The 72,089-nt window shown below is 43.1% G+C and overlaps 1 protein-coding gene across 1 annotated transcript; it reads right to left on the bottom strand.

The window, feature by feature from the left end:
- Positions 1-16,522: 16,522 nt before the first annotated feature.
- On the bottom strand, positions 16,523-43,438 carry LOC118557941. Its single transcript, XM_036128453.1, has 9 exons — positions 43,405-43,438; positions 20,218-20,481; positions 19,276-19,530; positions 18,956-19,201; positions 18,595-18,852; positions 18,213-18,512; positions 17,867-18,136; positions 17,615-17,698; positions 16,523-16,889 (listed from the first exon to the last, which is right to left on the bottom strand). Exons 2-9 carry the CDS (start codon positions 20,274-20,276, stop codon positions 16,823-16,825), a joined length of 1,539 nt encoding a protein of 512 aa, XP_035984346.1. The 5' UTR covers positions 20,277-20,481; positions 43,405-43,438; the 3' UTR covers positions 16,523-16,822.
- Positions 43,439-72,089: the final 28,651 nt, after the last annotated feature.

The following is a 72,089-nucleotide window of genomic DNA, read 5'->3' on the forward strand; positions in this document are numbered from 1 at the left end:
CTTGCTTCTGTTTCTCCCTGATGTCAGCGTCTTGCTCGCTTCAGTCAGATGCAGCAACGTCTCCTTTTTGCTTCAGTTTGGCTGTTACACTGCTTTCGGTAGGAAACACCTTACTTAAACTTAGCAGTTTCTGCTCTAATTAGCTTACACAACAGTCCAACCAGTATTTACCCAAAAAGTCTTAACCTTTTCTAAGTGAAGTCCCTTTTTCGTTCCAGTATTTTCTCTTGATTCTCTCCTTCTCCTCCTCTGCCGTGTTTTTTTCTTAGACCCTCCTCCCGGGTAATCAGAATCCAAAATTGATCGGTCATTCATTTACATCTCCAATCTCTGAGAAATAATAAACCAATCATGGTTGCTATTCCTATGGTGCACATGTCTTCCACCAGTATTTCAAACAACGTCTAAAACTCTGCAGTACCCCCTGCTGGCATGTTCACTCACTGCGTAAAGAGACAGTGCTGTTCAACACAACTATGTCCTGTTCAATACCTTGCCTGCTGACAAAGGTCTATAAAGTTTTTGTTTTTTTATGATCCTAATAAATCTAAATAGGGCTACATGTATTTTCAACAAAGTTTACATATAAATACCTTGCAGGTAATTTGCATCCATTTCTACATCTTCTGTGAAAGAAAAGCAGCTGATCCAGTGGTTCAGGTCAAACTTTTCAGTCTCAGCTGAAGCTTCATGACTGTTCTTGAAGACAGGATCGGGCCTCTCCAAGGTTCTTTTCCTCGTTTGGTAAATAATCTTCAGTAACTGATAGCAGGCTGCTTCACCTTTTTTAGTGACTGAACACAGTATTGCTCTGGTTCTATCATAGTCATCTTTCTCTGCCTTTATTTTGCTGACCTCTTCATCATGGAGGACTCCTTGCTTATACAAGTTCTCAAGAATTATGGAGAGATTCCTTAATCCTCCAACAAGCTGAACTCTGGCATTCTTCAGATACTCCAAGGAAGACTGTGATGTACAAGCCATGACTCCAGATGTCTGTTTTCAGACAAACCCGATTCCCTGATCTGAAAGACAAAACAACAGTTTAAAGAGTAGTTTTGGAAGACAACACGCATGAACACAGGACAATATATTGAAGACTGAATGTCGTTATAGACTTCTGCACCTTTGAATGCTACAAGAACAACTAAGTGAACACTTCTTAAAGTACATCCCACCAGGTAAAAGCAACATTTCTTATCTTCTGAGGTCATGGGTAACTTCAGTCACAGCAAGTCGTTAAAAACGTGAAGAGCCAAACAGAACAGCAGTGTCATAAAAGTTTTAGATATTATTTTGAAAAAATGTGCCCTTTGATGGACTGGGACCTGTCTACGGTGTATTCTGCATCCCAACTAATGATGGTTGGAGATAGGCACCAACTGCTCTAAAACTGTGGAAGAACCACAGTTTTGTTAATATTGGACCACAGTGCAGCATTTGATACTTGATAACTGTATTCTACTGGAGCGCCTGGAAAACTGGGTTGACCTTTCTGGTACAGCATGTGACTGGTTTAAATCCTATTTGAAGGACAGCGACTCTTTGGTGTCATTAGGTAACTGTACATCAGAGACCACAGAGGTCACTGCGGGCTTCCACAAGCTTCCCTCTTGAGGCCCCTCCTATTTCATAGCTAGCAGTTCCCAGTAGCTCAAACTATAGCGAACAATACGATGCTACTATAACTATATAGACAACCCACAGTTCTTTATCACATTGCCATCAGGAGACTATGAACACATTCAAGCACTAGGTAAATGCATAGAAGAAATTAATGCATGGATCACTTATGTCAGTTACCTAAAGCCGGGCATACACTGTACGATATATTCAGTCGTGGTACTCATGCACAACTCAAACTGTACGACCAAACTGCAGGGTTTAAAAGTTCACTGCTCATGATATCTGTTCTTACACTGTACGGCCTGACACTCTGATGCGACCTGACTGCTCACACAGTGCGTTCAAAAACTCGGACTTGTCTACCCGGAAGCCAAACGTCAACAGTAGAAGAAGAAAAAAGCGGAAGTGTCAATTCTCACTGTTAAATATGAGGCTCACTAGAACAAAACGCGCTGTTTTGGTAATTCTACAAGTTGCTCCTCCATAGTTTCACTCCATGTCACGCGTACCGCCGCCATGCTTCTCTCCGTTCCTATGTTTTCGTTTGAGAATACGAAGAAGAATTTCCTTGTTTGCACATGGGAAGTGCACGAGGTTGGGAGAAATCAGCTCGTAGACGTTTGTAGCTCTGCTTTAACAGCAGGATACACTCACGATCACTCACGAGGGCCGACTGAATTTCAGACATGTTTGATTTTCATCCAACCGTCTGATTCCTGATAGGGAGGTGGCCGTGAGATGCGAATTGCCCCTCGTTACCTCCTTAATCCCACCAACACGTCTTCCAAGGATTGTGACCATATAAAGGGAGTTTACTTCATTAATTTTTATTAAACCCTGAAAAAATTTTGAGAAATATCAATGTTGGATAGAAGAGAGGAGAGAGGACTTTACTGTGGAAAATCTGACCAGAGACACCTCTAAATTTCATTGGTGGTAGGAAGCCAACAATTGAATTTCCAACAATTGCAGCCTCTGTTCAGGTACATTTATTTGCCATTTTCTTAGCAGAATGAAAATTTCCTCAAAAGCCTGGGGCTTTGCAAATCACAGGTAGCGTATCCATACCCATCGCCCCAACTAATTTCTCGTTCCCGGGGCTTTGGTGCCCCAACCGACCCAGTACTCGTCTGCTTTCTTGGAGCTTGTTGAGGGGACAGGTTTGTGTGCAGTAAGAAAAACTGTCCACCACAAGGGTGGAGTAAGGAGCAGTAATGAGATGGGGAGTTTACAAACCTATCAATTTTATTACCTTAGTTTATCACAAAAGTTGTTTTAAGATGATTTTAAGTGAGAAATTTCACCTCAAAACGTCTTCTGTTCAGTTTATCAGGATTATGAGCCTCTTTTAATTCTACTTGGACTTGTCGAGACAGAACACCTTTCAAAATGGTTTACGGTTTGACAGCTTCTGTTATATTTCTTAATGTTTATCTCGGGTAACTCCTAAAAAAAACACCTGAGCTATTAATTAAAAGTTAGTTCCTGAAGTTGACACTCGAGGATCTGTTTTGCTTGTGGGAGATGGGCGCCTGAAGACTGTGTGTAGGAATTTCACCCCTACCTGAACACTCTGGGAGTGGCCGCTCAGTCACTTATCTTAAAATTAGGCTCCTGGACTGTATCGAGCAGACAGATGCTTACAATGGCCATGGAGGGGGACTTTGGTCATTTACTACATGAAGCTTTATGGTAAAGTTGTAAGTGTTTTTCTCCCTTTGGAATTACAATTGTAATAAATATATGCATGTAAGTATTTTGTCTCTGATAATTGTTTTCTTCCTTTGCTGCCAAATCTCCGAACCAGGGGAGGCGGGCCGGACTTCACCCCTCCCTGGAATATCCTGGAGGGGTCTATTAAAATTAGGCTTCAGAATTTTTGTTGGTTTACCTTTCTTCTAATTGTTATTTCAGTGCAAAGACACCTGGTCAATATAATTGAAATGTGCTAACAGAGAGATTTGTCTTTTTTGGGGCATTCTCAGGTGCTGAATGGAGTCCCAAACTGTGCAGCAATGACATGAGGGGCTGATCCTGGGGACAAAGAGGAAAGGTCATTGACTTCTGCCTAATCCAGTCTGATTAAAAATTTGGACAAATATCACAATGTTTGCAAAGGCTGCAAATAGTTTTAACGTGGACATGTGATGCTACAAGGTTTTAAAAGAAAACCTCGTTGTTTTTTTAATTGTAATTATATAAAGACGACAAATTCAGTTTTCTTTTTTAAGTATTAAAGGGATTCACACCTGGGGTAATGGTGGAAGACCTTTTTCTGACTATTAGAGGGAAAACTGTGATTAAAATTTTTGTTTGTAACTGTTTTACAGCATTTTTTTTTCAAAATGTATGGACACTACACTACGGATAAAGAAGATGGTCAATGTTTGTTTTAGATTATGGGATTTTGAAAGAACTTCCTTTTGCAAACATGCCAGCAGAGTGCATTCTGCTTTCAGAGACGAAGGCTGGAGATGGGGGTTCATGGATTCTAACTCTTCCTGTAAGGTTGATGTCCAGCTGACAAGAATTCAGACACAGGGGCCAGGAAAAGAACACTAAAATTGATAACAAATCAAGAAAGCTCCACAAAGTCAGACTGTCCACAGTGGAGCCTCAGTCCCTGCAGCAGTGGACAGCCTCAAAGAGTACCAGCTAAATAACTCTGCAGACTTAGGTAGCTCAGATTGGAGGGATGAGCAGCCATCACACCTGACTTATACCAACACCTGTCCTGACTCTGTGCCGCCCCCTAAGGGCCACGAGAGTTGCTCAGGTCTCCCACACCAACCTGATCCACCACCAAATGTCAGAGTTCCCACCTTGGAATACTCTCCCTTAGATCAGGATCATTCTTCCTTGCATCATCAAAGGTTGGTTCAAATGCCTCCATAAGTTCATGAACCAGCTTGATTCCCCAGGTGGTCCAGGTCCACCTCATATGTATGGTAGCCGTATTTAGCAACTGGGGTCCCTCACTCGGGACGTAGAACATTTTGACTCAGATAATCATGATTCAAGCATTCATGATTATCTGCAGCCAGGAAGTAGAACGCTTTCTTATTGACTTGCCCTTTCTCTCGTCTTGTGAGAAACAAAAGCTTATTTGGAAAACAACAGCTAAAGAGTTTAAGAAAGGCATATGGGTGAAAAAAAAACGCCACCGTGTTTGACCCATATATAAAAATAGCTGAAAATATGCACCTGTCTGCTTGACCCAAACTCAGGCTGATTGGGTAAATCAAGTTAAACACTGTTTTATTAATTAAGCAAACCAGCATGATGATAGTTATGCAATACTGCCAGTAGATGCCGGCATGTCTGGTTACATCTGGTCATTGCCATGACACTCAGGTTATGTTAATCCACAAAAGGACCATCAAAACATTATCAGGATGGAGGCTTGGTGTATATGACTTTATTTTATCATGAAAAACGTTTTGTGGTCTCTTTTATAAGCATATAACGTGGCTATATAACTTTAAAATGTGTTGTCACATGACTGATTTCTTCTGCGGTTATCTAGAACAGGAAGTAGCACGACTTCCCCACTGACATAAATTAACACTGGCTATAATCTTGCATATTTACATTGTGTTCATTACTTTGCATGTCATTTTATAAATAAATACAATTAAAAAAATCACTGCACCCACCCTCCCCTAATGTTGTACCGTTTATGTACACTTAGACAAGCTACATCATATAGACAAACAAATTCTAGCCACTAACAGAACCCCATAATCGTTTGATTTGTCTAATTCAAAGTCCGTTACTTTGTGTTTCCATCTCCATCCAAAGCGTCCCATCTGTCTCCTTTCTTTTCTCTTTAAGGTTCAATGTTTCTCCTGTTGCAAGATCTCTAAATCATGAAAACCAACAAGGTTTTTTTTTTGTTTTTTGTTTTTTTACAACAACCATGTCTTCCTGATTTCTGGGAGCGTTTCTCCTTTTTCAACCGGGATTTCAACCCTTGTTCTCGGTAGTTTACTTTAAAGTCTGCCTGCGTCTTTGTGATTGGTAGAAACCAAAGAACAAGTCAATTGAGTTTCTTCTTCAGAGGAGACAGAAACATTTTTCCCGAACATAATCATTAAAATCTTCTTAAATCCTACCTGTATGATCTCGTGTCTCACAGCTTTATCGTTCGGTCCGACATTTCCTCATCAAAATGCGGAAACTCTACCTGGACATGTATTCTTTGTTTTCTTTTTTCCCTGCAGCATCCACTAGATGGCGGTATTCCACAATAAATCCCACAGACTGACCCAATCGTATGATTGATTGACTGACGCAGGAAAAACTCACCTGTTAACGAGCTGAATACCTGCAATTAAATCATATGAACGGTTAGGCTACTCCTTTATAAACAGACCACAGCAAAATGGTTCCTGTTAATTCCGTTCTGTTTTGATACATTTTAATCAATGTTCAATGGGGTGTATTTATTACATTTATTTAGTTATTTATTTTTGAATATGTAAAAAACTTATAATTATTGTTGTTATATTAACAGTCACACAAGTGAAAAATTTAAAAATGACGTATAATCTATTTCTCATGTCCCAAAACCTGATTTTTAGCAGGCTTTGTTTTGTTTTTGTTTTTTAACCTTTTATATCCACTTTATAATCCTAAATGAAGAATCTACATGTGACGCAGATATCGATCTACATGCAGTTTAAACTACGCAACATTATTTCACATGTAATATTAATGTCAAGGTTCTCCAGATCAGAGAGGAACACTTTGATACTTTTCCTTTATTTATTTATGGCCAAGATCAGAAATCAAAAAATATAAAAAGGTATCAAAAGATTTCAGCATTTTATTCTTGCATTTTCCGTCCAGGCAGTGAGACTTTTATAGTTTCCAGAAAAATATCTTTCCTGAATGATGTGAATCTCATTATGATGTCTACAGCTTCATTAATGCGATGATCCACCAGCAGGATCTGATTGCATCATAAAGTCGCTGTTTAAAGTTGTGCAACACATTGTGGTGAAAAGGTTTCATTCATCTGTACAGAACCTGCATTGTGTGGCGCAGCCAGGGTTGCGGCCTGCAGGGGGCGCCACATAAAGCTCCATCTGTATTAAAGCGCTGCACCATCAGCCGGTAACTCAGTCCTCCAGACACAGTCGCTCCTGCCGGCCTGCGCTATGGGCTGCCGGGCAGCTGCAGCCTGGCCTCTCCGCCTCCCTGCGCTCTCCACCCGGACACTGGCAGCGCTCCGGCCCGGAGCCTCCGCTGCGCTCTGGACCAGGAGGAACCTGAAGGTGCAGGCGGCCGGTGAGCAGGCGGGGAAGCTGAAGAGCGTCGCTGATCTGCCGGGGCCCAGCTGGTCCACCACTCTGTACTGGCTCTTTGTCAAAGGCTACGCTGACAGGGGCCACTTGCTGCAGGTAGGCCTGGCCCTGGCTCTCTGCGCGCTCTGATCCATCCAGTCCCAGAGTTTGGCAGGAAAGCGTCAACAGGAGTGACGTCATCAGCCTGCACAAAAAGTCTGATTGTTGGACCCAGCAGGTGGAAAGTTTGGCATCTAAACTGATCTGAGAGCAGCTTTCTGTATTTTGTTCCTGTCCTGATGTTATAGCAGGATAACATATTTTCTACTCTTTGTTTTTCTGATCACTGTTAAATATTAGTAATAAATATTATATATATTAAAATAAATATTTTAGAACAAATAGAGCAACAGATTAATGTTAGTTTCTTTACCCAGAAGTTATCAAAACGGTGAAGATGGGGTACATGTTGAACCGAAAGATTTTTATTAGATTCTCCCAAATTATCACCAGAATATCAGATAATCAGAACATTGTTAAAATGATCCAAACTTCTCTGATTTTTATGACTAGTTAATTTTAAAGATGCAGGATTTAGGCTGCAAACAGAGTAATTACATGTTAACGTTCACTGAAAGCACAGAACTGTCACCAGAACCAAGCGATGATGCTAGCTGGCCTCATGAAGCCGATGAGAGAACATGAAGCCGGACTGATGAGCAGTGAGTGTAGACGGCCTCCAGGAAGAAGAGCTGGTGGAGACGCTCCTGCTGGGAACTATTGGACCACGTTGAATGAGTGAAGTGTGAGAAAACAGGTTTAATTCTCTGTAAAATAACTCTCATATCACTTATGCATTGACTTTTTCAGTTATTCTCTGCCGCCAACTCGCTTTTTTCTTCAGCAACAGCATCATTTCTTATGGTTAAATATTCTCCATATGCCTTCATTAAAGATTTTTATTTTCACTAGCGGGAAAAGCCACTTCCAGGCTTCTTATTTCATTTGAATAAATTGAATAAAATTGAAAATAAGGCACATTTTCACAGAAAATGGTTTGAATAGGGAATATATCTAATCAGTTGTTAAATCCAAACGGTCATTTCTTATCAAACACTTTTGTCACTTTTTCAGTTTCCTGGTCCAACCAAATAATACGCTGTTGGTTTATGATGCAATTCTCTGTGGTGCTTTGAAACTTCTGTCATTTCTACCTCAAAGTCAGGACCCTCTGCTCCATGCTTTGATCAAACTACCATTTATATTAATCACAACTCTATATTTATAAAGTTATACCTACTGATACAAAAAATTCCCTGTCCTTTAAGTAGGATTTAAACCAGTGGAGAGCTGTACCAGAGAGGCCGACCCAGTTCTCCAGGCGTTCTAACAGGATGGAGTGATCGACAGTATCAAATGCTGCACTGAGGTCCAATAGAACCGGCACGGTGGTTCTTCCACAGTCAGTATTTATATGGATGTCATTAAACACCTTGATAAGGGCGGTCTCTGTACTGTGGTGAGCACGGAAGCCAGACTGGAAAACGTCAAAGCGGCTGGTCGTTGTTAAGAAGGTGTTTAATTGTTGAAACACAGCTTTTTCAATAATCTTACTGATGAAGGGGAGGTTTGAGATGGGCCTGTAGTTCTGGAGTAGAAGTTTGTCTAAATTGTTCTTTTTCAGCAGTGGTTTGATAATTGCTGTTTTTAGGGACTGAGGGAAAACACCTGACAGAAGGGACGTGTTTATTATCTGAGTCAAATCAGACGCTATGACAGGTAAAACTTTTTTAAAGAAAGCTGTGGGGAGAACATCAAGGCAGCATGAAGAGGAACTTAGCTGCTGAATGATCTGCTCTAAGCTTTTGTGGTTTATTTGGCTGAATTGGGACATTTTGTCAAGATAAGTTCCAGTTGAATACGGCTTTGGTTCTGGTGTTGGTATGGATGTACAAACTGATCCTTTAATTTTTAGGATTTTCTCAGTAAAGAAGTTAGCAAATTCATTGCAGGCCCTGGTGGAGTGGAGTCAGGAGGATTTGTTAACCTGTCAACTGTGACAAATAACGCACAAGCATTATTAATGTTTTTCTTGATGATCTCAGAGAAGAGAGATTCTCTTGCATTTTTCAGTTGAAAGTTATATCTGTAAAGTCTCTCTTTATAGATGTCATAGTGAACCTGCAGTCTGTTCTTTCTCCACCTGCGTTCAGCTTTTCGACTCTCCCTTCTTTCACCTCTAACTGCTGGAGCATTTCTCCAAGGAGATTTTTTCTTCCCAGGAAATAACTTTATCTTTAACTGGAGCAATGCACTTAATGATGTCTGACACTTTAGAATGGAAGTTGGAGTCGTCGGATGATTTATTTCAATATTCTGAGCTCTCACATCACTTTTGTAACATGAAAGAACGCTCTCAGTTCAGAACAATTTCTCTCTGCTGCTCTACATTTTTATGCAGTCAACTATTTTTTTAGAAGGATGGGTGAACAATGCTGGCAAAAAAGATGAACATATCAGTTATTTCAATAACTCACACCATACCATCATTAATGACACATGTTGAATAAAACCAATTAGATCCATCAGATAATGACATCAAGGAGTTTCTGGATAAAATAACACTTCCTAAATGATCAGATAGTCAAACAATGACCCTGCATTCAAGGCTGACAACCGCTTAAATTCAGGATGCTCTAAAGAGCATGCCCAATAAAAAGGCTCCAGGTCCAGATGGATTCCCTGCTCAGCTTTATAAAGAGTTCTGGAATATTCTGGCACCAACGTTCCACAGAATGTTCCAGGAAACTCAGGAGAATGGCAAATTTCCATCTAATACGAATTCTGCTACCGAATTCTGGTAAAAGTCTGTCAGGTTGCTGCGGCGGCTCTCTCCCTCTCACAGGCGGCTGACGACTGGGCGGTGCTGAGCGCAGGTGTTCAACATCAGCGCGACTGCGGAGACGGCTTTAAAAGGAAGCGGCTGACTGCACCTCTTCGCCAGAGGATTAGCCATTTGTGGTAGGAACTCACGGCCAGCGTTTTTCTAACGTCAAGTCTCTCGACTAAAGCGTCTGTTTTGTGTCTCAGGTGGACAGCTCCGAATCACGTTTCGCGGGGAACTGTCCAGTCCTGAAATCGAGCCGACATCCCCTCGTCCAGATCCGCTCTCCTGCCGAAAGGTAAACCAAAGATCTCGCCGCCGCCTGCATCTAACCGGCGCGGTGTCCAGCAGCCAGCCGTCAGCACCGATCCGCAGTCCGATCACCGGAACCCCGCCAGCCCTCCACCTGTCAGCAGTCTCAGGAGCAACAGCCGCCTGCCCCGCTGCTCTCACCAGCAGCCTCCGGCCCCAGAGCCCCGCAGTGTCCGCTCACTCTTCCCGGCGGTTCGTCTTCCACAATTAATTCTTTCTCCCTCTGTTCCAGAACCTCAGTGTGTCCCTGCCTGTTCGCCGGGTCCAAAGGATCTCCCGCGATCGTTTTCTGTTTAATAAACTTTATATACCGTCCTTCTGCCTGCTGTGTATTCTGCATGTGGGTCAAAAGACTAGGAACCATGACAAAGTCTTTCACCTTTTCTTTCCTTTCTTTCTCTCTTCTACTTTCTTATTGTAGTGTCCATATAACATGAAATACTCCCTGCATAGATTAGAATAAAGCTATTTACATGTATAAATAAAGCGGAGCAATATGGCGAAAGCGGTACGGCTCTACTTGTGAAAGCAAAATCTGTTGTGCTGTTTTTGGCATTAAGACAATTGTTAATGGCAGACAGGACACTATAAAACGCTGCACTAGTGACGGCGAGGACAGGCGTTCCTGTAGACTACGAATGTATGACTCAGTGAGCCGCCCCTGTCTAATTGTGATTGGCTGGCATATTGCCTTCAGTTGTTGATGTGATTGGTTTAATTGTATGATGGAAAATCAAAGATATGAATAATAAAAAGTTGTTATGTTTAACCTTAACCAACTAAAGCATTGTTGGATATAATCAACATTTGGATTTAATGATGGGATGGTGTGAGTGATTGGCTTCACCCATCCTAAAAAATTACCTGACACTGATTTTCTTGTAGGGGTAAAATTTGTGCCAACCTCACTTTATTTTAACTATATCATATATGTAGGCTAAATTTATATTTTAAGTTAAAGTAAAGTGTCTTCATTTAAATAAAGAGGGCGAGGCCCTGACAGTGTTGGGGTAAATCCTCAAAAACATGCAAAGGAAGGAATGTGAGTGCCATGCAGCAAATTAAACCTAAAGTATATGAAAAGAACATTAGAGCTGGAAGACTCGAACTTTGATAAAGAATAAATTATTGCATTGGTAGTTATTTTATTAATCTTGTGGGTCTCTTACTACGGAGCAGTGCAACACTAACATTTCTGACAACGAGACATACAGCGGCTTTGAAAGATTTTCTGCTTCCATTTGCATAAAAACGAAGAGCAGTACAACAAAAGTGTTCAGAACTCAGTGTCCCCTCGCTGTGTTATAAAAGCGATGTGCAGGCTGAATATATCAAGATAAATGACAGTGGTGAAAGATGATGCTTGAAAATATATGAATCCAGAAAGGATAAGACAATTAATCGTGGTCTGATCAGCCTCTCCTGACAGAGATGTTATAGAGTATTTGGGCTCCAGCTTCTACAGGCTCCTCCAGAACAGGACAGGCCTTTTCAAACACTTCCTTGTGCAGATCTTGGCTAAAAAGTAGGAAAACCTCAGAGTTTGCCCAAACAACTCTGCTACTGAGCAAGGTTGTTTCACGGAGTAATTGTAATACTGTGACTCAGGCTTCTGGGCTTTCTGGAATGGAAAAGCCAGGTTATGCAGGAATTTAGCCCAGAAATTACACTGGATATCCACTAACTGAGCTTTCTTAACTGGGGGAGCAGGGAGCTACAAGAAATAATGAAAGCTCTGGGAATCCTGACAGAAAACAGAGCAGTCAAAACAATCTGAATGCAACTGAACACATTAAATTAAACCTATAAGACCATTTCAATTCCATATCCGCGTAACAATATCTTAATTAACCACTGCAACACATATCAGCACTGTTATGGTGGTACATTTATTATTTCAGCGTTTATCTCTCCATCCTATTAAGGCGGATGAGAAATATGAGTTGGGCACAGCCGTGTTTTTCATGGTTTAACTTTGCAGATGGGCCGTTGGAGATCATCCTCCGCGCTCTTTGTTTGTTTTTAATGTAATAATAATAATAGTTAAATGTTGTTTTTAATGTATGTCAGTATTTTTTCACAGGTATGTGCTGACAAAAGGCATGATTAGCAACATAATTAAATATACCTTTTAAATTATGAAACATAAAAATGGCATTGTCATGATAACACTGCAGCATGGGAGCCATGAAATAAACAGAGTAAAATAATGATATGCATTTTTTTTATTTTTTTTATTTTGTGAACCCATAGGTGGGTCCAAACCTCCACTTTGGGAAACTCCTGCTGATTAAAATGCGATCATGCAAACCAGCTGAGTAATCAAATAACAACCCATCTCATTTCAAGCTGCGCTCCTTCATCCTGAACGATTTTCCTTGTTCTCGGTAATCTACGATAAACTTTTTCTACTTCTTTGTGACTTGTAGAAAGAAAAGAACATAATAATCATAGAGATTAAAATCTTTTTAAAATCTTACCGGCGCGACCGTGTGCCTCACAGCTGCATCGTCCGACCTTTCATTTGGATTTCCATGATTCGGGTTCTTAGACGTCCAGGACATAAGAGGTGAATAGAAGACAGGATGTTTTAGAAATTAGAAAAAAAAAACATTAGAAAAAACAAATGACTGGAGAATTTATAAGAATTACATTTATAAATCATTGGTTTCGTCACTGGCCCTGTTCTAAAATGGCCTGTGCTTTGGACGTGATGGAGGGGTGTGGCCAGCGAGCTATAGACTGAAAAATGAACCTGATGTATTTACTTGAAATCTGCCCGTTTTTGACAGGATTATCCTAATTTATTAACTAACCCAAATATAATAACCACAAAAAAAAAAAACTTTGTTTAATGGAGCAACAGTGCTTCTTGTCAGCACATTTCATTTTGCCACGTTTGGAAGAAGAAATGCATTTGTGGGCAGAGCAGGAGAGACTAGGATGTGGGCTGCAGAGAAACCTGCTGAATCCTCTGAGTTAAAGCCAGCCAGCTTTCGGCAGAGGGGCTGTGATGGTTTGTGGCAGCATCTGCCAGCAATAAAAACAGGTTTGGTCATGACTGCAGGAACAGCCTCAATGACGAGAGAGATAAAGACGAGCATAAATCTCAGGTTTTAGTTCAGAGACTGCCTTCAGATCTTGGGACAGGAGAGGCCTGGTCTTCTGACTTTAACCCAACTGAACACTTATAGATGAGGTTGGATGTGCTGTTTGAGGCAGAGTGACCGACACAAACCCGTTGAGCCAAGCCAAGTATGAGTCTGATGAGGAGCTGGTAGAGTCCTATGTTAAAGGTGTGGAAGGAATTTTAAACAATAACTGACTTCTGAGAGTTATTGAATAAGGAAACGGTGGAGTGATGAAGTTCCAGCACTTTTATTGAGAAACAGAGCAGAGATCACATCGATGGAAAGTAATCGCACCAACTGTCCTGCTGCAGTCTGTGTCTACCTGTTCCTGCTGCTCTTCATTAGAAATGTTCTTTTCACCATTTTGTTGTTCAACGATTTTCTATAATAGGAACTGGAAAATGTCTAACTCCAACAATACCTGATAAATAATTATTACAAATGTGCTTTAAAATATTTGTAATTGCCTTCCACTTAAACCATTTTCAAATAGAAATAGACCCCATGTGTATTTTCTGCATAGATCATGAATAAATTGTAAGTGGTCTGCTTTGGGATTGTTGTACAAGAATATTTTTAGCTGTTATGACAATTTTCTTTCTTTGAAGAACTGAAAATCAGTTGAACAAATAAGGATGTGTTGGTTGAAAGTCAAAAAGGTGACTTCAGTAAACCAGAGCTTTTATGTAAACTTTTTATTGTTTACAATATTATGTTCACTCCTCCAAATTCATGCAACAAACAACTAATTTCCAGACTAGATTAATTTGAATTAATACCTAAATAGACTTTAGGTAACCAGCATAAAGCCAGTGCAATAAATTGTGAAAAAGTGCAAATCGTCAAGGATACAAATACTTGGGCACTGTGTTTGACAACAAATTGAAATTCATTGTACATATGCTCTGTTAACATGAACTGCAGCAGGAGTTACTGATTACCACAAGCTTAGAAAGAAGCTGAAAAAGCTTTGCAGACGGCGGGGTTTACACTGACCTCTGAATGGACAGTGCTGTGAACGGATCATCTGCCAACCATATTAGTTTTTTGTGTGAAGAATGCCAAGTGTACATGTTCGGTCAGGAAAATGCGTGTGTTAAATGGTCAGTACATGATTGTGTCAAATTGCCTCAATAACTGCTATGAACCAATGATTAGTGATGAAATGATGACATCAATAGTTTAACTCAAAAACCGCTGAACTGACTGCAAGTCCTCCCAAAATATTTCCACTGCCCAAAGCAAATTATACCCGCAAAATGAAAATGTTAATAACCTTCATTTATAATTGCAATTGTGATCACTCAATTAATTCAATTCAATTTTATTTATAGCGCACATGTCATCTCAAGGATCTTTACAAAGTCAAATTAAAACAAATCCTCCTGATTGGTCAGAAAGTTTCCTCTCCAAGGAAACCCAGCAGGTTGCATCAAGTCTCTCCAAGCAGCATTCACTCCTCCTGAAAGAGCGTAGAGCCACAGTGGACAGTCGTCTGCATTGTTGATGGCTTTGCAGCAATCCCTCATACTGAGCATGCATGAAGCGACAGTGGAGAGGAAACATTCGGCTTTCAGTTCTTGTCTCTGAAAGCAGAATGCGATCTATCAGCATCTTTGCCAAAGTAAGTCTTCGCCATATCACATTTTCTAATATAAATATTGTCCATCCTTTTATCTGTGTAGTGTCGATGAGTCCAAACAAAATTAAAGTAAAATAGTCACAAACATTTTACAGTGTTTCCAAAAAATTTGCCATAAAATGTTGCTTTGGTTGAAGCTTTTACAACTGCTCAAGGCAATCGATGTGCTTTAAACTATAATTCGAGCTTGGTATGCCTCTGGTAACAAATCAGTAGCGTTTATGTTATATTCAAAGGAGAACTGTTCCTTTGAATATAACAACGGATACTTTAAACCTCTCAAATGCCGGTCGCAACCTTCTGTTTCGGGGGCTTAGCTATGCCTTCCTGAAAAATATCATACCAAATTATTTCAAACTTCCCATTCCACCAAAAGCTAAGAAGCTCCACTTGAAAGTTTTCTCAGGTGTTTCTCCTTCCAAAGACTTCCTCAGACATCATTTTGCTTGTAAAGACTGTTTTAGATTCCTACACACATTATTTTAAGGTACATTACATTAGGTAATCTAAGCCTTTGAATATAAAACTAAGACATGGATGTTCTGACTGGCAGATGTAGGTAGCACTTGGCAGTACATGGTTTAGGTGAAGACGATCCAGCAGCAGAGAGCAGACTGAAGGGAGCTTAAGTAGGGAGGATGGCAGGTGAACTGAGTCTGGGCCTGATTAGGAACGGCAGGTGGAACTGATGAGACCTGGGCTGCATGAGAGATGGAAAAACGCTGGAACTGTCCAAGGTGAGACAGGTAAAGACTGAACCCTGACAAACTGGATGTTTCTATTTATGATAAAATGTTGTTTAAGCTTAATAATTGTCAGTATTCTTTTTCTGAAAGTATAAAAAATTAAATAGAAGCTGTTCCAAACCAATTTTCTTTGTTAATCTGAAAACAATAAACTAACCCTAATAGAGTATTAAAATAAAGGTGTAGGGCTATTTACAATATCTGAATACAGTTGAATAAATACAAAACAACAGCCTTATTAAAAACTTTATTGGCTCATTAAGCACCCAAAAACGTAAATTTTTATTAAATGTGAAAAAAAACTTAACCAAACTTAACCAATCAGGTACATCTTAATTACCCTGTTGTTTCTTTGAGGTCTGAATTCCAAAAAGCCCCACAGTACAGAACCTTGATATAGCTCCCAAAGTCCAAATACATTACTTTAAATTCAAAAGAAGCATAAAGTTAGAACATGAAATATGGTGTCAAGTACCCCACTAAAATAATCAGGAAAAAATATTTACTATGATGAAAAGAAATATTTAGAGATTTAGAGCTGAATTTAAATTTCTTTACAATAAACAAAATCCAAATTTATTTCTTCAGTAAATAGAGAGAGAGAGAGAGAGAGAGAGAGAGAGAGAGAGAGAGAGAGAGAGAGAGAGAGAGAGAGAGAGCGATGTGTAAAACAGCTCTTTACCTCCAGATACAAGGATGGATGTTACAGAAAACTGCTCTGAGATCAGAGTTTAGTGGAACATCCAGCTGTCAACTGGTTAAAACAAAGCCTTTAAACTGGATGTGATGGAAAATTAAGTTTCTCTGCAGTTTACAGTAAAGCATAATTTTATTTGTGTATCATTTCAGAAATCTTAATCTAAACTAAAGAAGCAGCAGAGAAAATGGCCACCACGTCTTTCATGACATTAAATCTGAACTAAAATGATTCCCATGTTTCCATTTCCACACAGTTAGGCCCAGTTAAAGTACCAAACTAGTTTTCTTCCTGATCCTTCAGTTACTGCATGGTTCCTCTGAGATTTCTGGACTGAAATATTGAAACCAGAAGAAAAACAGATCAAATAGACTGCTGACCCCCTCACAGTGTTTTCAACCAATACGACTATTTGATGATCCTGAGGAGAAGTTCTTGATAAATCAGGAGACAGGCACTTCCTGTTGGTCACATGACCAGCTGACTGAAAGCTGCTTCACCAGACTTCAAACTTCCTGTTGACCTTGTAAGGAGTTTTGTTCAAGATGTTGTTGCGGAAGAGTCTAGAAACAGAACAAATCAGAGCAGATGTGACTCATTCAGACATGACAACATTGCTTTAGCTGCTGGGAGGTCAGCCAGAGTTCCTCTGAGAGCAGAGATGATGGAGATCAGGTACCAGAGTTCATCTTCAGCAGACTGCTGTTCCAGGATACTTTAGATCTACAAACCTCATCTTTGGATCAGAAAAAAAAAAACCTGGAACCTGTCTCTGAGCAGCTGAAACTGCGGAGTTTAAGAAGTTTCTTTACAGAATGGTACAACAGCCTAAATACAGCTACCTAAATATTCATTATAATTAATAAATTATTATCTGTGTCTGCCTCTAGAATGGGTGTGTAATCAGATACAGCACATTTTTGGGGATTAACTAGTGAGTCCTTGGTCACACATACAATCTGGATGATTTTACATCACATGGGTGTTTAGCTTTTACTGCTTGCTAGCTAAAACATTGACTCTGGGTATCTATGGTAAGAATAACCCAGTTGAAATTTTAATTGTTTCAAAACACCCAACGTCAGGAGAGCTATAATGAGAAGTTTATGTTGCAAAGGTGTCTGAACAGAAACCTTAGTGTGGATCCATCAAAAACAGTCGTTAGTGGCTCAGTGTGGTAATCAATGGTCTAAGTGGGCGTGGCCTATTAGCCAAGGTTTTAGTTTTGAGAAAAAAAAAATAAACCTTGGTCAACTAAATATTTCAAGATGAACTAATGTCTGCTCACCTCACAGGACCAATGGAGGGGTTGATGGAAACCAGCTGGAGTAACGGAGCAGTGGAAGCATCGGTGATCTGATTGTGACTCAGACTGGAACACAAACACAACATTCTGCATTATGTCCGGTTCTACTGGGAACAAGCAAGCATTCAGAACCACAGAGAAGAGCAGCAGGGTCCAGATGACCAGCTGCTCCACTTTGGATCAGAACCGAGGAAGTGTTTGTCTCCCACAGAGGGGACGGTCTGGGACACTTACTCCAGGACCTGGACTTTGTGCAGATGTGCGATGACTTGGAGCAGCAGCTGGTCTGTCAGCTGGCAGTGACTGAGGTCCAGCTCTGTTAGACCTTCAGAGTGGTCCAGCATCAGGACCAGAGATCCACAGAGCCTCTGATCCAGCGGGACGTGACTCAGGTCCAGTTCTCCTCCCAGGGCTCTGCACAGGGACACGGCCCGTCTCACTGTGTCCCTCTCACTGTCCACAGGAAGCAGGGACAGCAGCTGGACCAGGACCGTCTTACTGACTCTGAACAGGAGGAAAAGAGCAAAGATCATCAAAGTGAAGAAGCTTCTGCTTCATCTTCAGCGGCGCTCTTCCTCACCTGAGACGGACCCTGTCCAGGACAGGAAACAGCAGGTCCAGCCCGCTGTCCTCCACCTCGCAGTCCCTCAGGTGGAGCTGTGTGTCACTGCTGCTGTGTCTCAGGATGCAGGAGACGTCCCTGCAGTCGGCAGCCGTCACCCTCAGAGGCTCAGGCTGATCCTCCTCTGGTACCTCCACGCAGGAGGAGAGGGACAGGTCCACGCTGTGCTGCAGAGTCCTCAGCAGGTCCGACGCCTCCTGCTGGCCGTCAGAGGCAGCGCAGCAGTGGATGAAGCTCAGCAGCTGCTTCCTGTCCACGCTGGTGGGGACAGAGAAGAGAGCCAACCAGTTAATAAACAGGAGGGAACGTTTTATCAGGGGAAGGAGCTCTAATATCTGACCTGAGATCAGAAACTGTGCGCAGCATCCTGAGGATGGACTGTGTTCCCTCTGCAGGGATGGAGCTCCACAGCAGCCTCAGCTTAACTCCATCACCGTGTCTGAGGACGAAGAGCAGAGCAGCAGCATCCTCTGAGTCCAGCTCCGTGCAGCTCAGGTTGATCACATGACCCAGTGACCTCAGCAGACCGGGGATCATGTGACTGCTGCCAGCTCTGTAGATCTCTCTGATGGACGTCCTCACAAAGCTGGGACTGGGCCTGAAAGCAGGCAGAGGAGAGACACTTTGTTTAGTTACAGGAACCGGAGGCTGCTGATGGAAGATCAGACCAACTATTTATGAGAAGAAGACTAAACCTCCACCTCTGAAGCAGCAGTCTGTGCAGGAAGGGCAGCAGCTGTGCAGCTCTGTCCTGTAAGCGGTTCTTCTTCAGGTTCACAGTGATGGTCTGAGCTGACGGCTGCTGCAGCAGGTAGTGAAGGACCTCCCAGCTCAGCCTGCAGGAGCTCAGGTCTCCACCAAGCTTATTGAGGAAGGACAACGTCAACTCCTGGTCCTGGACCTCATGGAGGAGGACCACAAGCTGCTGGAGACTCTCCTCACCCAGTCTGAGGAGTTCACAGATTAAATCCTTAATGAAGATAAATGAGTTCAGCTGATGGAGGAGAGGAGAGACCTTTACCTGACTGTGAGAGGAGCATCGTGAAGCAGCAGACTGAAGAGACTCTGAGCAGGGAGGCAGGACTCAGTCAGGTCCAACCGTCCGATGGTCCAGAACCTCAGCAGAGACGCCAAACTGCTGCAGAGCTTCAGAAAGACTCTCTGTGAAGGTTGAAACTTGGTGGAGACCACAGAAAGCTCTTCAAGAACCAGAGGAGAGGCCACCCTGCCTCTTCTCACCCACAGAGACAGGAACAAGGCCACGCTGCTGGAAAGTCTGAAATCAGAGAAACAGACATGATGGAGATTGTTATGTAGAATATATAGTCGTTTTTATGATAATAGTGTACTGTATTTTTAAAGTTACCCAAATTTTAATCATTAAACAGTGACTTGGGATGGAGAGTTTTGCAGACTATTTGAAAAACAATGACTTTATTCAAGCTCCAGTAAGGCTCCAGGTCCAGACCAGTATGAGAGTTATTTATGAGGGATTTTGCAGAATAGTTTATAGTTTGAAAACTTTCTCATGGTTCTCAGTGTTATCTTAGTTAAGTCCTAGAAACAGACCAGGGCTATTACTTACAGCTTCAGAAAGCACATGTGTGCTGGAGACTGAATGCCTGCAGGGGTTCTTGAGGTGTTGTTAAAAAGACATGTTTGGGGTTGTACGAAGAGACAACAGCTTAAACTGCGCAGAAGACACTTCTGGGGGGTAATAGGCTACATGAGGTTGATGGTAAAGTTCGTAAGTGCTGTCTCCCTTTTTGGAATTCCAAAATGAAATAAATATATGGTATAAGTGTTTAGTGTCTGATAATTGTTTCGTCCTTTGCGACCAAATCCTCGGAGCGGGTGAGACGGACCGTGTTGAAATGGAACAGGAAGCAGACCCAGAATCTTAATACAATCAAGAACTGATGGTTCAACACGACTGCAGATTAGTGGTGAAAAAGGTTCCTGCCTGAGACTGTGGAGGTGTGTTGTAGAGCCAAAGAGGACAGACGCTCCTCTGGCAGACATCTTGTTGGCTTTGAGGACCAGATCCACTTTAGATCCACACAGTTGGAGAACTCTGCTCACAGATCTGCAGGTTTTCCTGCGTAACTCTCCTGTTAGCAGCAGGTTGAAGTCCAGGAGCTGCAGCAGAGACACCAGCTGGTGGACCTCCTCTCTGGATCTCACTGATATGAAGGAACAGACACTCTGGAAGAACCCTGGAGCACAGCTGAGAGACAGAGAAACCAATGACATATCAGACATATGTAAAAAAAAAAAAAAAACTGTATTAACTAATAATGTTAAATAAAACAACCTGTACCTGAGCTGTGAGATATAAGGCAGACACTGCAGGAAACTCCTCACTTCACTCTCTTCCTGTGAGCAGCCTATCAGCTCCACTGGTTTCTTCTCTGGTTGGAGTCTCAGTACTTCCAGGAGGATGGAGGTCTTTCTCTCTGAGAGGTTTATGGTCCAGACTGCAGGAGCTGACTGGAAAACTGACTGTAATGATGGAAGGAGACTCAGACCTGTTTTAGTCTCACCGTCCTTCATCTGGGAGTACAGATCCAGCAGGAAGTCAAGGCGATATTTAAAATCTTCATCATCCATGTATTCATCCTCTACAGGGAATGTTTGATATCTGCAGACTGATGCTAACAGCTCCAGCATCTTCTCTCCTGTCTGCTGTTCTCTCTCTGCTGCTGCACAGAACAGATTCACTAAGAACCTGGTTTGTTCAGGAAGATCTGAGCACTTACGATAAAACCTGGAACAAGAAGAAGGAAACATTTAGTGATGATTTGGTCTGAGCTGCATAAAAACAACCACACATTGCTCCTTATCCTAATGAAACCAGCCTGTAGCCTCTATTTCAGCTTCTTATAATGGAAATAAAATTATCTCGTTAACATCAGACCTCCTAACAGAGAAATGATTAGTCAGCTATTTCATCGTTGAACATCCACACATTGGCTCGTCTGCATGAAGCCACAAAACAGTGACCTGGACATCCTGCTGTTATTAATCTTCTGTTGTGATATAGGGATAAATTATTGCTTTCTGCATTTTCTTTACTTTGCACAAGTTTAAGTCTAAATCAATTCAAACAAACACTTATTGTCAGACCTCTGTGCAGATTCTCAGTTATCTGGGTCATCACAGCAGCAAACAGTCTTAAATCAGAGGCAACCAGACTTTCTCTCAGTTCTTTCTGAAAACCTTTCCACACCTATCCAGGAGTCTTTGTCAGTTCTGGTGGATCTCACTGAGCAACCTGCAGGATAGAGCGCTGCTGTTTTTAAGGACATGGAGGTCCATCCTCCTAGGAACATTCTAAGTCAGATGTAAATAATGACCCATCCATCACTGCCCTGGGTCCTTAGAAGCTGCTGCTTGGTGTGAGTGGAGTATTTCATCACCTGAATTATGACGACACTGCTGATATAATCTCTCTGGAACGTGATGGAGGACCAAGCTGTAAACACTGGGGAGTTAGAAGGTCAACACTCCTCCTCTGTTTAGTGATGGCTTCTCTATTTTGACCAAGATGGCTTCTTTCACCCCTCTTTCAAACCATCTGTTCTCTCTTTCCAAAATCTGGACATCATTGTCATCAAAAGAGTGTCCTTTGTTCTTGAGGAGAAACTGGACTGCTGAATCTTTCCCTGAGCTGCTGGTCCTCCTGTGCTGTGTCATGCATTTATGGAGCTGTTTGGGGTCTTTGATGTAGGAGTCTGAAGGAGCGTTCACACTGAATATGAATGTCGCCACTTCTGCCTGCTGTCACTCACCTGACAAATCACTGACCGTTTCCACAGTAGGTGAATCTCCAGAAATGCAGCAGTACAATGGAGCTATCTAGTGACGCTTTCCCTGAACCCTCTATATACTCCTCACTCACTCTTGTTTTACTGAGAATTATTGTCTAACAAACAAAAGAGTAACAATGAATTGTGTTTTTTCTTCCTTCTTTGTTTACTGAACTATGAAAACCCAGTGACATGTAGAACTGTGACTCATGTGTCCTGTTAAAGCCTGAAGGCTCAGTGGACTGAAAACATCAGTTTGACCAGAAGGATCAAAGGAAGAAGCTGTAAATACTGAACCCTCCTACTGACTGGACAGATAATTGATTTCAACAATAATCAGATCAGTATTTTAAGCTGTTAACTTTGATGATAAATAGTATTTTTTATTCTGATTGTTAGACCTAAAGGCTGGTTCTCACGGCAGGATTTTAAAAAGCCTGAGAGAAACCACACGTAATGATAAATAATCCCAGATAAAACAGGTTTGGTCTTCCAGTGTGTGGTGTCCTGTCAGAGGGAGAGCTCAACACGAAACACACAAACAGAGTTCCCCATTCTGATTAGTTAATAAACATGAACAATGGGGGAGAATAATAATGATAGTGTGTGGACTGATTTTAATGGAGAAAAAACAACAAAAAGAAAAGGCGTTGGTTAAATAAACAGAGACAACACCACAGGGGGTTCTACGTTGGCTGCACTATTAAATGGAGGTGAGTTGTGGATTTTTTTCTCTCGGGGAATCCCTCACCTCACTTTCTGATTGGCTACACGTCACATTCAACAGGCTATGTGCTCGTTTGTACTCAGGGACACCACACACTGTAGGATATCAGGACAAGACAATCCAACATGTTGACTATCCCTGATTTGAGGTTGGAGTGGTAACGACGTTCCACTGAGCAGACCTGATCGCTCTGAAATAAATAAATAAACCTTCTCAGAGTGCAAAAGTGCTGCTCTAACCACTAGACCACCACTACCTTAACACACCAGAGACGGCAGGAAAATCTTTTAAGAGACACGCTGATAATCGGCGCCTCCTGGAAGGGGAAGATTGTGGTGAAAATCAGGCTAAAAATCCTACAGTGTACCAGCCTTAACCAGACATCAGTTTAGTAAAGTGATCATAGATCTATCAATAATCTCCAGCTGATAAGTATCATGGTTGAGTTTTGGTTTGGCTTTGTTTTTCTGTTATTTTCATTTTGTCATCTCTTTTGGGTTGGGTTTGACTTTATTTATTGTTAGTTTTCATTGTCATCAGTTATTTTCTGTCATCTTCACTTCACCTCCTCAGCAGTCAGTCACACCTGTTAACATTTACTAGTTAATTAGCCAGACTCTTGTTCCACCTGTTAAGTGCTCTATTTAAACCTCCCTCTGCCTTCAGTTCAGCACTGGGCCGTCTTCTGCTATCCACCACTCCATGCCAGTCCCTCTGTAAGTCTTTTTATTCTGCTGTTTGCTCCTGGAGAAGCTCTGCTCTTTGTCCAGGTGTCTCCTGAGAACTGCTAACCTGACTAGCCGCCCAGAAGAAGTTCTGCTCAGAGTCCTGGTGTTGCTATGAGGCCTGCTAGCCGAGCAGCACCTAGTGAGTGTGGACTCTCTCTCTCTCTCCGGGCCGTCAGCTCCTGCCATCACCTACAACCCTGACCTTCTGCAGCCCTGAACCTCCGGTCTTCATCATCAGCCATCTACCACCCTTGCTTTAAATAAAAACTCTTAAACTTTAGTCCCGTGTGCGCTTCCTGAGTTCTTCGGTAAACAAATCGTGACAATAAGAAAACTGAAATGAATCAGAACCAAAATGTGTTTAAATCACAACAATGTTTTCTCCTGATATGGGATCAATTTATAAAGTAACAGAATTATGACTCCATGGGAACAAAGTGTCAGTGAATAAAACCCTCAGGAAATATCACAGTGTGATATAAAATATTGCCATGGTGATAATGATTATGAATATTAAAGACGTAATGTCAAAACTAACAAATTATTGAATAGTTAAAATAGGGTGAAGTTAAACGACTCTACCTGAGCTGTGAGATATAAGGCAGACACTGCAGGAAACTCCTCACTTCACTCTCTTCCTGTGAGCAGCCTCTCAGCATCACTGGTTTCTTCTCTGGTTGGAGTCTCAGCACTTCCAGGAGGATGGAGGTCTTTCTCTCTGAGAGGTTTATGGTCCAGACTGCGGGAGCTGACTGGAAAACTGACTGTAATGATGGAAGGAGACTCAGACCTGTTTTAGTCTCACAGTCCTTCATCTGGGAGTACAGATCCAGCAGGAAGTCAAGGCGATGTTTATAATCAGAGTATGTTTCATTAAAAGGGAATGTTTTATATCTGCAGACTGATGCTAACAGCTGCAGCATCTTCTCTCCTGTCTGCTGTTCTCTCTCTGCTGCTGCACAGAACAGATTCACTAAGAACCTGGTTTGTTTAGGAAGATCTGATCTCTGAGGATAAAACCTGGAACAACAAGAAGGAAACATTTAGTGATGATTTGGTCTGAGCTGCATAAAAACAACCACACATTGCTCCTTATCCTAATAAAACCAGCCTGTAGCCTCTATTTCAGCTTGTTATAATGGAAATAAAATGATCTTGTTAACATCAGACCTCCTAATGAAAAATGATTAGTCAGTCATTTCATCGTTGAACATCCACACATTGACTCGTCTGCATGAAGCCACAAAACAGCGACCTGGACATCCTGCTGTTATTAATCTTCTGTTGTGATATAGGGATAAATTATTGCTTTCTGCATTTTCTTTACTTTGCACAAGTTTGAGTCTAAATCAGTTAAAACAAACACTTCTTTTCAGCCCTCTGTGCAAATTCTCAGTTATCTGGGTCATCACAGCAGCAAACAGTCTTAAATCAGAGGCAACCAGACTTTCTCTCAGTTCTTTCTGAAAACCTTTCCACACCTATCCAGGAGTCTTTGTCAGTTCTGGTGGATCTCGCTGAGCAACCTGCAGATGGAGCGCTGCTGTTTTTAAGGACATGGAGGTCCATCCTCCTAGGAACATTCTAAGTCAGATGTAAATAATGACCCATCCACCACTGTCCTGGGTCCTTAGAAGCTGCTGCTTGGTGTCAGTGGAGTATTTCATCACCTGAATTATGACGACACTGCTGATGTAATCTCTCTGGAACGTGATGGAGGACCAAGCTGTAAACACTGGGGAGTTAGAAGGTCAATCCTCCTCCTCTGTTTAGTGATGGCTTTTCTCTTATAACCAAGATGGCTTCTTTCACCCCTCTTTCAAACCGTCTGTTCTCTCTTTCCAAAATCTGGACATCATTGTCATCAAAAGAGTGTCCTTTGTTCTTGAGGAGAAACTGGACTGCTGAATCTTCCCCTGAGCTGCTGGTCCTCCTGTGCTGTGTCATGCATTTATGGAGCTGTTTGGGGTCTTTGATGTAGGAGTCTGAAGGTGTGTTCACATTAAACGTGAATGTGGCCACTTCTGCCTGCTGTCACTCACCTGACAAATCACTGACCGTTTCCACAGCAGGTGAATCTCCAGAAATGCAGCAGTACAATGGAGCTATCTAGTGACGCTTTCCCTGAACCACCCCCCTAGGGCCAAAACCAAAATTTCCAGGGCGGGCGGGCGAAACGAGACCCTCCGTTTCCGTACAGCCCCGTACGGCCCCAATGCCCAGGTATGGGCATTGGGTATGGGACATTGGAGCCGCACCCGGCCGGCCGGCCGGGTGCGGAGCGGATCCCCGCCCGCCACGCCGCCGCCGCCGCCGCCGCGCACGGCGGCCGTGCGGCGGCCCTCCAAAGAAGGCCCTTCTCCGCTCGTAGCGCGGGCTCCATCCACAGTGTGGCGCCCGGGGGTAGGGTCGCGAACCGTACGCAGGCGGGGGGGGGGGGGGGCGTACAGCCCGCGGCGGGCGGGAGGGGAAAAACGGGAAAGGTTCACGCATTGGCCGAGCCCGTGCGTCCGTCGAAGTGGCGCGATTTTGGGAGGGGCCGGGCGGCCGAAACGTGGACCGGCCGTACAGGACCCACAGATTCCCTTTGCCGCTGGCGTCGGGCCTTCGGCGCCACCAACCTGTCGGAGCGGGGATGGCGCCAGCGCGGCAGGGGCGGGAAGGGAAAAACGGGAAAGGTTCACGCATTGGCCGAGCCCGCACGTCCGTCAATGTGGCGCATTTTTGGGAGGGCCAAGCGTCCGAAACGTGGACCGGCCATACAGGACGCATAGATTCCCTTTGCCGCTTGCGTCGGGCCTTCGGCGCCACCAACCTGTCGGAGAGGGGATGGCGCCAGCGCAGCAGGGGGCAGGAAGGGAAAAACGGGAAAGGTTCGCCCATTGGCCAACCCGTGCGTCCATCGAAGTGGCGCATTTTTGGGAGGGCCAAGCGTCCGAACCGTGGACCGGCCGTACAGGACCCATAGACTCCCTTTGCCGCTGCTGTTGGGCCAGAACTAAAAAAAAATACGCCACTTATTTTAATATAATGTTAAAATTATTATTTAACCCGTTTGCAAATATAGCTTCCAGACCCCTAATGTGAATAAAAATAAAAAAAATAATAATCTCCCACTTCCAGGCTGGAGGGGTCTCAGTCAGAGACCTCTCCCCAGGAAGAGTGCCTCTCGCTGGGTAAGAGTGCTGGAACGATGACCCCCCCTGCTGGAGCTCTGACATGCATCAGGCAACATCTCTAAATGTTTGGTAGGACAGGTCACAGTTTGTAACAGTGGTAGCCACATGCTGAACTTCATAAAACAATGTTATATTTATTAAAAATAACCTACCGCGATATGCACACTTTAGATGTACGGCTGCTACCGCGTTATGTACACTTTAGATGTACGGCAGCTACCGCGTTATGTACACTTTAGTTGTACGCCAGCTACCGCGTTATGTACAATTTAGATGTACGCCAGCTACCGCGTTATGTACACTTTAGATGTACGGATGCCACCGCGATATGTACACTTTAGATGTACGGCAGCTACCGCGTTATGTACACTTTAGATGTACGTACACTACCGCGATATGTACACTTTAGATGTACGTACGCTACCGCGTTATGTACAATTTAGATGTACGGCAGCTACCGTGTTATGTACACTTTATATGTACGTACGCTACCGCGTTATGTACATTTAGGACCTAAAAAAACGCCACTTTTTAAAAGATAATGTTCAAATTATTATTAAATCTGTTTGCAAATATAGCTTCCAGACCCCTAATGTGAAATAAAAAAAAAAAATTAATCTCCCACTTCCAGGCTGGGAGGGTCTCAGTCAGAGACCTCTCCCCAGGAAGAGTGCCTCTCACTGGGCTAGAGTGCTTGACTGGACCCCCCCTTCTGGAAGTCTGCCTTACCATAGGAACAATTTGAGCTACTCCTGTTAAATTCGTATCCACGCCATGCTGGAGACAGAACTGAAAAAAAGTATGCCACTTATTTTAATATAATGTTAAAATTATTATTTAACCCGTTTGCAAATATAGCTTCCAGACCCCTAATGTGAAATAAAAAAAAATAATTAATCTCCCACTTCCAGGCTGGGGGGGTCTCAGTCAGAGACCTCTCCCCAGGAAGAGTGCCTCTCGCTGGGCTAGAGTGCTGGAACGATGACCCCCCCGCTGGAGCTCTGACATACATCAGGCAACATCTCTAAATGTTTGGTAGAGCAGGTTACAGTTTGTAACCCCATTAGAACACATGCTCTGAAGAACTGGGCACTCTGGGAAAGTCCAGTGGGATCCTGACAGATCATTGCCCCGGGGACAAGTTTTGGCAGGATCTCATCCACAAAACCTGCGCTGTTTTGAGAAAACTGTAGGAAATAAATGAATGATAAGCTAAGTTAAGCTCTTACCACTACTCACAGACATTTTGACACATATTTAAAAATTCCACCTCCAGGCTGGGGGGGGGGGGGTCTCAGTCACAGACCTCTCCCCAGGAAGAGTGCCTCTCGCTGGGCTAGAGTGCTGGAACGATGACCCCCCCCCTGCTGGAGCTCTGACATACATCAGGCAACATCTCTAAATGTTTGGTAGAGCAGGTTACAGTTTATATTTATTAAAAATAACCTACGGCGTTATGTAGACTTTATATGTACAGCAGCTACTGCGTTATGTACATCTAGAACCGAAAAAAAACCCGCCACTTTTTAAAAGATAATGTTCAAATTATTATTAAATCTGTTTTCAAATTTCCCTTCCAGAGTCCTATTAAGAAATTAGAAAAATATTTCAAAGTACAAGATGTTTATTTGCTTTAATGTAAATGAAAATATGATGGCTGAGGTGAGATTTGAACCCTGCTCCTCTGGGTGGAGGGCAATGTTGTTATCCACTCTGCTACACCCCTTAGCCCCTATATATAGGGGGCAGAGAGCCGTTTTGTACTTCCATGTTGCCTGTACAGCCTCCCTCCTTCCGTACATCTTGACCCCTCCTTAACCCACATAATTACATAGGCCACGCTCTCAGCCAATAGCAAAAGCTGTTCCCCTCCCCCGGTAGTTGTGGTCGTGTAGTGCAGTTTCAGACACAACAGTGGAGCTTGATTTCCAATGAGTCAGCCCGTAACCTACCGCGTTATGTACACTTTATTTGTAAGTCCGCTACCGTGTTATGTACATCTAGGATCGAAAAAAAAAACGCCACTTTTTAAAAGATAATGTTCAAATTATTATTAAATCTGTTTCCAAATTTCCCTTCCAGAGTCCTATTAAGAAATTATTAAAATATTTCAAGTCTAAATTGTTTATTTACTTTAATGTACTAAATGAGAATATGAAAGCTGAGAAAAATATTTCAAAGTACAAGATGTTTATTTGCTTTAATGTAAATGAAAATATGATGGCTGAGGTGAGATTTGAACCCTGCTCCCTTGAATGGAAGGCAATGTTGTTATCCACTCTGCTACACCCCTTAGCCCCTATATATATGTAGGGGGCAGAGAGCCATTTTGTACTTCCATCTTGCCTGTGCAGCCTCCCTCCTTCTGTACACCTTGGCCCTCTGTGTTGTCCTGCTCTAACTCTACTCCTCAGGTGTGCCTAGTTGGCTGAGGGGGCTTGGCCCACACCTGCAGCTCGTTGCAGGCGGCTTCCTCTGGCTTCTTAAGCAGAGCGCTGACAGATGGAAGACGCCAGAGCCTTAAGCAGTGGTGGTACGACGTGGCCTCTGACCCAACTCCTGAAAACCTGCTGGTGAGTTTTTTCATCTTTGAACTTTGACTAATTTTGGATCTCCCTGTTTTTGTCACAGTTCTGGTGCTTCCCTCACTCTGGTCAATCCATCTGTCACTCACTTCCGAGGAGGCTCGCTCTCTACTTCTCCCCGGTTAGGTCCGCCCAGCTTTATGGTAAGCAGTGCAGCTTCTAGTAGTTCTCCTGGTTCACCTTTCAGAGTCACTTACTCTTCTTCTCTTTGCAGTCTCTCCAGCCGTGACGTTCTGACCCTGCCGAGTTGTCCGTAGTCCCGTCCGTTATATCTGCCTGTTTCCTAAATTAACATTTTAAAACTGTGCTTTGCTTCCCGATCGTATCTGCATGTGGGCTCGTCATCTGAAAACCATGACAGTACCAAGTTTGGTACACTTCTTTTTAGGAGGCCCTGATTAAGGCCTCATTAAGGTCAAAAACCAGCTGCTGGCAGACAAAATATAGAGCTAGATGGGCTCCAGTGGGCTTGTTTCGATCGTCTCTATTTACTCTTTCGTTTGGTACCAAGTTTGTGAGGCTACGATGCTGCTTTGCTAAACATTGGCACAAAACACTGGTTTCTAGGAGGCCACATTGAGCCTCCTAAGCAAGGTGAAAAACCCAGCTGCTGGGAGACAAAGGAAAAAGCTACATGGGCTCAGGTGGGCTTGTTTCGATCGTCTCCATTGACTCTTTTGTTTGGTACCAAGTTTGTGACCCTTTGTTGCTCCTATGCTGAACAGTGGCACAAAACACACTGCTTCTCTGTGTTTTGTGCATCTCTTTTTCATACTTCAAACGGTTGCCATTCTTAGACGCAAGCACCCAGAGGCACAAAAATCACAGACGGCGGTTGAGGGGTGAGCTAGAACTCATATCTAAAGTTTGGTATCACTGCGCATAAATAAACCTTTCTTCCTCAGCTTTTGAGACTCAAATACTGTCTTGAACCCTTAGGAAGTTGGCTGATTTTTTTTTTGGGGCAAACAGCTTTTGTTGTTTTTTTTCACAGGAGGCTGATTTTCACATATTTTGTAGGTGACCTTATGAGGAGCAGAACCTGTGATTTTGAACTTCCTGGGTGGTTCCACGTGGACACAGTGGGGGTCAAAAGGTGAAAATTTGCAATCTTTGATGGCACACAGCTCACACACGGTTTGTCTGTTCCAGCTCAAACTTGGCATACAGGAGCCCCTTTGAGGCATCTACCAACAGGTAAGAGCTCATACCTGTATCCCCTTCCTATAGCTACTTCCTTTTAGCAATGAGATAAGAAGATGTGGTTAGTGGCATGTTGTAGAGCACTTCCAGGAAATGAGCATTTATAAGTTTGGTCCAAATCCATGAGCTGCAAAGGCCTCAATTATCAAAAATCAAATATTGCTTGGCTGGTGGCATAGCTCCAGAAACAAAACGGGCCCAGATTTCCACTCTTGGCCATATGCTGCAGTACCATTTCCCACCACCATTGGTGCTATTAATATTTGGACAGGCCTGTACACCATCCCTCCTTCTGTACACCTTCCATTGTAAAGCAATGGAACCAGTTCTGTACAGCCTCCCTCCTTATGTACACCTTGGCCCCTAAAAAACGCCCATAATTAAATAAGCCACGGTCTCGGCCAATAGCAGAAGCTTCCCCACCCCTCCGTAGTTGTGTTCGTGCAGTGCACTTTCCGACACGTTGGTGGCGCTATCCTGGGTGGTCTAATCCATTGTAACGTACAGCTATCCTTCCTTTCGTACGCGCCCCCCCTCCGACACCCCCCGATACGCTAAATCTAGAAGAGAGCGCCATCACATGGTGCACAGAAGGCAGCACGCCCGTACGAAACGCCGACTTGGACCAAGCGGGCGAAATGCTGGAGCTTTTATTGCGCGCGTACGTATACTACCTCGTAACGAACACATACATACTGATTGTATGTGTAAATCCGTACGTACGGTATTCAAAATCATTGCGGCTGTACGGCCGAAGGCATCGTTTCGTACGATTTTCCCTTGACCCCCCATATTCTCCTCATTCACTCTTGTTTTACTGAGAATCTTTTTCTGGTAAACAAAAAGTAACTGTTAAGCTACCACACCTGGTCGGTGGTGAAACACCCTCAGTGGACCCAGCTCTTATTTACCCGTCAGGCGACCCCCACTTAAATACTGTTAGGGATGTAAGACGCTCTGAACAGAAAAATATACTTGTTAGGATATCAACAAAGTCAAGTGGAACGAGCTGTTTATCCCAGAACTGCATGGCACACTTAGATGGCACTGACCCAAAAGATTGGCACATATCTATCAGATACCACCCCGGAGGTGACACATTTTCCCTGCTGATGTCACAGTTTGGATGTGTACCGCCCTTGTATGGGTGTGTCCCGAGATCCCTATATAATGTTTGTGTGATGAGCACTCGAGGCCTTCCTGCCGATCAGGGGCCCATCAGCGCTGGTGTGACTGTAACTATTTCTCTGTCTTTACGTAGATAAAATATAACTAAAAGTATACTTGTCTGTTTTATGCGTCCTACATTCAAGGTAGTAAGTAAGTGGGGGTCGCCTGACTGAGTAAAACGAACTGGGTCCACCGAGGGTGCTTCACCGTAGACGGGACACGGTGAAACATTAACATACTTTAACTTATTTAATCTACTAAAGTCAGAGAGATGTTTACAGACACATCAGCGCTGATGGGCTCTTGATCGGCAAGAGGCCTCTAGTGATCATCTCACAAGCGTTATAAAGGAATCTAGGTACACACCCTTGCAAAGACTGTACACTTCCTAACGTGTCATCAGTGGAAAAACTGTCACCTGTGGGGTGCTCTCTGATAGATTGTGTCATATCCTTGTGTTGGTAATATCTAAATGGGGAAAGCAGCTCCCGGGTTAAGATGACCGTTCCACTTACACATCCCATATCTTAACACAACAATGACTTTTTTTTCTCTTCCTCCTGTTTTACTGAACTATGAAAACCCAGTGACATGTAGAACTGTGACTCATGTGTCCTGTTAAAGCCTGAAGGCTCAGTGGACTGAAAACATCAGTGTGAGCAGATGGATCAAAGGAAGAAGCTGTAAATACTGAACCGTCCTACTGACTGGACAGATAATTGATTTCAACAATAATCAGATCAGTATTTTAAGCTGTTAACTTTGATGATAAATAGTATTATTTATTCTGATTGTTATCCCTAAAGGCTTGTTCTCACGGCAGGATTTTAAAAAGTCTGAGAGAAACCACACGTAATGATAAATAATCCCAGATAAAACAGGTTTGGTCATCTAGTGTGTGGTGTCCTGTCAGAGGGAGAGCTCAACACGCCACACACAAACAGATTTCCCCATTCTGATTAGTTAATAAACATTAACAATGGGGGAGAATAATGATGATAGTGTGTGGACTGATTTTAATGGAGAAAAAACAAAAAAAAGAAAAGGTGTTGGTTAAAGAAACAGAGACAACACCACAGAGGGTTCTACGTTTGCTGCACTATTAAATGGAGGTGAGTTGTGGATATTTTTCTCTCGGGGAATCCCTCACCTCACTTTCTGATTGGCTACACGTCACATTCAACAGGCTATGTGCTCGTTTGTACTCAGGGACACCACACACTGTAGGATATCAGGACAAGACAATCCAACATGTTGACTATCCCTGATTTGAGGTTGGAGTGGTAACGACGTTCCACTGAGCAGACCTGATCGCTCTGAAATAAATAAATAAACCTTCTCAGAGTGCAAAAGTGCTGCTCTAACCACTAGACCACCACTACCTTAACACACCAGAGACGGCAGGAAAATCTTTTAAGAGACACGCTGATAATCGGCGCCTCCTGGAAGGGGAAGATTGTGGTGAAAATCAGGCTAAAAATCCTACAGTGTACCAGCCTTAACCAGACATCAGTTTAGTAAAGTGATCATAGATCTATCAATAATCTCCAGCTGATAAGTATCATGGTTGAGTTTTGGTTTGGCTTTGTTTTTCTGTTATTTTCATTTTGTCATCTCTTTTGGGTTGGGTTTGACTTTATTTATTGTTAGTTTTCATTGTCATCAGTTATTTTCTGTCATCTTCACTTCACCTCCTCAGCAGTCAGTCACACCTGTTAACATTTACTAGTTAATTAGCCAGACTCTTGTTCCACCTGTTAAGTGCTCTATTTAAACCTCCCTCTGCCTTCAGTTCAGCACTGGGCCGTCTTCTGCTATCCACCACTCCATGCCAGTCCCTCTGTAAGTCTTTTTATTCTGCTGTTTGCTCCTGGAGAAGCTCTGCTCTTTGTCCAGGTGTCTCCTGAGAACTGCTAACCTGACTAGCCACCCAGAAGAAGTTCTGCTCAGAGTCCTGGTGTTGCTATGAGGCCTGCTAGCCGAGCAGCACCTAGTGAGTGTGGACTCTCTCTCTCTCTCTGGGCCGTCAGCTCCTGCCATCACCTACAACCCTGACCTTCTGCAGCCCTGAACCTCTGGTCTTCATCATCAGCCATCTACCACCCTTCCTTTAAATAAAAACTCTTAAACTTTAGTCCCGTGTGCGCTTCCTGAGTTCTTCGGTAAACAAATCGTGACAATAAGAAAGAAACTGAAATGAATCAGAACCAAAATGTGTTTAAATCACAACAATGTTTTCTCCTGATATGGGATCAATTTATAAAGTAACAGAATTATGACTCCATGGGAACAAAGTGTCAGTGAATAAAACCCTCAGGAAATATCACAGTGTGATATAAAATATTGCCATGGTGATAATGATTATGAATATTAAAGACTTAAAGTCAAAACTGACAAGTTCTTGAAATGTTCGAATAGGGTGAAGATAAACGACTCTACCTGAGCTTTGAGATATAAGGCAGACACTGCAGGAATCTCCTCACTTCACTCTCTTCCTGTGAGCAGCCTGTCAGCTCCACTGGTTTCTTCTCTGGTTGGAGTCTCAGCACTTCCAGGAGGATGGAGGTCTTTCTCTTTGAGAGGTCTATGGTCCAGAATGCAGGAGCTGACTGGAAAACTGACTGTAATGATGGAAGGAGACTCAGACCTGTTTTAGTCTCACAGTCCTTCATCTGGGAGTACAGATCCAGCAGGAAGTCAAGGCGATATTTATCTTCAGAGGATCTTTGATTAAAAGGGAATGTTTGATATTTGCAGACTGATGCTAACAGCTCCAGCATCTTCTCTCCTGTCTGCTGTTCTCTCTCTGCTGCTGCACAGAACAGATTCACTAAGAACCTGGTTTGTTCAGGAAGATCTGAGCTCTGACGATAAAACCTGGAACAACAAGAAGGAAACATTTAGTGATGATTTGGTCTGAGCTGCATAAAAACAACCACACATTGCTCCTTATCCTAATAAAACCAGCCTGTAGCCTCTATTTCAGCTTCTTATAATGGAAATAAAATGATCTTGTTAACGTCAGACCTAACAGAAAATGGTTAGTCAGCTATTTCATCACTGAACATCCACACATTGGCTCGTCTGCATGAAGCCACAAAACAGCGACCTGGACATCCTGCTGTTATTAATCTTCTGTTGTGATATAGGGATAAATTATTGCTTTCTGCATTTTCTTTACTTTGCACAAGTTTGAGTCTAAATCAGTTTAAACAAACACTTCTTGTCAGACTTCTGTGCAGATTCTCAGTATCTGGGTCATCACAGCAGCAAACAGTCTTAAATCAGAGGCAACCAGACTTTCTCTCAGTTCTTTCTGAAAACGTTTCCACACCTATCCAGGAGTCTTTGTCAGTTCTGGTGGATCTCACTGAGCAACCTGCAGGTGGAGCGCTGCTGTTTTTAAGGACATGGAGGCCCATCCTCCTAGGAACATTCTAAGTCAGATGTAAATAATGACCCATCCATCACTGTCCTGGGTCCTTAGAAGCTGCTGCTTGGTGTCAGTGGAGTATTTCATCACCTGAATTATGACAACACTGCTGATGTAATCTCTCTGGAACGTGATGGAGGACCAAGCTGTAAACACTGGGGAGTTAGAAGGTCAACACTCCTCCTCTGTTTAGTGATGGCATTTCTCTTGTAACCAAGATGGCTTCTTTCACCACTCTTTCAAACCATCTGTTCTCTCTTTCAAAAATCTGCACATCACTGTCATCAAAAGAGTGTCCTTTGTTCTTCAGGTGCAACTGGACTGCTGAATCTTTCCCTGAGCTGCTGGTCCTCCTGAACTGTGTCATGCATTTATGGAGCTGTTTGGGGTCTTTGATGTAGGAGTCTGAAGGTGCGTTCACATTACACGTGAATGTCGCCACTTCTGCCTGCTGTCACTCACCTGACAAATTACTGATTGTTTCCACAGCAGGCGACTCTCCAGAAATGCAGCAGTACAATGGAGCTATCTAGTGACGCTTTCCCTGAACCCCCCATAGTCTCCTCATTCACTCTTGTTTTACTGAGAATCTTTGTCTGGCAAACAAAAAGTAACTGTTAAGCTACCACACCTGGTCGGTGGTGAAACACCCTCAGTGGACCCAGCTCTTATTTACCCGTCAGGTGACCCCCACTTAAATACTGTTAGGGATGTAAGACGCTCTGAACAGAAAAATATACTTCAACTTATTTAATCTACTAAAGTCAGAGAGATGTTTACAGACACATCAGCGCTGATGGGCTCTTGATCGCCAAGAGGCCTCTACTGATCATCTCACAAGCGTTATAAAGGAATCTAGGTACACACCCATGCAAAGACTGTACACTTCCTAACGTGTCATCAGTGGAAAAACTGTCACCTGTGGGGTGCTCTCTGATACATTGTGTCATATCCTTGTGTTCGTAATATCTAAATGGGGAAAGCAGCTCCCGGGTTAAGATGATTGTTCCACTTACACATCCCATATCTTAACACAACAATGACTTTTTTTCTCTTCCTCCTGTTTTACTGAACTATGAAAACCCAGTGACATGTAGAACCATGACTCATGTGTCCTGTTAAAGCCTGAAGGCTCAGTGGACTGAAAACATCAGTTTGACCAGATAGATCAAAGGAAGAAGCTGTAAATACTGAACCCTCCTACTGACTGGACAGGTCATTGAAGTCAACAATAATCAGATCAGTATTTTAAGCGTTTAACTTTGATGATAAATAGCATTTTTTATTCTGATTGTTATCCCTAAAGGCTGGTTCACACGGCAGGATTTTAAAAAGTCTGAGAGAAACCACACATAATGATAAATAATCCCAGATAAAACAGGTTTGGTCTTCCAGTGTGTGGTGTCCTGTCAGAGGGAGAGCTCAACACGAAACACACAAACAGAGTTCCCCATTCTGATTAGTTAATAAGTTGTGGATATTTTTCTCTTAGGGAATCCCTCACCTCACTTTCTGAATGGCTACACGTCATATTCAACAGGCTATGTGCTCATTTGTACTCAGGGACACCACACACTGTAGGATATCGGGACAAGACAATCCAAAATGTTGAATATCCCTGATTTGAGGTTGGAGTGGTCGTGACATTCCATCAAGCAGACCTGATCGCTCTGAAATACATAAATAAACCTCAGAGTGCAAACGTGTTGCTCTAACCCCTAGACCACCACTACCTTAACACACCAGAGACGGCAGGATAATCTCTTCTGTTTATCTAAACTGACACGCTGAAAATCGGCGCCTCCTGGAAGGGGAAGATGGTGGTGAAAATCAGGCTAAAAATCCTGCTGTGAACTAACCTTAACCAGACATCAGTTTAGTAAAGCGATCATAGATCTATCAATAATCTCCAGCTGAGAACAAAGAAACTGAAATGAATCAGAACCAAAATGTGTTTAAATCAGAATAATGTTTTCTCCTGATATGGGATCAATTTATAAAGTAACACAAGTGTGGAATGTATTAACTTTGATCTGTTTCTTACACTTTTATGAAGGTATAACATGTGTTTATATGCTTTAATATGCTTTTAAGATAGCTGGCAGAAAGCTTCAAAACCGGGCCTGTTGGTAAAAGAATTTGGAATTCTTGGAATTTGCAAGACGGGTTTCTGTCTTCCAAAACCTTTTGTTGGTAGCACAAGGTCCGGGGTTGTGGTCAGCGGCTTGCAGGCGATGACCGGAAGAACCAGTGTAGTGTAGCAGCCTGCAAGCAATGACCGGAAGAACCAGAACAAGGCAGCCATAGAAGCAACCCCATATAGGGTAGAAGTATTGTTAAGCTGTGTCATTCGCTCATGTAACTCTGTGAGACCCTCCCCTTTGAAGTTAATAAAAAGAGCCTGCACAAGGAAGAGGACAGAGTTGTTGCTCGCAGGTGTTGGCTGGTGCAACTTCTCTCCTTTTGCAAAGGTGAAACTTTCAATTCTGTTTCCTTGGCTAAGTTTTTGTTGCACTCTTAAGTCCTGCACATGACTCAACGGACCCGGGGAAGCAAGCGGCTTCAACAATTTGGGGGCTCGTCCGAGAGTTAGGGTGACAGGCTGAATTGGACATCGGACTGGGACGAACGGACGCGGGACACAGGCTAGCCACAATAAATAAGGTAAGCAGAACCTGTTTTATTGAATCTGCATTTTCGGCTTAGATGAATATAGGCTAAATTATATGTGTCCCAAGTCCTTGTAGACCAAGTCTGTTAAATTAATTATTTGGAGTGCCTTGGAGCAGTTTTGAATAAGTGTGGTTCAGAAATGTATAAATAGAGTCTTGAGCGTGGCGGCTCACTGCGGTTCTCGACGGGGAATCATATTTTGCTGGGTTAGAGGCCCGAGGACTGAGAAACCTCGAATTCTACATATAGATTGAGAGCAAGACCAGGCAAAATACACATTGTATGAATGCGGAGATTTAACAGGGGGTAACTCTGTGAAACTCCGATTACAGACGTATAGAGTTCTGACATAAAATGACAGAACTAAGAACAGAGTAGAAAATAATAAGTTGTGCGGGATAACACAACAAGAATAAGTCCTGTGCGTTCAAGAAATCTTTTTATAAGGAGCCGTGACCTGCCGTAAAACCAGGAAGACCGGTATGAGCCGTGAGCTGGAACACACACAACCAGCAAGACCGGACAGGGAATAAAGATTAAAAAATAATAATAAATAAATAAACCGTGAGCTGGACACACACAACCAGCAAGACCGGGCTAATTTAGCAGAAAACAGTGTGAATGTTAAGAGTGTGACTGGGGAAGACGCCAAGAGCGAGCAATTCCCATTGCAGGTTTTCAGGCAACATAACATTGTGTAGTGATATATTATAAGTGAACAATATATACAGATTTTATAATGGAGGGTGAATTTGATAGGGAGACTCATGATGATGGGTGGGGACCCGATATTTTGTGGAAATCAGCAGCAGAACAGTTGGTGATATTGCGGCAGGTGATTGAAACAGCTCAGGGTAAAAAGAAAAGAGGAAGATCCTGAAACAATTGCACATCTGGGCATCCTGTCGGTTTTCCAACAGTGGAAACCCTGGATCACCTCCTTGGCTCCCTATGTTCCTCCCCCTGACCCCCCGCATGTTACTCTATTTTATGATCGCAACAATTGTGAATGGTATCAGGACTGTTTTGTATCTGAGTTAGAAGGTGAAAATTGGACCATCACCTCCCAAAACATTTATGTAGCACCAGAAGGCATTGTAGCGCAGGTGCTGCTTACAGAGGAACAGTTCCCATGGTTCCAAATGGGTGCAGACGGGGCACCGCATGTTTCACTAGCATTGCATCCAGGCCATCAGGCCAAAGAACTGGGAGGGGTGCTAAAACGCTCCCTGGCTCAAACTGATTATCAGCAGACCCACATTCCACAAGTGTCTTATTCACCATCGACCAAAACATACCGCATTTCATGCCAGACAAGCGACACAGGTCGGTTGGAACATGTGCAATTGGAAAGACATCATGGGCGTGAAAAAACAGATCACCCTTTAGCGGCAGCACTAATCGAGGACATGCCCCCAAACTTGTGGGCTTCTGGACCCACGGATGTGGGACTCATTGCATGTCCATCAATAACATTTGATCTAATCCAGACCCCTCTTGTGTGGGTACATCAGTATCCACATAAACCACAAGCAGAGGAGGGCATCACAGACACAATTCTGGGTCTTTGGGATTCTGGAGTGCTGGAGTGCTCACATTCACAGGACTGGAACACACCTATCCTACCTGTTGAGAAACGCGGTACAGGTAAATGGCGCATGGCACATGATTTAAGGGCAATTAATGACATTTTGGTAACTCCTACTGTACCAGTTCCTAACCCATATGTTGCACTTACTAATCTGAATCCTGACCATTGCTGGTTTACCTGCATTGATTTAGCAAATGCATTTTTCTGTTTACCATTAGCAGAAGAGTGTAGGAATATTTTCACTTTCACCTTTAGAGGTGTTCGTTATCGTTACACACGTTTGCCACAGGGATTTGCACTTTCTCCTGGTATTTTTAACCAGGTACTGAAAGAAGTTTTGGCAGACTGCCTATTGCCACCAGCATCCACTCTGATTCAGTATGTAGATGACCTTCTCATTGCAGCCTCCACAGTGGATGAGTGTTTGGAGGCAACTGGGGCAGTTCTCTTACATTTAGCAAAGAATGGCTTTAAAGTCAGCAAAAACAAATTGCAATTGTGCAGAAGACAGGTTGAGTTTCTGGGCAGAGTGGTGTCTCAACAGGGGACTGACATGTCTCCTGTGCATAAGTCTGCAGTCTTGTCTCATCCACAGCCAGTGACCGTGAAGGAAATGCTTTCATTTCTTGGTCTAACAGGTTATAGCAGAACATATGTCCCAGGGTACACAGAGCTCACAGAACCTTTAAAGGCTATGGTTAAACAGCAGGGGATAAGAAACCTCAAAGCTCAATTGACATGGACTCCAGAAGCTGAATCAGCTTTTACAGAATTAAAAAACAGACTGGCAACAGCAGCTCACCTTGCAAACCCAGACTATCAAGCGCCATTTTACCTGGATGTTTATGTAACAGCACACACAGCAAATGGTGTGCTGTTTAAAAAAAAAGGGGGAGTACGGACTGTACTAATGTACGTCAGCGTGTTGCTAGACAACATGGAAAAAAGACATCATGAGTGCACTAGACATGCTGCAGGAATAGCTAAGATAGTGCAAAAAACAGCTCATGTGGTGATGGGACACCCACTCAGGGTGTTAACATCACATGGGGTGGTTGCATATGTGAACTCTCAGGCATTTACACTCTCCCCATTAAGACAGCAAAGGCTGAGCAAGGTGCTGGAAGGACCTAACATCACCTTCATGCATCAAGGAATAAACATGGCAGAAAGAATGACCACAGGAACTCCTCATGTGTGTGCAGAAAGAATAGAAATGCAGGAAAAAATCAGACCTGACTTACAAAGCACCTCACTTGTGGGTGCAAGAGACTTATACACAGATGGATGCTGTTTTAGGCATGACACGGAGGGGTTAAAGGCAGCATATGCGGTGGTGGAAGAAGAGAATGGAGTTTGGATCACTAGACAGGCAGAAAGGTTGACAGGGGCACAGTCGGCTCAGAGGTCAGAGGTGTTGGCAGTAACAGCAGCACTGAGAGTGGGAGAAGGGCAGAAGGTGAACATTTACACAGACTCCGCTTATGCTACAGGTGCAGTGCATGTGGAAATGAAACAGTGGATGAGGACAGGTTTCAAAACAGCAGGACAGAAGCCCATAAAACATGAACAGGAAATTAAAGATCTAGCAGAAGCTCTGCTCCTTCCAGAACAGGTGGCAGTCATAAAGTGCAAAGGTCATGACAGCAGTGACACTCAGGTGGCCAGAGGCAACCAGGCAGCAGACCAGGCAGCCAAACAGTGTGCAGGATATCAACTCAGACTCATGGTGGTCGGCGCAGAACCTGAATGGGAACCAGAGCCCAGTCTGGAAGAAACAATCAGATTACAAAAGGGGGCATCCCCAGAGGAAAAAACAATGTGGAAAGCTAGGGGAGGAACCAAGGACCAACAGGGTCTTTGGAGAAGTCCAGACGGACATCCCATTTTACCTCCATGCATAACAACATCTGCCCTGGAAGAAGTACATGGTGTAGGACACGCAGGTGTGGGCCAGATGATGAAACATCTAGAAAATTGGTGGCACCCCTTCCTGAAACAGAGGGTTGCACACTGGATAAACTCCTGTGAAATGTGCAGACAATACAACGTGAAGCCAACATTGAAACCGGAACCAGGGGAGTTTCCAGTAGAACCAGTAGCAGGGAAAAAAATCATTATTGATTACACAGACATGGTGGAAAGAGCAAAGGGATACAGGTATCTACTGGTGTGTGTGGATGCATTCACTGGATGGCCAGAAGCATGGCCAACCAGAAAGGAAGACAGCAAAACGGTGGTAAAATGTTTAATCAATCATTACATTCCAAGACATGGTTTTCCCATGAAAATAAGATCAGACAATGGCACGCATTTCAAAAATCAAGAGCTACAGGAAGTTGAACACGTGTTGGGGCTGAAACACTCTTTTGGCACAGTTTATCACCCTCAGTCACAGGGAAAAGTGGAAAGAATGAATCAAACGCTCAAAACCAAATTAGCAAAAATTTGTGCACGGACAAAAATGGATTGGGTTGACGCTTTACCATTAGCATTAATGTCAGTCAGAAGTTCTGTAATTCAGAGATGGGGACTGACACCACATGAGTTACACACAGGAAGACCTTTTCCAGGACCCCACACTAGGTTACCATGCCAACCAATGAATGAAACATCAATGTCCCGTTGTGGGTATTACAGTGCTCTCCACAGTTTTGTTTCAGCTTTCAACAAACAGGTTCCAAACGTGGTGGAAGGGGAGAGCAGTGAAACCAGCGCAGAACCAGAGTGGGTGCTCCTCAAAGTCATCAAAAGAAAGTGGTCAGAACCAAGGTGGACCGGTCCATACCAAGTCGTGGAAAGGACATCACACGCAGTCAGGCTTAAAGGCAAAGGCGACACTTGGTATCATTGGAGTCAGTGCGCAGCTGCAGAGGCACCACAACGCTCTTTGGCTCAGGTCCAGGAGGACCTGAGGAACACACAAGGAGAGGGAAATGCAACTTCCACACCTACCATCCCACTAGGGGCAGAATAATCCCCGGGAGGAGGTGAGAGCTCTGAGGCAGTCTACCCTCAGAGCTGAAGAAAGAAGCTAGAAGAATCGACTCAACGCAAGGCAGAGGAAGAGGCGGAGGTGTTGGGAGTTTCCCTCACACCGGGGTGGTTGAGTCCCTCTCCCATTCCAGAAGACATCATGTATAAGATTTAACTTGAAGTATTACTGTTTTTGGGAAAATGTGTGTTTTTTCTTTTACTGCTTATTGCCGTTAAAAGACAAATAAGTATTTACCAAATGTGTCTTAACAAACCAGCAAATTCAGAGTTTTCTACTGCAATAGTTTATGGGTGAACTCTTAAAAGAGTTCAAAAGAGGGGATTGTGGAATGTATTAACTTTGATCCGTTTCTTACACTTTTATGAAGGTATAACATGTGTTTATATGCTTTAATATGCTTTTAAGATAGCTGGCAGAAAGCTTCAAAACCGGGCCTGTTGGTAAAAGAATTTGGAATTCTTGGAATTTGCAAGACGGGTTTCTGTCTTCCAAAACCTTTTGTTGGTAGCACAAGGTCCGGGGTTGTGGTCAGCGGCTTGCAGGCGATGACCGGAAGAACCAGTGTAGTGTAGCAGCCTGCAAGCAATGACCGGAAGAACCAGAACAAGGCAGCCAAAGAAGCAACCCCATATAGGGTAGAAGTATTGTTAAGCTGTGTCATTCGCTCATGTAACTCTGTGAGACCCTCCCCTTTGAAGTTAATAAAAAGAGCCTGCACAAGGAAGAGGACAGAGTTGTTGCTCGCAGGTGTTGGCTGGTGCAACTTCTCTCCTTTTGCAAAGGTGAAACTTTCAATTCTGATTCCTTGGCTAAGTTTTTGTTGCACTCTTAAGTCCTGCACATGACTCAACGGACCCGGGGAAGCAAGCGGCTTCAACACAAGTATGACTCCATGGGAACAAAGTCTCAACGAGTGAATAAAACCCTCAGGAGAAATATCACAGTGTGATATAAAATATTGCCATGGTGATAATGATTATGAATATTAAAGACGTAATGTCAAAACTAACAAATTATTGAATAGTTAAAATAGGGTGAAGTTAAACGACTCTACCTGAGCTGTGAGATATAAGGCAGACACTGTAGGAAACTCCTCACTTCACTCTCTTCCTGTGAGCAGCCTGTCAGCTCCACTGTTTTCTTCTCTGGTTGGAATCTCAGCACTTCCAGGAGGATGGAGGTCTTTCTCTCTGAGAGGTTTATGGTCCAGACTGCAGGAGCTGACTGGAAAACTGACTGTAATGATGGAAGGAGACTCAGACCTGTTCTAGTCTCACGGTCCTTCATCTGGGAGTACAGATCCAGCAGGAAGTCAAGGCGATGTTTATAATCAGAGTATGTTTCATTAAAAGGGAATGTTTGATATCTGCAGACTGATGCTAACAGCTGCAGCATGTTCTCTCCTGTCTGCTGTTCTCTCTCTGCTGCTGCACAGAACAGATTCACTAAGAACCTGGTTTGTTCAGGAAGATCTGATCTCTGAGGATCAAACCTGAAACAACAAGAAAGAAACATTTAGTGATGATTTGGTCTGAGCTGCATAAATACAACCACACGTTGCTCCTTATCCTAATAAAACCAGCCTGTAGCCTCTATTTCAGCTTCTTATAATGGAAATAAAATTATCTCGTTAACATCAGACCTGCTAACAGAGAAATGATTAGTCAGTCATTTCATCGTTGAACATCCACACATTGGCTCGTCTGCATGAAGCCACAAAACAGCGACCTGGACATCCTGCTGTTATTAATCTTCTGTTGTGATATAGGGTTTATCCCTATACCTGCATTTTCTTTACTTTGCACAAGTTTAAGTCTAAATCAATTAAAACAAACACTTATTGTCAGCCCTCTGTGCAAATTCTCAGTTATCTGGGTCATCACAGCAGCAAACAGTCTTAAATCAGAGGCAACCAGACTTTCTCTCAGTTCTTTCTGAAAACCTTTCCACACCTATCCAGGAGTCTTTGTCAGTTCTGGTGGATCTCCCTGAGCAACCTGCAGGTGGAGCGCTGCTGTTTTTAAGGACATGGAGGTCCATCCTCCTAGGAACATTCTAAGTCAGATGTAAATAATGACCCATCCATCACTGTCCTGGGTCCTAGAAGCTACTGCTTGGTGTGAGTGGAGTATTTCATAACATGAATTATGACAACACTGCTGATGTAATCTCTCTGGAACGTGATGGAGGACCAAGCTGTAAACACTGGGGAGTTAGAAGCTCAATCCTCCTCCTCTGTTTAGTGATGGCTTTTCTCTTTTGACCAAGATGGCTTCTTTCACCCCTCTTTCAAACCCTCTGTTCTCTCTTTCCAAAATCTGGACATCATTGTCATCAAAAGACTGTCCTTTGTTCTTCAGGTGCAACTGGACTGCTGAATCTTTCCCTGAGCTGCTGGTCCTCCTGAACTGTGTCATGCATTTATGGAGCTGTTTGGGGTCTTTGTTGTAGGAGTCTGAAGGTGTGTTCACAGTGAATATGAATGGTGCCACTTCTGCCTGCTGTCACTCACCTGACAAATTACTGATTGTTTCCACAGCAGGTGAATCTCCAGAAATGCAGCAGTACAATGGAGCTATCTAGTGACGCTTTCCCTGAACCCCCTATAGTCTCCTCATTCACTCTTGTTTTACTGAGAATTATTGTCTGGTAAACAAAAAAAGAAATAATAGCTGGTGTTTTTTCTTCCTCCTGTTTTACTGAACTATGAAAACCCAGTGACATGTAGTACTGTGTCTCATGTGTCCTGTTAAAGCCTGAAGGCTCAGTGGACTGAAAACATCAGTTTGACCAGATGGATTGAAGGAGGAAGCTGTAAATACTGAACCCTCCTACTGACGGGACAAGTCATTGAATTCAACAATAATCAGATCAGTATTTTAAGCTGTTAACTTTGATGATAAATAGTATTATTTATTCTGATTGTTATCCCTAAAGGCTGGTTCTCACGGCAGGATTTTAAAAAGTCTGAGAGAAACCACACGTAATGATAAATAATCCCAGATAAAACAGGTTTGGTCATCTAGTGTGTGGTGTCCTGTCAGAGGGAGAGCTCAACACGAAACACACAAACAGAGTTCCCCATTCTGATTAGTTAATAAACATGAACAATGGGGGAGAATAATGATGATAGTGTGTGGACTGATTTTAATGAAAAAAAAAAAAAAAGAAATGTGTTGGTTACAGAAACAGAGACAACACCACAGGCGGTTCTACGTTTGCTGCACTATTAAATGGAGGTGAGTTGGGGATATTTTTCTCTGGGGGAATCCCTCACCTCACTTTCTGAATGGCTACACGTCACATTCAACAGGCTGTGTGCTCATTTGTACTCAGTGAACCAACCTTAACCAAACCTCAGTTTTGTAAAGCGATCATAAATCAGAATAATGTTTTCTCCTGATATGGGATCAATTTATAAAGTAACAGAAATATGACTCCATGGGAACAAAGTCTCAACGAGTGAATAAAACCGGCAGGAAATATCACAGTTTGATATAAAATATTGCCATGGTGATAATGATTATGAATATTAAAGACTTAAAGTCAAAACTGACAAATTATTGAAAACTTAAAATAGGGTGAAGATAAACGACTCTACCTGAGCTGTGAGATAAAAGGCAGAAACTGCAGGAAACTCCTCACTTCACTCTCTTCCTGTGAGCAGCCTGTCAGCTCCACTGGTTTCTTCTCTGGTTGGAGTCTCAGCACTTCCAGGAGGATGGAGGTCTTTCTCTCTGAGAGGTCTATGGTCCAGACTGCAGGAGCTGACTGGAAAACTGACTGTAATGATGGAAGGAGACTCAGACCTGTTTTAGTCTCATGGTCCTTCATCTGGGAGTACAGATCCAGCAGGAAGTCACTCTGATATTTAACACTATACTTTAAAGGGAATGTTTGATATTGGCAGACTGATGCTAGCAGCTCCAGCATCTTCTCTCCTGTCTGCTGTTCTCTCTCTGCTGCTGCACAGAACAGATTCACTAAGAACCTGGTTTGTTCAGGAAGATCTGAGCTCTCAGGATCAAACCTGGAACAACAAGAAGGAAACATTTAGTGATGATTTGGTCTGAGCTGCATAAAAAGGAAGGAAGAGGACAGAGTAGTATTCTTAGTATTCACATCATTTCATTATTCTCTCACACTGAAGACTGTCACATGTTTCTAAGCTGCTGCAGCTCAATATTTCTCCTTAAAACATGCACGTTCTCCCACATTGTTCTCTGGAAGCATTTGTTCCCACAGAGACCTTCATTTAGAGCAGTTAGACCAGCAGCCAGTAATGGTTCATGTTGCTGTTCTGACCACTGGAAACATGAGGGAGGACTTAGACAGGATGGACTGGAGGAGGAAGACCTTGACAAGACTGAACCTTTCCACTGGATGGATAGAGAATGGATCTCAATGAAAAGTCAATTAAACTAAAACAGAATAATGAAACTAGTCATAAATAATAGATTTTATATCCACTAGATGCTAGAATTTATAATTAAACGTGCTAAATTTAGATAAATCCTGCAGGTTTGTGAATAATCAAAGCTTAAAGCAAAAATAAAGTGAAACTAAAGGAAACAGAAGTTTGAAGACTAGAATTATTTGTAATAAAGAGGAAAAGCTGGAATATGTCATGGTGAAGATCTAAAGGTTATTTGGACTTTGTGGAGTCATATTTTGCTCCATTTGATCAAATATTAATGGTTTAATACATGCCAGGTGACAGAAGTACAGGAGTTAGGGAGTTTATCCTCCAAATGGCAGGTTGCCGGTTCAATCCCCTACGACGATCGTCTCAGTCATTGTGTCTCTTGTAGGGGTGGGTACTGAAACCTGGTATTAAAACAGACTCAGGTCCTCATGGACTGACAAGCTTCAGCCTTATGGTTCATCATAATCATATTTTTAAAGTCACACTCAATGTTTCAGGGAGACTCCAACAGAAACATTGTTTTTTATCTTCTCCACCTTAGGGGACTGATGGGAGGGGCTAACGTTCTGCTCTCTCATGTTCTCCTCACTTACTTTCATCAACACTGTTGCCAATTTAGCAACTTTTCAGACCCTTCTAGTCATTTTTTATTCAAAAGAGACAAGCAATGGATCTAGTGATTTTTTTTGCTATCTGCCTCTCAGCCTGTTCGGACGCTTTTTTTTCTGCTCTCTGCTTGCTTGCATTTTCCTGCCTTTTACTTTTTATCTCCTTTTTATCTCCTAACCTAAACCACAGAAAGTTGGATTTAGTTTTTATTTATTTATTTTCTTTTTATTTTCTTTTACTTATTTTTTGATTTGGATTTTGAAAAGATGCCCTCCTTCAACACAATGGACTTTGACAAGCTTTTACAGAAGATAGCTGTTATGGAACTGAAAATCTGTCGACTTGAAGTGAATTATGATGTAAACGCCGCGAATGGAAATGATACGACCCTGCCCGTGATTCCGAGCGGTGACCACCAGCCCAGCGACTCAGCGAACAAACAGTTCCCTGAGGAAAATGAGAATCCCTGGACCACTCTGGGTGCAAGACCAAAGGACCAACGAACCCCACGCCTAGACAAAGAAAACTGGCCGAGACTACAGAGAGATGTCCCAGGACAAGTAAAACAACAGCGGGCTGTTCCCACAACAAATGATAGGAGTAAACCTGCTGGAAATGCTGGAATTCCTTTACGAAACAGATTCGCTCCGCTCCAAAATGTGACCCAGGAGGACAAAAACCAGAGGTATGTCAACGATTTTCGTTCTAAGACATCAGAGAAAAGACATGCCACAGGGCCAAGGACCCTGATATTATGCAATGGTTCTGTAAGGGGGATTAAACATTTCTGTAACAAGAAAAATACAGAGGTGTTGATTTATAACGACGGGAACTGTGGCCTGGTGTCTGATTTAACAGACATCCTTCAGACAGACCTTCCAAGGATCTTGAGAAAACGTCCGACCTTGGAAAACCTCATAATACAAGCTGAAGCCCTGAAGGACGTCAACCGGATAAGAAAATCAGAAGTATTAAAAGAGGATTACATTCGTTTGTTGAAACTTGTTGATGGCCTGAATGTCAAGGTTCTTCTTAGCGGGCCTCACCCACCCGCTAACTGCGGAGACGAGATTTTTTCCAGAATTCTGATGCTAAACAAATGGCTGGAAAAAACATGCAAAGAAACAACTGTAACCTTCATAGACAACTTTAACATATTTTGGGAAAGAAGACATCTGTTTAGCAGCAATGGCTTCTTTCTAAATAGGTCAGGTGCAAAACGGCTGATTTCAAACATCTTCTATTATGTGAACCATGCGTCATCAGCTTTGTCCCAAAACAAGGAACATCCAGTGCCAAAACAAATGATAAGCCCAGTGCAGCCCGAACAAGCCAAGATAAAGATGGCCAGAAAGATGACACAGAATGAGGCGTTGTCAGAGCTACAGGACGATTCATCCCAGATCTCAGCAGGACAACGAAAGGACCAAGAACCTCCATCTTCACAAACACCGGTCCAGACTGGACCCGCCTCCCCTTCTTCTCCACAAAGCCCAGAAGTTCCTTTTCTGGAATTTTCTCATAACATGAACAAAGTATTTAAGATTGGCCTACAGATGACATCCTCTCCACATAGCCATTCTGCTGTGAATAAACCAGGATTCTCCAAAGGCCTCAGAGCCTCTGATCCTCCTCCTCCACGTATCACAGAACACTCTGGTACTGAGGAACTCCAAATTACTTCGCTGTGATACAGATTGGGCCCTGGCCACACGTTTATCAGACATGAGAGTTCCCAGCATCAGCCGGGGCCTTTCGCCGGAGATTATGGAATATCTGTGATAATACGTGGCAGAAATAAGAAAAACAAAAGGATAAACAGGAACAAATACTTAAAAATCATAAACTGTCAGATGCAACCTGTCACAGAGACATCATCAACCACTAAGTCATATAAACTGGGTTTATTAAATATTAGATCTCTGTCAGGAAAATCCCTTTTAATTAATGACTTCATTATTGACAATGATCTTGATGTAATGTTTTTAACAGAAACATGGCAGCTATACTGATGGAGTCGACTCCTCCAAACTACAGTTTTCTTTGTGAGAGCAGACAGCAAAGGAAAGGTGGAGGAGTAGCAACATTGTTTAATGATTCACTAAAGTGTAAAAAGGTGTTTTTAGGAAAATTTGACTCTTTTGAACATTTGGCTCTCCAGGTAAAGGGCCCGGTACGAACTATGTTTCTGAATGTGTACAGGCCTCCTAAGTCCACATCAAACTTTTTTAATGATTTTAGTGACCTGCTGTCTGTGATATGTGTTGATTATGACTGTTTAATTATTGTTGGAGACTTCAACTTTCACGTTGACAACACTGAAGACAGAAGTGCAAAAGAACTGTGTGACACACTTAGAAACTTTGGTTTAAGTCAACACGTTAAACAGCCAACACACAAACAGGGACATATTTTAGACTTGATCATCACTAAAGGTCTAAAGATTTCACAGGTCAATGTAACTGATGTTGCCTTATCCGATCACTTTTCTGTTACCTTTGAAAGCATAATTACCAGCGACTCATTTAGCCAAAGGGACATCGTAAGAAAACGCACCTTTAAGGACAATGCCGCGGAAACTTTTATTCAAGCTTACTCTGATACTTCAACCTTGGGCTGCAACTCAGTAGATGAGCTAGTAGATAACTTTCAGTCTAAAGTCTCAGACATCATTAACTGCATTGCTCCAGTCAAAGTGAAGTTTTTTCCCGGGAAGAAAAAATCTCCTTGGAGAAATGCTCCATCAGTTAGAAGTGAAAAAAGGGAATGTCGAAAAGCTGAACGCAGGTGGAGAAAGAATAGACTCCTAGTTCACTACGACATCTATAAAGAGAGACTTTACAGATATAACTTACAACTGAAAAATGCAAGAGAATCTTTCTTCTCTGAGATCATCAAGAAAAACATTAATAATGCTCATGTCTTATTTTCCACAGTTGACAGGCTAACAAATCCTCCTGTGTCAGTGACTTCCGAACTCCACTCCACCAGGGCCTGCAACGAATTTGCTAACTTCTTTACTGAAAAAATCCTAAAAATTAGAGGATCACTTTGTACTACCATATCAACACCAGAACCAATGCTTTATTCAGCTGGAACTATTTCTGACAAAATGTCCCATTTCAGCGAAATAAACCACATAAGCTTAGAGCAGATCATTCAGCAGTTAAGTTCCTCCTCCAGCTGCCTTGATGTTCTACCCACAGCTTTCTTTAAAAAAGTTTTACCTGTAATAGCGTCTGATTTGACTCAGATAATAAACGCGTCCCTTCTGTCAGGTGTTTTCCCCCAGTCCCTAAAAACAGCAATTATCAAACCACTGCTGAAAAAGAACAATTTAGACAAACTTCTACTCCAGAACTACAGGCCCATCTCAAACCTCCCCTTTATCAGTAAGATTATTGAAAAAGTTGTATTTCAACAATTAAACACCTTCTTAACAACGACCAGCCGCTTTGATGGTTTCCAGTCAGGTTTCCGTGCTCACCACAGTACAGAGACCGCCCTTATCAAGGTTTTTAATGACATCCATATAAATACAGACTGTGGAAGAACCACCGTGCTGGTACTATTGGACCTCAGTGCAGCATTTGATACTGTTGATCACTCCATTCTGTTAGAGCGCCTGGAGAACTGGGTCGGCCTCTCTGCTACAGCTCTCCACTGGTTTAAATCCTACTTAAAGGACAGGGACTTTTTTGTATCAGTAGGTAACTTTACATCGAAGATTACAAAAATCACATGTGGGGTTCCCCAAGGGTCCATCCTGGGTCCCCTCCTCTTCAATATCTACATGCTCCCTCTAGCCCAGATAATAAAAAATAACAACATCAGCTACCACAACTATGCAGACGACACACAGCTCTACATCACCATGTCACCAGGTGACTATGAACCAATTCAAGCACTGAGTAAATGCCTAGAAGAAATCAATGCATGGATGTGTCAAAATTTTCTTCAGTTGAACAAAAACAAAACAGAAGTAATAATATTTGGACCAATAGAGGAGAGATCAAAAGTTAGGTCACAGCTTCAGTCGCTTCAGCTAAAAACCACTGATCAGGCCCGAAATCTGGGAGTAGTGATGGACTCAGACCTGAACCTCCAAAAGCATCTAAAGACAATTACAAGGTCAGCTTTCTACCACCTGAAGAACATTTCTAGGATTAAAGGACTGATGTCTCAGCAGGATCTGGAAAAACTAATCCATGCGTTTATTTTTAGTAGAATTGATTACTGCAACGGTGTTTTTACAGGTCTGCCTAAAAAGTGGATCAGACAGCTGCAGCTGATCCAGAACGCTGCTGCCCGCGTTCTCACTAAGACTAAGAAAGTAGAGCACATAACCCCAGTTCTAAAGTCCTTACACTGGCTCCCTGTATCTCAGAGAATAGACTTTAAAATACTTCTGTTAGTCTATAAATCTCTAAATGGCTTAGCACCTAAATACATCACAGACTTGTTATCAGCGTATAAACCCTCCAGACCACTCAGGTCTTCTGGCTCCAGCCTACTCTGCATACCTAGAACCAGAACTAAACAAGGAGAAGCAGCATTTAGTTCCTATGCTCCACTTATCTGGAACAAACTTCCAGAAAACTGTAAAAGTGCAGAAAGCCTGAGTTCCTTTAAATCAAGATTAAAAACACATTTGTTTAGAATTGCCTTTGAATGTTCAAGTTAAAATGTTTTACTGTTTTCAAATGTTCTTTTTTGTTTCTACACTATCCCTACTTGCTTTTATTCTGTTTTATTTTCCAATATTTTAATCATGTAAAGCACTTTGCATTGTCTCTGTACTGAATTGTGCTATATAAATAAATTTGCCTTGCCTTGCCTTGCCTAGTGATTTTTTCCATGTTCCTTAGGACTTTGGCAACAAGTAAAACTACAGATTGCTCTGAGTTTATGTCTCTTCATCAAACCATCAGCTGTGAATTCCTCCTGCTTTGAAACTCTGACAGTCAGTCAGTCAGTCAGTCAGTCAGCGTCACTGTGCTGCTGAAGCAAACTCAGCTTGAAGTCTGTTTCTCATTGAAATTGAGTAATTTTGCAGCAAAGCTTCCACTATCTTACAGAGCAGGATGTAAATATTGCAGCAAACTTGATGCTAAACAAACTCTCAGAAGTTTTCTCAGTGGCTCTTTATTAGCCAGACGTTTACACAGTCTACTGTAGGTCGTAGCCAAGGCCAAAACAGGAGAGAATGATCTCAGCCTCAACACCAGAACAAGTGCATTCTGGGAAAAAAAGAAGAACCAATCACAGTCAATCAATTCATTTCCATAGAAACCAGGTAGACAGACTAATACTGCATTTAAATAAACTAAGAATTTAACTGAAGGCACTTAGACTTATAACTAGAACAACCTCAGCTTAACATGATAAACAGAGATCATTATAATATATTATAAATCTTTAACAGGTAATGATATTTATTCTCTGAAACTGTTGCTCTGAAATAGATCCTCCCTGTAACTGATTCACTCAGCCTCTCATTGATTCAGCTCATCACTGAGTGTCTCTGCTCTCTTTTGGTTAAAATTGATTGTATAAAAAAGTATCAATGTAGTTTGTAGTCAGATAAAATATTATTTAATACTTTTAATTATTTTATCTGTATTTTTTGTTGAAACAGAGATTTTTATAATTTTTTGTCTCATAAATTTAGATATTTCTCTCTTAAAACATATGTTTTATTCAAGATATAGTGTTTCAGCATTTCTTACATATAAGATCATTTATAGAATGTATCTATTGCTCTATTTCTGAAAAAAAAAAATTTTGTAATTTTATGTGTGGTTTTGTTCAAAACCTTTTAAAAAATAAACCAGTTAGTGATAATTTTGTTCATTTTCTTTTACCATTTTGTTCATTTTAAAAGTATCAATAAGGGTAACGATAAAATACCGGATCAATAACGAGTATTGTTAGGAGTAGTAGTATAGATTAATCCTTAACAATATCCATCCCTAGTCACTAGAAAAAACACTTCAGCTGAATTTCCTGCTGGCCTCTGTCAGTCTGCCCCAGGGCAGCTGTGGCTACTAGCATAGCTCACCACCGTCAGGGTGTGAATGTGTGACTGACTGTAGTGAGAAGCTCTTTGGGGTCGTCAGACTAGATAAAGCTCTGTACAAGTACAGGACATTTATTATTTAATAAAACAAGTTAATAAAATATTAAATGACTGCGCTGCTGTGAGTTGACTGTGAGCTGACGTCACTTCCTGTTTGCGGTAAGGCGTATTGTATCACTTCCTGTTTTCACTGCGTGAGCAACGGTTTGTTGCTCCAGATTCTCTCACTTTTATCTTTAATCTCTTTGCTGTAACATCTGTTTCTAACACATAAGCACTTTTAAAACATTTTCTGTTGCTGCACATCACGCTTGGGAACTCCTCGTGTTTCACGGTTTGCTCTCTTGGCGTGGTAGAAGGGCGCTAGCCTAGCTTTAGCCTAGCCTAGCTTTAGCTCCACAATGGCTTCCTCTCCTACTATTACTTCAGCTTCTCCGTCTCTGACTAAGTCTCCCCTTATCTCCTGCTCTCTGTGTCAGATGTTTAGCTATTCCTCTGCCTCCTTTAGTGATAATGGTACTTGTAATAAATGTAGTGTTTTTGTAGCTTTGGAGGCGAGGGTGTCAGTATTAGAGTCCCGGCTCCGTGCTATGGAAAGACCAGCTGATAGCCGCCCCTCTGCTAGCGCGGAGCCACATAGACATAGCGTTAGTTCACTTAGTGGTCCTCCAGAAGCACCCGAGCAGCCGGGTAAGCAGGCCGGCTGGGTGACAGTTCGTAGGAAGCATAGCTCTAGATTTCAGCCCCCAGTTCACCACCAACCCGTCTGCGTTTCAAACAAATTTTCCCCACTCAGCGACACACCCGCTGAGAAGCCGATCCTGGTTATTGGGAGCTCAATAGTCAGAAACGTGGCACTAGAGACACCAGGGACCATAGTTAAATGCCTGCCAGGGGCCAGAACGGGCGACATAGAATCTTACCTAAAACTGCTGGCTAAGGATAAGCGTAAATACAGTAAGATTGTTATTCACGCTGGCGGTAATGACACCCGATCACGCCGATCGGAGGTCACTAAAGTTGGTGTTGCTTCGGTGTGTGAGTTTGCTAAAGTAATGTCGGACTCCGTAATTTTCTCTGGTCCCCTGCCTGATTTGACCAGTGATGACATGTTTAGCCGCATGTCATCATTCAACCGCTTGTTGTCTAGGTGGTGTCCTGAAAACGACGTGGGCTACATTGATAACTGGAGAACTTTCTGGGGAAAACCTGGTCTGATCCGGAGAGACGCCATCCATCCTACTTTGGATGGTGCAGCTCTTCTTTCTAGAAATCTGGCCGGATTTATTAGTCCTCCTAAATGCTGACAATCCAGGGTCCAGACCAGGAAGCAGAGCCGTAGTTTAACACACCTCTCTGCAGCTTCTGTACTGTTACCCATCCATTATCCTATTGAGACGGTGTCTTTCCCACGGCCAAAACTTAAGAGATCAAAAACTTATCTAAAAGGAACAAATCATAAAAACCTAATAAAAATCAATACGGTTCACCTTGAACCTAAAAATAAAACAATTAAATGTGGTCTATTAAATATAAGGTCTCTCCCACCAAAGACTTTGTTAGTTAACAAATTGATTTCTGATAAACAGATTGATTTGTTTTGTCTCACAGAAACCTGGCTACAAGAGGACTAAGTTAGTATAAATGAGTCAACTCCCTCCAATTATTCAAATTTCCACATTCCCAGATCTGTGGGAAGAGGAGGAGGAGTGGCAACCATCTTTCAGTCTGATTTATTAATTAGTCCCAGGCCAATTAATAACTACAGTTCTTTTGAACATTTAACCCTCAGTTTCCCTCATCCAAACTGCAAAGCAATAAAACCTCTTCTGTTTGTTGTTTTGTATCGTCCACCAGGCCCTTACACTCAGTTTTTAGATGAGTTGTCAGATTTCTTATCTGATTTGGTGTTAAATACTGATAAGGCTATTATAGTGGGTGATTTTAACATCCATGTTGACACAGAATGTGATAACCTTAGTGTAGCCTTTAAAACTATCCTAGATTCAATTGGTTTTGCTCAAAATGTGCATAAACCGACGCACTCTTGGCTCCATACTTTAGACCTTGTGCTGACATATGGCATTGATTGTGAAGAATTAACAGTATTTCCTCACAACCCTGTCCTATCTGATCATTTTTTAATAACATTTGAGTTTAATCTAACTGAGTTCTCCACCCCCAAAAGAGGGTTCCATTATAGTAGATCTTTATCGGATAATGCTGTGTCAAAACTTAAAGAGTCTGTCCCCTTTTTAATATCCTCCGTATTGCAGAAATGCCCTGTAGATGGCAGCAATGTTGTTTCTTCCAATTCACAAATAGATGTCTTTGTAAACGGTATGACTTCGTCATTGCGTTCTGCATTAGACAATGTAGCTCCCTTGAAAAAGAAGGTGATTATTCACAGGAAGCTGGCTCCTTGGTTTAATTCAGAGCTGCGTTCCTTGAAGCACAATGTTAGGAAATTGGAGAGAAAATGGCGCTCTACACACCAAGAGGAATCTTACTTAATCTGGAAGAACAGTCTATTGTTGTATAACAAGACCCTTCGCAGAGTTAGAGCAGCATATTTTTCATCATTAATTGAGGAGAATAAGAATAATCCTAGATTTCTCTTCAGTACAGTTGCCAAACTTACCCAGAGCCACAGCTCTGTTGATCCATCCATTCCCTTAGCTCTTAGCAGTAATGATTTTATGGGATTCTTCATAAATAAAATTGATTCCATTAAAGGGGAAGTCCGGTCAACAAGGAAAAATCAGGGTATCATTAGCTATAACTAAAACTAATACGTTTGTGGTTATTTAATGAACTTATCTTTAATCAATAAGAAAAAAAAACATAAATTGTCGTCTGAATCACTGTGTATGGGGGCTGACATTACTGCCCATATTTGGGCAGTAAGGGGCGTTTGACATCACATCCTGGGGCGTGGAAAAGCGGAAGCGGCGACAGCATTTCTCTCCGCTTTCCATGCAAAGTCAATAGGAGCCGTTCTACACAGCTGCGATCATCAACAATTTTTTTCAGATTTCCAGAAGACTTCACCACTGACATTCCCAAGAGCTATTGCTGAAGCAACAATGCCCACGTGCATGGCCATCGGATGTTCCAACACAACTGGTAAAAGTAGAAAAAACATTGCTTATTTCAACTTCCCGATTCATGAGCCACCGGGCTCATTGCTGGATTGCCAACTTGAACAGAGCGGATTTGCCATCTAACTTCTGGCCAGAGAGAAAACACGTCATATGCAGCAACCATTTTGAAGAAGAATGTTTTGAACATGACATGAGAGCGAGGATTTTCGGTAAGTTATTTTTTATTTTAGAATTTTTATTTAGAATTTGCGGGGATGGTCACCGAGCAGAGGGGCGGAGGGATACCACATGTGATGTGGTATCCCTCCGCCCCAGCATGTGCTGGAACGCTCTTATATTTTAATATTTATACAATAATGACCACCTGCCCTATTTACTAGAGGGCAAATGTATAACTTAAGTCACTTCAGCGATCTCTCCTCCGCTCTGTGTGTGCGCGCGCTCCGCTGCAGCGCCGGCAAAGCCGTCCTGCGGCGGAGCGCGCGCGCACACACACACACACACACACACACACACACACACACACACACACACACACACACACGCGTGTATACATATATATTGTAGGACCCGACTGAGTTTGCACTGGAAATAAGTACGCTGGATTCCGTCAAAAGTCCGGTTTCTGTCAAGAAACTCTTCTAAAAAAATCCATATCGCTATCAGATGATGATAGCTCCACAGAACTCTCATCACTGTCACTAAGTACTTCATCACTCTCTGCTTCGTACAGAGCACCAGTCGTCGCCATGTTGGAAAATAGTGCGCCGTGACAAACAAAGCGTTGAAACTTGCTCAACTGCGGGTCCGCCGAGTGACGTCAAAAAATGGGAGGTGACAGTACTATTCTTGACCAAGATGGATTCCTCCACATAAACATGATTAAATGAAAATTATTCATAATTAAAAAAACGTATATTTTTTTGCACAGTATGTAGTAGTTTTATATTTAAAGTACTTTCAGCAGTTTGAATTCTGATTTTGACCGGACTTCTCCTTTAAAAATAAAATAATTGGCATCCTCCCAAACATGATTACCTCATCCTCAGTAAGTGAGGCAGCATTGGAGGAATCCTTAGAACCTGCGCAGTGTCTGAACTGTTTAAAAACAGTAGAGCTTTTTGAGCTATCCACTGATTCCCTCTGATCAGTGGTCCTATTTTAGACATGATTAATCTATCCTTGGTAAATGGATATGTACCACAGGCTTTTAAAGTAGCTGTTATTAAACCTTTACTTAAGAAACCATCTCTTGATCAAGATGAGTTAGTAAATTACAGACCTATATCTAATCTTCTTTTCTTATCTAAAATTCTTGAGAAAGTAGTTGCTAATCAACTATGTGAACATTTACAAAGTAATGACCTACTTGAGGAGTTTCAGTCAGGCTTCAGAGCTCATCATAGCACTGAAACAGCTCTGGTGAAGGTCACCAATGATATTCTCATGGCCTCAGATAATGGACTTGTGTCTATACTTGTCCTGTTAGATCTCAGTGACGCATTTGATACAGTTGATCACAATATTCTCCTACAAAGACTTGAGCATACTGTAGGGATTAAGGGAAAAGCATTAGGCTGGTTTAAATCTTATCTGTCGGACAGATTCCAGTTTGTTCATGTTAATAATAAATCTTCCTCAAACTCTAGGGTCACTTGTGGAGTACCACAGGGTTCAGTCCTTGGACCAATTCTATTTACTATATATATATGCTTCCGATTGGCAAAATTATCAGACAGCATGGGATTAATTTCCACTGTTATGCTGATGACACTCAGCTATATTTATCCATAAATCCTGATGAATCCAATCAGTTACTTCGACTGCAGTCATGTCTTGATGACATCAAAAGCTGGATGACTTTAAATTTCCTGCATTTAAATTCTGACAAGACAGAAGTTGTAATCTTTGGGCCAGAGTCTTCAAAAAATAAAGTTCTTAATCAATCCCTTAATCTGGATGGCATTAACTTGGCCTCTGGTAATAAAGTTAAAAATCTTGGTGTTGTTTTCGACCAAGACATGTCATTTAAATCCCATATTAAACAGGTTTCCAGAGTTTCCTTTTTTCACCTCCGGAATATCACCAAAATTAGAAACATTCTGTCCAGGAGTGATGCTGAAAAACTAGTCCATGCATTTGTTACTTCAAGGCTGGACTATTGTAATTCTTTACTATCAGGAAGTCCACAAAATGTAGTTCGAAGTCTTCAGCTGATTAAAAATGCTGCGGCAAGAGTTCTGATGAAAATCAACAAGAGGGATCATATGTCTCCAATTTTAGCTTCCCTTCATTGGCTTCCTGTTAAATCAAGAATAGAATTTAAAATTCTCCTTCTAACGTATAAAGCCCTTAATAATCAAGCTCCATCATATATCAGAGCTCTGATTACCCCGTATGTTCCTAACAGAGCACTTCGCTCTCAGACTGCAGGTCTGCTGGTGGTTCCTAGAGTCTCTAAAAGTAGAATGGGAGGCAGATCCTTTAGCTATCAGGCTCCTCTCCTGTGGAACCAACTCCCAGTTTTGGTCCGTGAGGCAGACACCCTATCTATTTTTAAGACTAATGTTAAAACTTTCCTTTTTGACAAAGCTTATAGTTAGAGTGGCTCATACCCTGTTAACTGTGACATCATCCAGAGAAGACGGCTCACCCGCTACTTCCATCTAATGTAGAACAGATTACTAGATCAATGTGTGCTTCTGTGCTTTTTTGTTTCTCTTGTTATGTCTCTGTTCTGTCTTCTGTAACCCCAGTCGGTCGAGGCAGATGACCGTTCATACTGAGCCCGGTTCTGCCGGAGGTTTTTCCTTCCCGTTAATGGGTGGTTTTTCTTCCCACTGTCGCTTCATGCTTGCTCAGTATGAGGGATTGCAGCAAAGCCATGTACAATGCAGATGACTCTTCCTGTGGCTCTACGCTTCCCCTGGAGTGAATGCTGCTTGTCGGGACTTTGATGCAATCAACTGGTTTCCTTATATAGGACATTTTTGACCAATCTGTATAATCTGACCCAATCTGTATAATATGATTGAACTTGACTTTGTAAAGTGCCTTGAGATGACATGTTTCATGATTTGGCGCTATATAAATAAAATTGAATTGAAATAAATTGAATTGAATTACTGTACCTGAGCTGTGAGATATAAGGCAGACACTGTATGAAACTCCTCACTTCACTCTCTTCCTGTGAGCAGCCTCTCAGCTCCACTGGTTTCTTCTCTGGTTGGAGTCTCAGCACTTCCAGGAGGATGGAGGTCTTTCTCTCTGAGAGGTCTATGGTCCAGACTGCAGGAGCTGACTGGAAAACTGACTGTAACGATGGAAGGAGACTCAGACCTGTTTTAGTCTCACAGTCCTTCATCTGGGAGTACAGATCCAGCAGGAAGTCAAGGCGATATTTGATTAAATCATCATCATCATCATCATATTCATCTTCATATATAAATTCATCCTCAGGAATCAATCTTTCATATCTGCTGCCTGATGCTAGCAGCTGCAGCATCTTCTCTCCTGTCTGCTGTTCTCTCTCTGCTGCTGCACAGAACAGATTCACTAAGAACCTGGTTTGTTCAGGAAGACCTGATCTCTGAGGATCAAACCTGGAACAACAAGAAGGAAACATTTAGTGATGATTTGGTCTGAGCTGCATAAAAACAACCACTGACTACTGATGGACTCTGTCTTAAACATGTCTGTCCTGGATGTGATGAAATTACATGTTAAACACATGTTTGATCAGAGCAGCTGTTACTGACTCACAACACAAACACTGATCCTGTGGCTCACATCTCTGACTTATTATCATCTCTGGCATTTCCTGATGTTGGATTTAGTTTTTAGCTGCAGAGAAATTCAAGCAACCAGCAGCAGCTTTAACTGCATGTTTTTCTCTGTGTGTCTGAGGAGCTGTTAACATGGCTGTGTTGTTGTCACTGAGCTACAGAGCTCTTAGTATTCACATCATTTCATTATTCTCTCACACTGAAGACTGTCACATGTTTCTAAGCTGCTGCAGCTCAATATTTCTCCTTAAAACATGCACGTTCTCCCACATTGTTCTCTGGAAGCATTTGTTCCCACAGAGACCTTCATTCAGAGCAGTTAGACCAGCAGCCAGTAATGGTTCATGTTGCTGTTCTGACCACTGGAAACATGAGGGAGGACTTAGACAGGATGGACTGGAGGAGGAAGACCTTGACAAGACTTAACCTTTCCACTGGATGGATAGAGAATGGATCTCAATGAAAAGTCAATTAAACTAAAACAGAATTATGAAACTAGTCATAAATAATAGATTTTATATCCACTAGATGCTAGAATTTATAATTAAACGTGCTAAATTTAGATAAATCCTGCAGGTTTGTGAATAATCAAAGCTTAAAGCAAAAATAAAGTGAAACTAAAGGAAACAGAAGTTTGAAGACTAGAATTATTTGTAATAAAGAGGAAAAGCTGGAATATGTCATGGTGAAGATCTAAAGGTTATTTGGACTTTGTGGAGTCATATTTTGCTCCATTTGATCAAATATTAATGGTTTAATACATGCCAGGTGACAGAAGTACAGGAGTTAGGGAGTTTATCCTCCAAATGGCAGGTTGCCGGTTCAATCCCCTACGACGATCGTCTCAGTCATTGTGTCTCTTGTAGGGGTGGGTACTGAAACCTGGTATTAAAACAGACTCAGGTCCTCATGGACTGACAAGCTTCAGCCTTATGGTTCATCATAATCATATTTTTAAAGTCACACTCAATGTTTCAGGGAGACTCCAACAGAAACATTGTTTTTTATCTTCTCCACCTTAGGGGACTGATGGGAGGGGCTAACGTTCTGCTCTCTCATGTTCTCCTCACTTACTTTCATCAACACTGTTGCCAATTTAGCAACTTTTCAGACCCTTCTAGTGATTTTTTATTCAAAAGAGACAAGCAATGGATCTAGTGATTATTTCCATGTTCCTTAGGACTTTGGCAACAAGTAAAACTACAGATTGCTCTGAGTTTATGTCTCTTCATCAAACCATCAGCTGTGAATTCCTCCTGCTTTGAAACTCTGACAGTCAGTCAGTCAGTCAGTCAGTCAGCGTCACTGTGCTGCTGAAGCAAACTCAGCTTGAAGTCTGTTTCTCATTGAAATTGAGTAATTTTGCAGCAAAGCTTCCACTATCTTACAGAGCAGGATGTAAATATTGCAGCAAACTTGATGCTAAACAAACTCTCAGAAGTTTTCTCAGTGGCTCTTTATTAGCCAGACGTTTACACAGTCTACTGTAGGTCGTAGCCAAGGCCAAAACAGGAGAGAATGATCTCAGCCTCAACACCAGAACAAGTGCATTCTGGGAAAAAAAGAAGAACCAATCACAGTCAATCAATTCATTTCCATAGAAACCAGGTAGACAGACTAATACTGCATTTAAATAAACTAAGAATTTAACTGAAGGCACTTAGACTTATAACTAGAACAACCTCAGCTTAACATGATAAACAGAGATCATTATAATATATTATAAATCTTTAACAGGTAATGATATTTATTCTCTGAAACTGTTGCTCTGAAATAGATCCTCCCTGTAACTGATTCACTCAGCCTCTCATTGATTCAGCTCATCACTGAGTGTCTCTGCTCTCTTTTGGTTAAAATTGATTGTATAAAAAATTATCAATGTAGTTTGTAGTCAGATAAAATATTATTTAATACTTTTAATTATTTTATCTGTATTTTTTGTTGAAACAGAGATTTTTATAATTTTTTGTCTCATAAATTTAGATATTTCTCTCTTAAAACATATGTTTTATTCAAGATATAGTGTTTCAGCATTTCTTACATATAAGATCATTTATAGAATGTATCTATTGCTCTATTTCTGAAAAAAAAATATTTTGTAATTTTATGTGTGGTTTTGTTCAAAACCTTTTAAAAAATAAACCAGTTAGTGATAATTTTGTTCATTTTCTTTTACCATTTTGTTCATTTTAAAAGTATCAATAAGGGTAACGATAAAATACCGGATCAATAACGAGTATTGTTAGGAGTAGTAGTATAGATTAATCCTTAACAATATCCATCCCTAGTCACTAGAAAAAACACTTCAGCTGAATTTCCTGCTGGCCTCTGTCAGTCTGCCCCAGGGCAGCTGTGGCTACTAGCATAGCTCACCACCGTCAGGGTGTGAATGTGTGACTGACTGTAGTGAGAAGCTCTTTGGGGTCGTCAGACTAGATAAAGCTCTGTACAAGTACAGGACATTTATTATTTAATAAAACAAGTTAATAAAATATTAAATGACTGCGCTGCTGTGAGTTGACTGTGAGCTGACGTCACTTCCTGTTTGCGGTAAGGCGTATTGTATCACTTCCTGTTTTCACTGCGTGAGCAACGGTTTGTTGCTCCAGATTCTCTCACTTTTATCTTTAATCTCTTTGCTGTAACATCTGTTTCTAACACATAAGCACTTTTAAAACATTTTCTGTTGCTGCACATCACGCTTGGGAACTCCTCGTGTTTCACGGTTTGCTCTCTTGGCGTGGTAGAAGGGCGCTAGCCTAGCTTTAGCCTAGCCTAGCTTTAGCTCCACAATGGCTTCCTCTCCTACTATTACTTCAGCTTCTCCGTCTCTGACTAAGTCTCCCCTTATCTCCTGCTCTCTGTGTCAGATGTTTAGCTATTCCTCTGCCTCCTTTAGTGATAATGGTACTTGTAATAAATGTAGTGTTTTTGTAGCTTTGGAGGCGAGGGTGTCAGTATTAGAGTCCCGGCTCCGTGCTATGGAAAGACCAGCTGATAGCCGCCCCTCTGCTAGCGCGGAGCCACATAGACATAGCGTTAGTTCACTTAGTGGTCCTCCAGAAGCACCCGAGCAGCCGGGTAAGCAGGCCGGCTGGGTGACAGTTCGTAGGAAGCATAGCTCTAGATTTCAGCCCCCAGTTCACCACCAACCCGTCTGCGTTTCAAACAAATTTTCCCCACTCAGCGACACACCCGCTGAGAAGCCGATCCTGGTTATTGGGAGCTCAATAGTCAGAAACGTGGCACTAGAGACACCAGGGACCATAGTTAAATGCCTGCCAGGGGCCAGAACGGGCGACATAGAATCTTACCTAAAACTGCTGGCTAAGGATAAGCGTAAATACAGTAAGATTGTTATTCACGCTGGCGGTAATGACACCCGATCACGCCGATCGGAGGTCACTAAAGTTGGTGTTGCTTCGGTGTGTGAGTTTGCTAAAGTAATGTCGGACTCCGTAATTTTCTCTGGTCCCCTGCCTGATTTGACCAGTGATGACATGTTTAGCCGCATGTCATCATTCAACCGCTTGTTGTCTAGGTGGTGTCCTGAAAACGACGTGGGCTACATTGATAACTGGAGAACTTTCTGGGGAAAACCTGGTCTGATCCGGAGAGACGCCATCCATCCTACTTTGGATGGTGCAGCTCTTCTTTCTAGAAATCTGGCCGGATTTATTAGTCCTCCTAAATGCTGACAATCCAGGGTCCAGACCAGGAAGCAGAGCCGTAGTTTAACACACCTCTCTGCAGCTTCTGTACTGTTACCCATCCATTATCCTATTGAGACGGTGTCTTTCCCACGGCCAAAACTTAAGAGATCAAAAACTTATCTAAAAGGAACAAATCATAAAAACCTAATAAAAATCAATACGGTTCACCTTGAACCTAAAAATAAAACAATTAAATGTGGTCTATTAAATATAAGGTCTCTCCCACCAAAGACTTTGTTAGTTAACAAATTGATTTCTGATAAACAGATTGATTTGTTTTGTCTCACAGAAACCTGGCTACAAGAGGACTAAGTTAGTATAAATGAGTCAACTCCCTCCAATTATTCAAATTTCCACATTCCCAGATCTGTGGGAAGAGGAGGAGGAGTGGCAACCATCTTTCAGTCTGATTTATTAATTAGTCCCAGGCCAATTAATAACTACAGTTCTTTTGAACATTTAACCCTCAGTTTCCCTCATCCAAACTGCAAAGCAATAAAACCTCTTCTGTTTGTTGTTTTGTATCGTCCACCAGGCCCTTACACTCAGTTTTTAGATGAGTTGTCAGATTTCTTATCTGATTTGGTGTTAAATACTGATAAGGCTATTATAGTGGGTGATTTTAACATCCATGTTGACACAGAATGTGATAACCTTAGTGTAGCCTTTAAAACTATCCTAGATTCAATTGGTTTTGCTCAAAATGTGCATAAACCGACGCACTCTTGGCTCCATACTTTAGACCTTGTGCTGACATATGGCATTGATTGTGAAGAATTAACAGTATTTCCTCACAACCCTGTCCTATCTGATCATTTTTTAATAACATTTGAGTTTAATCTAACTGAGTTCTCCACCCCCAAAAGAGGGTTCCATTATAGTAGATCTTTATCGGATAATGCTGTGTCAAAACTTAAAGAGTCTGTCCCCTTTTTAATATCCTCCGTATTGCAGAAATGCCCTGTAGATGGCAGCAATGTTGTTTCTTCCAATTCACAAATAGATGTCTTTGTAAACGGTATGACTTCGTCATTGCGTTCTGCATTAGACAATGTAGCTCCCTTGAAAAAGAAGGTGATTATTCACAGGAAGCTGGCTCCTTGGTTTAATTCAGAGCTGCGTTCCTTGAAGCACAATGTTAGGAAATTGGAGAGAAAATGGCGCTCTACACACCAAGAGGAATCTTACTTAATCTGGAAGAACAGTCTATTGTTGTATAACAAGACCCTTCGCAGAGTTAGAGCAGCATATTTTTCATCATTAATTGAGGAGAATAAGAATAATCCTAGATTTCTCTTTAGTACAGTTGCCAAACTTACCCAGAGCCACAGCTCTGTTGATCCATCCATTCCCTTAGCTCTTAGCAGTAATGATTTTATGGGATTCTTCATAAATAAAATTGATTCCATTAAAGGGGAAGTCCGGTCAACAAGGAAAAATCAGGGTATCATTAGCTATAACTAAAACTAATACGTTTGTGGTTATTTAATGAACTTATCTTTAATCAATAAGAAAAAAAAACATAAATTGTCGTCTGAATCACTGTGTATGGGGGCTGACATTACTGCCCATATTTGGGCAGTAAGGGGCGTTTGACATCACATCCTGGGGCGTGGAAAAGCGGAAGCGGCGACAGCATTTCTCTCCGCTTTCCATGCAAAGTCAATAGGAGCCGTTCTACACAGCTGCGATCATCAACAATTTTTTTCAGATTTCCAGAAGACTTCACCACTGACATTCCCAAGAGCTATTGCTGAAGCAACAATGCCCACGTGCATGGCCATCGGATGTTCCAACACAACTGGTAAAAGTAGAAAAAACATTGCTTATTTCAACTTCCCGATTCATGAGCCACCGGGCTCATTGCTGGATTGCCAACTTGAACAGAGCGGATTTGCCATCTAACTTCTGGCCAGAGAGAAAACACGTCATATGCAGCAACCATTTTGAAGAAGAATGTTTTGAACATGACATGAGAGCGAGGATTTTCGGTAAGTTATTTTTTATTTTAGAATTTTTATTTAGAATTTGCGGGGATGGTCACCGAGCAGAGGGGCGGAGGGATACCACATGTGATGTGGTATCCCTCCGCCCCAGCATGTGCTGGAACGCTCTTATATTTTAATATTTATACAATAATGACCACCTGCCCTATTTACTAGAGGGCAAATGTATAACTTAAGTCACTTCAGCGATCTCTCCTCCGCTCTGTGTGTGCGCGCGCTCCGCTGCAGCGCCGGCAAAGCCGTCCTGCGGCGGAGCGCGCGCACACACACACACACACACACACACACACACACACACACACACACACACACACACACACACACACACACACACACACGCGTGTATACATATATATTGTAGGACCCGACTGAGTTTGCACTGGAAATAAGTACGCTGGATTCCGTCAAAAGTCCGGTTTCTGTCAAGAAACTCTTCTAAAAAAATCCATATCGCTATCAGATGATGATAGCTCCACAGAACTCTCATCACTGTCACTAAGTACTTCATCACTCTCTGCTTCGTACAGAGCACCAGTCGTCGCCATGTTGGAAAATAGTGCGCCGTGACAAACAAAGCGTTGAAACTTGCTCAACTGCGGGTCCGCCGAGTGACGTCAAAAAATGGGAGGTGACAGTACTATTCTTGACCAAGATGGATTCCTCCACATAAACATGATTAAATGAAAATTATTCATAATTAAAAAAACGTATATTTTTTTGCACAGTATGTAGTAGTTTTATATTTAAAGTACTTTCAGCAGTTTGAATTCTGATTTTGACCGGACTTCTCCTTTAAAAATAAAATAATTGGCATCCTCCCAAACATGATTACCTCATCCTCAGTAAGTGAGGCAGCATTGGAGGAATCCTTAGAACCTGCGCAGTGTCTGAACTGTTTAAAAACAGTAGAGCTTTTTGAGCTATCCACTGATTCCCTCTGATCAGTGGTCCTATTTTAGACATGATTAATCTATCCTTGGTAAATGGATATGTACCACAGGCTTTTAAAGTAGCTGTTATTAAACCTTTACTTAAGAAACCATCTCTTGATCAAGATGAGTTAGTAAATTACAGACCTATATCTTGTCATGGTTTTAGTTGTCTGGCCTCTTTCTTGTTTTGTAGTTCACCCAGCTCTCCCTCCCACAGCCATTAGTCACACCTGTTGGTAATTAGTCAGATGCATTTCACCTCCTAGTCTCCCTATTTAAGCCTCCCTCTGTCTCACTCTTGTGCCGGTCCGACATCATTCCACACCTCTCCATGCCAGTTCCCGTTTTGCCTTGGAAGCTTTGTTTCACTCCTGTTGTTAAGGTTAGTCCTGCCAGTCACTCTAAAGACTATTCGTTCATTGTTTGCTCCTGGAGAGGTTCTGCTCTGTGTCCTGGTGTCCCCAGAGTTCTGCTAACCTGACTAGCCGCCCTGGAGAAGCTCAGCTCTGTGCCCTGGTGTCTCTCAAGTTCTGCTAACCTGACTAGCCACTCTGAGAAGACTCGGTTCAGTGCCAAGCCTTCCAGCTTAGCTGAACTCTCTCTCCAAGCCGTCAGCTCCTGCCTTCATCTACACCCCTGTACCTGTGTGTTCCTGGATTTCTGGTTACATCACCCACCATCCCATCAAACCTGTCAATAAAACTCCTCAACTTTAGTCCTGTGTGTGTGGTTCTGGGTTCATCAAAGACAAATCCTGACAGTTCGGACCGGCCAAAGGATGAACCCAGACACCACATGGGACTTACCTGCAGGGGCTGACACCCCGGAGGTCCGCGCATATCTGGACATGTGCGAACGCCTGAGAAGAGAGAGGTACGCCAAGGCGGCTTCTGTCCAGGATCCTGCGCCTCCGATCATGGCCAACTCCACTCCCCAGATGTTTTATGTGGGCGTTGTTTCGGCTACCCCGGAGCACGAGAAGAGAAGCCGCTCAGCGTCTTGTCGTCTCGGTCGTCACCTCTATGACTCACAGCTGGTCCCCCGAGTAAAGCTCAACACTCCACCTATCCGAGCCCCACACGTCGAGGAGGAACAGCTGTGGAGTTTCTATTACGGTGACCGAGACGACCTCCTTCCCTGCTGGTCTGCTGCTGCTTCCAAAGCAGCCTCTGCTACGCCATCTGGCTCCTCCCGGCGCAGACGCCAGCGTGTAAAGGTCTCAGAGGGAGCTCTTCCGCCCCCGTCCGAGGATGTTGTTCCGCCTTCGTCCAAAGTCGCCGAGGGAGTTGCTCAGCTTCAGTCCAAGGCCACCGAGGAAGCCTGTAGCCCGGCGCCGCTCTCCGAAGCCTGTAGCCCGGCGCCGCTCTCCGAAGCCTGTAGCCCGGCGGCGCCCGGGGTAGCAGAGAGGATAGTTCCGCCCGAAGCCGCCAAGGGCTTTTGTCCATCTCCATCCGAGACCTCCGAAGGATTGGCTCCGCCGGCGTCCGAGGAAGCCGCTCCGCCGGCGTCCGAGGAAGCCGCTCCGCCGGCGTCCGAGGAAGCCGCTCCGCCGGCGTCCGAGGAAAAGGACCCGCCGGCCGACGAGGAAAAGGACCCGCCGGCCGACGAGGAAAAGGACCCGCCGGCCGACGAGGAAAAGGACCCGCCGGCCGACGAGGAAAAGGACCCGCCGGCTGTAGTCACTGAGGGCACTGAGGAAGTTGCTCTGCGTCAGCTCGAGGCCACGGAGGGAGTTACTTCGCAACAATATGGGTCCTCAGGTGACGTAACTCTCGCTCCCTTTTCTTCTGGTCGGGGTCGCCGTTTGCGACGCCTGTTTTTGTTCGGCCGGGGCCGTCGTTTGCGGTGCCCGCGTCAGACCTCTGAACCTGGCCGGGCCAGTCGATTGTTGTCCCTGAGCCACTTAACTCAGCCCCGCCAGGGTCGTCCTCCGCGACGTTTCCCCCGGACTCTATTGTGTTGCCGGAGCCGCAGATTGCGGTCTCCGCGCCTCCAGACTCTGCCTCGCCGGGGTCGTCCTCCACGACGCTCCCCTTTGACTTTCCGTTTCGACCGGAGTCACAGACTGCGGCCTCCGAAGCGCTTGACTTTGCCTCGTCGGGGCCGCCCTCCTCGAGGCTTTAGACGGGCGATGCTGCTTCGCCGCCTGCCTCGGCCTGGTCGACCTCCTCGAGGACTCTTTGTGGCTTAGCAGCCGTCTTTGCCTGCGCCCTAAAGGCCAGTGCTTGTTTGGTGTTTTTGTTAGAGCTCGGCCTTAGTGTTGATTTATTTAGCATTCATTTGTATGAGAGTTATTTCGGAGGTTTCCTTGTTGTCTCAGAGTTCTTAGTTTTTCCTTTGCTTTGTTTTTTCTAGCACTGTTTAGTATTCTAGACCTGCCTTTAGTCCCGGGTTTGCTCTAGTATCCTTGTTTGTTTTTTGCCTTAGTCTTCCAGCTTTTGTTTTGTGTTACTTTAGCTTTAGCTATCTAGTTTTTACATTAGTTTACCGTTTCGGCCCTTAGTTTCTTGTTTGGTTTTCTGGTATTGCATTAGTTTTATAGTTTTTCTTTAGTGTTTGTTCCTTTCCTAGTTTTTAGTTTTATTTCCTAGTTTTTGCTTAGTTTTTCTTTGTGTTATCCCTACCCCAGTTTTCTAGTTTGGCTTTATAATTTAGTTCATGCCTTGTTTTCCAGTTATTGGTTTAACCCTTATTTTGTTAAAACCTTTAGTTCCCAGCGTTCCTTAGGCTTCTTATCCCTGGTTTTGAGCTTTACGCTCCTTACTTTGTCTGGTTCGAGCTTCCTTAGTTTTTGTTTTGCCTCCTAGTTCCCCTGTTATTCCTTTTCCCTGTAGTTCACCCATGTTTTTTGCCCTGTTTAGGTTCGCCTAGACCCCTCTAGCCATCAGTAGTTTTTATTTTGCTTTGACTTCCCCTGGTGTCTGTTTTTTTTTTCACCTAGTCCTCTTAGTTCTTGTTTTTTTCTGTGATTAGGCGCCGCCAGAGCCCTCCGGCGTTCCAATGTCGCCGGCTGAGCCCTCTGGCGCGTCAGCCTGTCGCTGCCCAGCGCACGCAGGCCGCCGCCAGAGCCCTCCGGCACTTCCTAGTCGCCGTCTGTGCCCTCTGGTGCGCCCAGCCTGTTGTTGCCCAGCGCACTCTCCGTTCCCAAGTATTTAGATTTTGTGTCCCTGGCGTGTTAGGACACCCTTTGTCTCCTGGCGTTTTAGTTTCCTAGGCTTCCTGGCGTGTTAGGACGCCCTCCGCTCTTGTTTCCTGGCGTGTTAGGACGCCCTTTGTTCCTGTTTCTCCGGTGTTTTAGATTTATCGGTTCCCCGGCGGGTTAGGACGCCCTCTGTTTCTTGGTTCCCCGGCGTGTTAGGACGCCCTCTGTTTCTCGGTTCCCCGGCGTTTTGGATGTTCCTGTTTCCCTCACGCCCCGGCGTTTCCCTCACGCCCCGGCGTTCTCTTCCCCAAGCCCCGGCGTTTCCCTCACGCCCCGGCGGGTTCCCCTGGCGTTTCTGTATGCCAGTTGTGCTCCAGCGTGTGTTGTTGAGCCCTGGTGTTTTCAGTATGCCTGTTCTTGCCCTTTGGCACTGTGGTGCGCCTGTTCTTGCCCTTTGGCGCTGTGGTGCGCCTGTTCTTGCCCTTTGGCGCTGTGGTGCGCCTGTTCTTGCCCTTTGGCGCTGTGGTGCGCCTGTTCTTGCCCTTTGGCGCTGTGGTGCGCCTGTTCTTGCTCTTTGGCGCTGTGGTGCGCTCGTTCTTTCCTTTGGCGCTGAGTTGCGCCCGTTTTCCTTTGGCGCTGAGTTGCGCCCGTTTTCCTTTGGCACTGAGTTGCGCCCGTTTTCCTTTGGCGCTGAGTTGCGCCCGTTTTCCTTTGGCGCTGAGTTGCGCCCGTTTTCCTTTGGCGCTGAGTTGCGCCCGTTTTCCTTTGGCGCTGAGTTGCGCCCGTTCCTTCCCTTTGGCGCTGTCGTGCGCCCGTTCCTTCCCTTTGGCGCTGTCGTGCGCCCGTTCCTTCCCTTTGGCGCTGTCGTGCGCCCGTTCCTTCCCTCTGGCGCTGTGTTGCGCCCGTTCCTTCCCTCTGGTGCTGTGTTGCGCCCGTTCCTTCCCTCTGGTGCTGTGTTGCGCCCGTTCCTTCCCTCTGGTGCTGTCAAGCGCTCGCTTTTTCCCCCGGCGCTGTCGGGCGCTCGCTTTTTCCCCCGGCGCTGTCGGGCGCTCGCTTTTTCCCCCGGCGCTGTCGGGCGCTCGTGCCTTTTCCTGGTGTGCCGCGCACTGGTTGTGGTCTGGCGCGTCGGTGTTCTCTGGCCCCTTGGTTTCCCAGTGTTCTTGACCTTTTGGTTCCTTGGTTTCTTGTTTTGACTTGTGCCCGCCGTCCTGAGACCCCCTCCACCCACCCAGGGTAAGAGGTTCTGAGCCGTCCGGTGTTCGGCCTTGAGGGGGGGGTAGTGTCATGGTTTTAGTTGTCTGGCCTCTTTCTTGTTTTGTAGTTCACCCAGCTCTCCCTCCCACAGCCATTAGTCACACCTGTTGGTAATCAGTCAGATGCATTTCACCTCCTAGTCTCCCTATTTAAGCCTCCCTCTGTCTCACTCTTGTGCCGGTCCGACATCATTCCACACCTCTCCATGCCAGTTCCCGTTTTGCCTTGGAAGCTTTGTTTCACTCCTGTTGTTAAGGTTAGTCCTGCTAGTCACTCTAAAGACTATTCGTTCATTGTTTGCTCCTGGAGAGGTTCTGCTCTGTGTCCTGGTGTCCCCAGAGTTCTGCTAACCTGACTAGCCGCCCTGGAGAAGCTCAGCTCTGTGCCCTGGTGTCTCTCAAGTTCTGCTAACCTGACTAGCCACTCTGAGAAGACTCGGTTCAGTGCCAAGCCTTCCAGCTTAGCTGAACTCTCTCTCCAAGCCGTCAGCTCCTGCCTTCATCTACACCCCTGTACCTGTGTGTTCCTGGATTTCTGGTTACATCACCCACCATCCCATCAAACCTGTCAATAAAACTCCTCAACTTTAGTCCTGTGTGTGTGGTTCTGGGTTCATCAAAGACAAATCCTGACATATCTAATCTTCTTTTCTTATCTAAAATTCTTGAGAAAGTAGTTGCTAATCAACT

Source organism: Fundulus heteroclitus, chromosome 24 (genome assembly GCF_011125445.2).
Source record: "Fundulus heteroclitus isolate FHET01 chromosome 24, MU-UCD_Fhet_4.1, whole genome shotgun sequence".
NCBI classification, from domain to species: domain Eukaryota; kingdom Metazoa; phylum Chordata; class Actinopteri; order Cyprinodontiformes; family Fundulidae; genus Fundulus; species Fundulus heteroclitus.

Excerpts from the sequence above, each read along its gene's own strand:
- LOC118557941 (XM_036128453.1), bottom strand. The coding sequence starts at position 20,276 with ATGTCTGCCAGAGGAGCGTCTGTCCTCTTTGGCTCTACAACACACCTC. Across the intron at positions 18,137-18,212 it reads CTGGACAGGGTCCGTCTCAG|AGTCAGTAAGACGGTCCTGG; the intron begins GTGAGGAAGAGC and ends CCTCCTGTTCAG. Across the intron at positions 16,890-17,614 it reads CCCTCCATTGGTCCTGTGAG|ACTCTTCCGCAACAACATCT; the intron begins GTGAGCAGACAT and ends TTCTGTTTCTAG.